Source organism: Scatophagus argus, chromosome 12 (genome assembly GCF_020382885.2).
Source record: "Scatophagus argus isolate fScaArg1 chromosome 12, fScaArg1.pri, whole genome shotgun sequence".
In the NCBI taxonomy this organism is placed as follows: domain Eukaryota; kingdom Metazoa; phylum Chordata; class Actinopteri; family Scatophagidae; genus Scatophagus; species Scatophagus argus.
The window spans coordinates 22,483,132-22,540,034 of NC_058504.1; the positions used below are offsets into that span (position 1 = coordinate 22,483,132).

General features: G+C 40.5%; 1 protein-coding gene across 1 annotated transcript; it reads right to left on the bottom strand.

Moving 5' to 3' along the window:
- Window positions 1-397: 397 nt before the first annotated feature.
- Window positions 398-45,743, bottom strand: LOC124068539 (complexin-2). The gene is made up of 4 exons (XM_046406879.1): window positions 45,175-45,743; window positions 44,234-44,352; window positions 6,511-6,686; window positions 398-1,730 (listed from the first exon to the last, which is right to left on the bottom strand). Exons 2-4 carry the CDS (start codon window positions 44,262-44,264, stop codon window positions 1,536-1,538), a joined length of 402 nt encoding a protein of 133 aa, XP_046262835.1. The 5' UTR covers window positions 44,265-44,352; window positions 45,175-45,743; the 3' UTR covers window positions 398-1,535.
- Window positions 45,744-56,903: the final 11,160 nt, after the last annotated feature.

The following is a 56,903-nucleotide window of genomic DNA, read 5'->3' on the forward strand; positions in this document are numbered from 1 at the left end:
TCTGAAAACTTGCAATTCGATTTGTCTTTTGGTATGTGATATTGAACACAAATCCTGGTTGTTGTTCGGTGACATATGACTGAACATTTTTTTACAACACAGAACAAACAGTCCTACCTTTCCCCTTTTCTTATTTTTTTAAATCAAATATGTCTGGCCTACAAAGGCTCACTGTAACTATGCCTTTAACATTAACTAACACGTTAAGTAGTAAGTCTAAACACACAACAATGAAGATTGTCTGTTATTGCTGATTGGGGATTTCACTCCCATCAGTTAAACCAACGAACACAGGACAACTTCATTTTAAACAATATATTGCACTATCGTCACTGTCTGTTCACATGAAGTGTGTTCACAACATTGTTGTGTTTGTGAAGTTCTTTTTTCTTTTTTACAATTTTTTTTTTTTAAAAAATTATGGAAATGTCAACAAAAGTCAAAATGAACCTCCCTGGTCTGAAATGTACTCACCCTACTGCAAAAGCAGAGCAAGCAACATAGAAACTAAATGCTCAAACCACAAACTTGAAGAGCAAGTGAATTTATAGTAAGAATTTCATTTAACTGCTCTGAGACAAACTTCATGTATGGAGAACGTTTATATTGTTCCCCATGGAAGAACATTTGAGACACAATGTCAATTATTGATTGCTGTACATGGTGGGCTAGGTGTGATTCAAATAAAAATGGAGAACCAGTTATTGCCTCAAATATTAGTGTATTTATCTTCATCATAACAAATGAAGTGGTGTCATATGTGTGCTTCACTTCACAAAAGTTAACTGCATGCTTAGAAGAAAGTAAACAAAACAAAGCAAAAAAAAAAAAAGAAAAGAAAAAAGATCAATAAATTCGTTAACTTTCTGGTGTTACAGGTGATGTTTGGACCAATGCTCATTTTACACATTCACAATAAACCAATGAGAACATGAGGTACAGTTTATGGGGTGAATCCTCACTACGAGAAACTAATAAAAATGAAAGTATTTATATACACTGTATGTATCAAATATTAGCAAGAACATAACAGGAAAATTCAATCAAATTTTGATATGATTTGGATAATTTTTCAAACATTAAAAATATGGCTTATACTCTTATCTTGTTATATGTCACATTTCACTCCTATAATAGTTCCCTTTTTTAATAACTTGAGGCTATTTACAAACAAAAAGGGTGGATGATGGGTGATGTTAAGTCTTCTTCTAAGTGCTCAACATTTGAAAGGTGGCATGAGGTTTGTCTTGAAGTAAAGACAAGATCTGTGTCAGCGGTACACACTTTCAAAATGGGATTATAATCACAGGTTATCAAGAAAGATGCTCCCATATGAGAGAGTCAAAAGTACATATCCCCATCAGAGATCTAACATCTTACATGAAGGGCAAAGTCATGGCACGCTACTCATTTCCAGAACACTTAGAAGAATGGTAGAGGGGATTAGAGAGTGGGGGGGAGGGTGACAAAAGGTACAGCGTTAGTCTTGGTTAGATGAGCGTTGTAAGGAGAATCAGATTTCACTCAAGCTACTGTTACTTTTTATTGAACATATCCATGAGTGGGGTTGGGATGAATTTCATGACCGTATCCACGATGCTCTCCTCTTCCTCCTCATCACCGCAGCCAGTGGGAACCGCCTTCTTCGGACGGGTGAGGCTGCCCTCGGAGGCCTGCTCCATAGCAGCCGCTGCCTCGGCTTCCTTCTCCTCCTTCTTCTTGATGCCATACTACACAAGAAAAGGAAAACCAGGCAGCGATATTAAGCCTCGTCCAGATTAGATTAATTCTTTAAGGGTTGGTCTGAGGTCAGCCTCGTCACCAGAATTGTTGGCACTGTATGTTTCTGTAAACCAAGCATATGTTACTTTTATATTTTTTATCTGTTTTGCATCAACATGTTACCAATACATGTCATATCAACTTCAGATTACATGTAAATGAGCTGACGTTCTCAGCAGGCAGTGCAGGGGTTGGTAGTGACGTGATACCAGGACAAGATGGCTACCAAGCAAAAGATGACTTCAACCAACATCAACCAATAAATGCCATTTTTTGGTCATCTTTGTGGCACTTCAAAGTGGATATTTTGAACAACATGATCTTTACTAACCATTTTTTTTTTTTTTTTTTTTGCCAAACAGTGCTGTCACAAAAAACTATCATAACTTGAAATGTGAAGTTTCAACATATCCCTGAATGTAGTATGTTTTCTTCATTTCTCCTCTGTTTGTACATTTCTGAAATGTGAAGTTAGGACTGACATTTTAAATGAACCTTTACAGGAATAGATTGACATTTCAATTGTGACAATTATTTGTTCTCTTGCTAAGACTTAGATGAGATGATAGAGACTGCTCTCATTTTTATCCAATAAGTTTGAAACTAGAGAGATAAAATTAATTTAGCTTATCATCTAGACTGAAAGCAGGGGCAAATACCAGGAAGTCACTGCATCTGGAGAGAAAAAGTTCCAATACACAACTTCCCCTAAATCCACAATTGTCGGGGTGCGAAGCAGGCTAACTGTTTCCCCTACGTTTAGTCTTTAAACTAAGCTAGGCTAATTGCCCTCTGGCATCAACCTTGTTATCTGAAGAAACCTGAATAAGTGTAAGTCCCAAAATTTCAAAATATTCCTTTAAGCACTTTTGCACAGTCCCTTCTCATTGTGTCCAGGAACAGGCTCTGGTGTTCTTTTACTTCAAAAAAAACAAAAAAGCCCCTTTTATATATTTAACATTTACTAACTGGATGCACATTCTGACATTTCCAAAGTGTCCTTCTGACTACCAAACTGTTGTAGATGTTTCCCAGTTTAATGAGAATAGAGGTGGGAACAAATTCCACCTTCCCTTCAAAAGTAAGCAGGAAGCCAGACGCTCATCAAGGAGAAACTGATGAATACTGTGACTGACTTCAAAAAGGAGCAATTTCTACTCTAAAGATAGAGACACATGCGGCACGTCATGATCATTTCATGCATTTGAGGTAAATTGGTTGAAAATGATTATAGCTCTTGCAAAGTAATTCAAATTTCTTCATTTGCATGAATTAGCTTCAGGCTGCTTCCTCATAAAGTTTGAGCACAGCATACAGCAGCTCTTTGGGTGCTGCGTGAAAAGCAGTTACAATCGATTTCTGCAATGAGATGTACAGTTGGAACAGATCAGAAACTTGGGTTCTAGTGTTGTGTGTTTGGGTGTGTACATGGGAGTGTGAACTACTACAAACAAAAATAGCTGCGAAATCTGTTTCACCAGCACCTTGACTGTAACTTGTGCAATTTTGAGAAATATCTCTGTAAGACTCACTAAATGTAAAGTAAAAAGAAAGCACTGATGAGATATGGCTGAAAGGCTGGAAAAACATTCAAATGTGCAGCTGTTGAAGACCTACAACACATTGTTTCTCCTGAGGAAGACTGGGGGATATGATCAAAAGATATGGAAAAGCTACTGAACAGAACTTGTGGTGATGATGATTATGATGATTACCTTGTTTTGTGAAAAATGAAGCTGTTTATATATAAAGTTGACATTTTGGAGATAAAGGATTCTGCACAATGACAACAACTGGGACAGTCTGGACAAGCTTAGGCAATTTATCACAAGTACTCCATATTAGTGTAAACCCTTGAGATGGAAAGTGGGTGGTTATATCTCTGGTGGTTATATCTGTTTTTTATATATATATAACCACAAGATAATGTGAAATCAGCATCTTGTCAGCTTTTGTTTTTATGTGTATGTGTGGTCCTATTTTTGAGCAAAATCAATACACTTGGACCGCAAGGAAAAGGTTGCAGAGCACAGGAAGGTCAGCAGGTTGAGCGATGGTTTACTTTGAAGCAGAGATGTGGACTCCTCTGAGACCTATTCGCAGCTCTCACAGGCACACATTAATGTGATTCTAGAGCAATAAATATCTCAAAGGAAGACTACTAGTCTCCATTTCCCCCGCCAAGATGTGCACCGGGTGCAGGATGATTGTGTATGTTTTAGAGTGGACATGCAGAGTTGTTCAGGGAACAGTAAAATCAAAGAAGTGTGCAAACACCAAGGTGTTTCAATCTTTTGTTTGCCATTATTCAAATGTGTTCAAAGGTCTTCTGTCATGAGTTAACCATACTTGACATTTCTAAGTCCTGTAAGGTGTGAGTGATGGGTTAATTTCACTCAGTACTGAATAGGATTCATCCTGCAGCCAGTCAGTTTTTCATCTTCTGTCAGCTAATAAGATGCTACTCTGTGATCCTCAGTCTTACAACACAAATATGTTTTCTCTGGAACAGTGTATCAGCAATAAATGTGAAGTTGGGCTTTGTACAAATAAATTTTGCTGCTGTAACTTTTAAGTCAAAGCGGGGGAACAATCAATCAGCAGGAAGCTGCACCTCATACTTGGACCGATCTTCCTCCTGGGCATGTTCATGGCTCCAATAACTGCAGAGATGGATACTTTTATAGTCTTTTGTTAGAAAATTCCACCCTTAATATATACTGTTGTTTAATAGGTGTTTCACTGATTCGGTGTGTATGTTATCGACTTAATTATTTGATGGTGACGGAATTCCAGACATTCCAAACATGGAGAAGAACATCATTTATCCACCTTCACATTGACATCTGTAGAAACAGCTACTCTGAATTAGCACTGCAAGAAGAAGTGAAACATTTTCCATTTGGTGACTCTCTGACAGTATCATCACATCAAAAAAATAATTTACTAGCATGGTGAGCATAACAAACGCAGCCTGTCAAACATGTCAGCATTGTAATTGTGAGCATGTTGTGAGCTGTTATGATCTAAATGCCCCCCAGCATTTACTACTGTACTACTGTTTCTAAGTGGAGAACAGCACAATAGTCATCCTTTGGCTTTAAGCTGTATGCAAGAAAAAATAGCTTGTTTAACTGAATGGTTAGAGACACTTTTAAGAAGTGAAATTATATGTAGTCATGGCAAATCCGGTTCCATGTACGAATTTATCAACATATCACTCAATATACTGATCCTAGTTACTTGAGTCCTCTGAGTGACTTGAGTCAGTATCACTCGGAACCTACCGGTGAAACCCAACCCCAGAATCTTCTTGGGTCATGCAAGTCCAAGTCTGCACAATTAAGGATGCAGACAATATGCCCACCGCTATAAATCAGAACCAGAATTCCTTTATTTATCCCTGAGGGGATAAATAAATCGTGCCATTCATTGTCCTTAAAACCTACTTTATTTGTTGGGTCCTTGGCTACACTTGCTGCTAACAACCCATATAGATACAAAATTATAAACTGTGCCATACATAACCGCTTTATAATGTGCCCCATTTGTTCTAAGTAGTTGTTAGGAAGAAACTGTTGCAATAAATAGCATAAATTACATGAACTAACAGTGGTTGCTGCTTTATTCATCATCCGGGGACTAACCAAGAACCAATAAAGTCTTGGTTACAGTCACGAGTTCTGTGGATCTGGTTCTGTTTGGTGCTGTGAGTCCAGCACACTGACTCGGCTTAGTCGGTGCCTGATCCAACTGAGCTGGGTCGTGCAGGAAGTTTTTCTAACCTGACTCTGTTGGGTCCCTGAGTCCCCTGATAATCAATAAGGTAGAAACCGCTGCTAGTCCATTTAACTTATGGTATTTGTTGCAACAATTTCTTGCTAACAACAACTTAGAACAAATGGGGTAGATTATAAAAAGATTATGTATGGCGCAGTTTATAATTGTTAGCAGCAAGTGTAGCCAAGGACCCAACAGATCCAGGTTAATGAAAAGGGGGATTCATGAATCTCAGTTTTTAGAAGCGAACTGACTCAGGGCTCGTACGCGTCTAATAATTCTTCTTAGTTCAACAAGCTGACAGAAAACAACAGTGGTGTGATTGGTTGAAAGCTGTCTCCTTTGTATCTCCTTCTGCTCCCTTGCTTGTTCTCTCTCTCACTCCCAGACGTGTTCCACAGTAACAAAGGCCCGCATCAACTGAAGTGAAGACAGTCACGCTTAGTCAGCTCCTCTCCACTCACTATAATCAAACCCTTTCCAAAAATACGCTGTCGTATCGCTCCCTCTCCCTCCTCTCTATTCTTTCACAATTGTTCCCAAGCTAAAGAGTTGCTGGGACTCAGCGGACTGCAGAGTTGATCCTCAAACTCCAAATATAGCAACGCACTACACATAGAGAAGTTTCACACTCAGCTTGGAAGTCCTCAAAGAGTGTTCAAGTCAAATATTCAGTTTAATATTGACAATGTCAAGAGGAATACTTTGCTGCGGACACTTTGATACTATCAGTTAAAATTGTATTACCAATTAATTAAACAGTGAGCATAAATTAATCAAAGTGAGACAAAAAAAAGGTTAGCAACAAAAAAAAAAGGGAATCTTGCAGTTAGACATTGTCTCCTAAAAGACATGTTGCTGTCTAGGTTCTTTAATTGTACCGAAGGTGAATTTATTCAGCAGTTGTTATGTTAGCTGTATTGAAGTTTTGTTTTCTTTTTCTTTTACCTTATCCCTGATGCCCTGTCGGATGTTTTCTCTTTCTGCCTCCATTTTTGCATATTTGGCCTTCCTCTCCTCTTCCTGTTGCCTCAGTGCTTCTTGCCTTTCTTCTTCCTTTTTCTGAGCATCGGGGTCCTTCTCCTCCTCCCCACCAAGCATCTTGCCCATGTCTTTGGTGGCCCCTGCGGTTGTTGGTCACAGAAAGAGAGATAAAGAGAGAAAACACAGAGAAAAAGAAATTGTCAAATGAAACACATTTCAAGCAGAAATCTTCCAGCGTGACACTGGAAGTTGACTGTAATTGCTCACAAGAGGTCTCAGCTGTCAGCTAATGATTAACAGTGGTACATCTAAGATTTGAAGAATTCATTAGACATTCCTCTGTATTTCAATCCTCCTCTATGCCAGTGAAAGAGCAGCTCAATCTGCTCTCAATTGAACCAAAGACAAAAGAGTCTGACATTAGAGGAAACAAGAGGTGAATGCCACGAACAAGTGCCTGAGATAAAAGGAACTGCGATAAATTATTTCTAATTCCCTTGATTGCCTTTGTGTCGCTCACTTTGGGCTTTGCTGCCTCTTGCAGGGATTTACATCCTCATGCAAAGTGTCCACTTGCACTGTGGGTCAAGACGTGAGAACAAAAGGCTTAGAGCACTGTTGAAAAGATCATAATAAACAGACACTGGGGCTCACTGTGCAACTGATCCCATCTCCTGGCTGTCCCTGTTAGATATGCTAAGGAAGAGATCAAGCATGTGGTAGATGTTCCCTGCGTTGATTACAGCTTTGGTCTGGATGTTGTAGCTTTGACTTCTGTGTTCCTGCTTTGATTGTTTCTAATGCCAGTGATGCCCACTGACTGCTGCTTTCTCTGGACTGGAGCATCAGTTCACATGATGAGCCTTGAAAGATACAAAAAAGCTGTTCTCTGCTTGATGAAAACTGGCTTATTTAAAATGGCTGCAGGTGCTGCTGGAAACTGGCTCAGGCTCTGACATCCTGCTCTATCTTAACCACTCCTTCAGCTCGTGTGCAGCATCTGGTGAGAGCTACCAGCACCGAGTGACACGCTTCAAAAGATATTACATAGCTCTGGCCCAGCATCCCTATGAATTATGTTCATATTGAACGATTCTGCAATCTATGTCCTGCACCAATAAAGTATGTCTTTAATGTGGGGATGTGGAGAGGATGTGGTGGGTGGGTGTGCAGGCAATCTCACGTTTACGTTTATGTTATGAGATCAGAGTTCGCCTCCTGTCACAGAGCAGCCCTTTGTGTTTGCTTTACGAGAACAATACAGAACCATAATCTTTTCCTAACTGAAATCTTTTAATTGTCTAACCTTCACCATACACAACACTAACATTAACCAAACTGTAGAAACCATACGCAGGTACTGCAAGGAAAGGCAAGGTATTAAGAAAACATTAATATTGCATGTAGAAGACAAAACCAAAAGCAAGAAAATGGAAAAATAAAGTTATGCCTTATTTACTGGAAAGTCACAGTAAAGAGTAATGTTTTAGGTCCTGATTTAGAAGAGTTGACAGTTTTGTTTCACAGATACACAGCATAGAAACTAAAAGCTTCTTCATCCTGCTTGGTTTTAATCCTGTGAGTAAATCTGTCCCAGATGACTTGAAGGATGTGGATGCTTCCTAAATAAATCAGAGTTATATTCAGGCTTGTGACCATTAGGTTCTTTATAGATGAAATAAATCTATCCTTTGACACAAAGGAGGCCGGCACAGTGCAGTGTTGTAGAAGGAAAGAATTTTAAAAACATTGACGATCTCTGTTACAAACCGTGTTGACGCTGCCGGAGCTGTCAGGACCCAGATGCTGCCATTCACTCTTACAACATGAAAACAACTTCACAGTACTTCACAGTAAACATTCTGTTGTGTCAGGTCCTGCTCTGTTGCCATTTTGTTGTGCTTGAGTGAAGTGATTTTCATAAGTGCGTTGCATCTGTGCGTTATCAGTTATAAACACAGGAACAGATGAAAGTGTCCCCAGACAACAGCTCTTTGAAACACAGACTCCCTTAATACCACTTGTTGGAATTCCTTTGGAAATGATAATGGAGAAATGTAAAACAGACACAGGCATCTTTAAACACATCTTGTCATACAAGTGTTCTGGTGTTACATGGCAGTACCCTTACCAAATTATGTTCTCATTACACTCAGAGCAGCAAGAATATTGTTGGTTTCCCTTAAAAAAGAAATGCTGGTGGTATCCTTTAAACGATAACGACTTATAAAGCCAGAGTTCAAATCAGGCAGTTGCACAGACTTGAGTCTCATCCGGCGCACTGAGCTGCTCCTACAGTGCTCCTCAACATGAGGCTCTTGCTGTGTGTTCTCCCCTTCCAGCTCAGTGGCTGGAAACAAGCCAGCACTCGCAGAGTCCAGCAAACCCTGAATCCATGACTGTCCTCTCACTTTGAATTCGAAAGAAAGAAATTGATTCTAAACTGGTATCTGGACCTCCTGTACCACACAGGGCAGATCAGAAACTTGTCTGACTCTCTTTGGCTTTCTTTCACTATTAGCACCTCTGTCTGCGCCCCGGCTTGCACTCGCCTGCTGTACTGAGCCTTGCAGAGTCTCTGGAGGAACAACTCAAAGACACAGCCATCTGCTTCAACCGTGAAATTGATGAGACAGCATTGACCTTGAGGTTCTTGGCTGCAGTCTGAACTTGCCGTGTTGATGGACCAGGACAATCCCCAGTCTTTAGTTATACGGAGGCGGGTAAGTGCTAATTAATAAACAGACATGTTGATGCTTTCTGTGTTTTCTTTAACTCCTTGATATGCTGAGCATGACGTGTTGGCAGTGGAACATGTAAAACATACAGTAACATAATATGCATGAAAGGGCCAGTAGTCCAATGTAGTCCAAATGAAATGCACGCAGTCCCTTTACCATATGGTGAAATACATGTACTATTTCTTCTGACAAATCTTAAAAACTAAAATCTATTTTTGTTGAACGATATTTGCTAGAAATAATTGCAATTAACAATGTTATTGTCATCAACACATTCACATTAAATTTTCTAGCTGGTGATGTAGTCGTCAGGAAAAATGTCTATTAACCTTCAGTATATGTGTGTGTGCGTGTGTGTGTGTGTGTTTGTGTTTGGAGCCGCCTGAGCCTTGCCCACAGTGAAACCCTCACACAGACGACAGAACAGAAGCAGCACGACCCGAAATAAAAACCAAACTCTCAGCACAGGTTTTATCTCTTCATTTTACTTGCTATGAAAAAACGTACGTACTTGGTTCTCAACTGAAGATGCTTGAGAAAACCATGCTGATTATTCTGGAATTGTGTTTGCTACATTGTTCGATTGTAAACAAATATGCATGTAAATATGTAAATATAATGGGCAATATTGAGGGCAGAAAATTTGATCAAAGTTATACATGCTACAATAAAAACTGACTGACATACTGCCTTGAAATGATTCACCTAGAGGTGTTCTATGAACAGTGTGTCAGTATCTCCTAATTGGTTCCTCATGAGCTTCCTCACACTTTTTTGGAAAATAAAATCAATAGAGAGTTTTTGAAATATTTACTCATCATCTTAATAATCTTTAGCAACTAAATACTGGACTATATTTTTATAATTTATACATAATTGATGACACCTACCTGTCCTACTGTTAATAAGTAATGAAGAAAGTCTAAATAATAAACCATGCATTCCTTTTGATGTATGGAATATTTTCACGATGACTTTACGCCTGGTGGCCTCGTATCAACCCTGATCAGCCTTATCTCCATACAGAAACAAACTGCAGTAGCTAATATAAGAAGCTATAAAAGAAGCTTCTGAGTCATGTTTTGTCTGAGTTTCTCTTCACTGTTCTGCGTCCGAACCCTGACCTCACTGTTGTGGGGCCAGGCAGAGTTTCCCTTCAGGCACCACAATGAGCTTTCATTATTAATTACATGACTATATGTGTTCATAAAGCAGATTTGTACCTTGGAGAGTTACATTCTTGCAGTCACATTCATAAGAAACTGCCTTAAAGTGCCTTTCTGTCTCTCTCTCTCTCTGCTTTTCCCCAGGCCAAACTGAGCTACTGAGCTAATGAGGCTGTAGACCTTCTCTCTGTCTTTGTTGCTGGTAGCTTGAAGAGATTTCTCAAATCTTGTATGTATAACAATCTTTACAGAGGCTGAGGAGACCGAGAGCATTTCAGCGATAATAAATTCTTATTTGGCCAAGCCGAACAGAGAAACTTTTGAAATTAAAACTTGTTAAACTTTGGAGTCTGTTTAGTTCAGTTTAAAATAGCACAACAATATTTACACCTTGTTTGACTTAGACTTTCTGACTTCCTTGTTATAATGACTCAGATCAGCAAAGTCCACAAAACTGGGTTATAATATCGATATTATTTACTGTCTTAAACATAAACTACTGTTAAACTTTGAGTAACTCAATCTGAATACCTGACAAATACAGTCATAACAGTTTAATTGCAGTTTAATTTAGTCTAGATTTGTCTCATTACACTGCCCTTACATTTACACTCTTATGAAAAAAGAGGAGCCCTGATCAAGAATGTTTTTAAGTGAAATGTTTTAATGTTTAATCTCTCTGTATGCCACAAAATCCTGGTTCAAAAATGTCAATGCAGTGTGCAGATCCTGTTGAGTTCACATAGTTTGGCAAGATTATTTTTCTGTATAAATCAGCTGTAATATGAGACACAAACACCTCTTATCTAAGGTCCCCTCGTCTCTTTGCAATTGATGCCACTTTATCTCTTGATGCACTGCCTCTCCCAAACCTTCACATGACTAATCTCAAAGCTCGGGGCTAATTAGCTCGTCTGATTGTGACAAAGTTGCTGTGTAGCGATGTGAGACAGTTGTTATTCCCAAAAGCCTTGGTTTCATCAAACGCTGCCAGCTGTAAAGTGTGGGAATGGTAAGGAAACGAGAAAGCTCCAGAGGAAGAGCTGAGAGCCTCGGCTATAGTTAGGAAAACACTGAAGTGAAGTTCTGTTTATCGCAGTTGATATTCCCATAAGCCAGTGTATGGATGTTTGGGCTCAGGTTAAGGAAACCTGATTTACTTTAGCATCATAATAACCCTCAAAATGTTGCTTTAGTTGCAGCTCTTAATGCAAAAATCCAGTGTACCATCAAATCTCACTTTCTGCCACAATTTAGTTACTTAAAAATAAACTTAAACATGTAACTTTGGGGGTATTTTAGTTCTGTGAGGCCATGATGCTCATTGTAAACAGGACTAAACCTGCATCACCCAAGTTCCCAAGGACCATGTACACATTAAATCTCACTAAAAACAAAAACCTCCAACTCACAGGGACAGTAAACGGACGTCAATAGCCTCAGCTGAGTTTATGCTCAGTGGACCATGAATTTCTGTATAAAATTTTCATGTCTGCCCATCCTGTACTTGTTGAGATATTTCAGTGTGGACAGTGTCTGACGGACTGACCAACAGCCTGACAGACAAACGTTGCCTCCCCCATGCTGTTAGTCTAACAAAAACCTTATTTCAGTCACTCCATCACTTCATAGTACAAACCTGTCGGCGATGTCCCTTCATGAAAGTGAAGAGCTAGTTAACCATATTAAATCATTACTGCTTTAAGGGGGTCAGCTCAGGCCTGAGGGCTCATGTCAAAGAAGGAGAAGACTTCCTCTGCCTGGAGTGAGGAAGGTTAGAAATGAGATAAAGGAGAAGTTTGAAAGTTATGGATGGACGGGTGTTGCAGTGGATTAGACTGTACAGAGTTATATAAACGCTGGCTTTGGATTTGGAGAGGGTGTGTGAAAACACGAGGAGAGAGTGCCTGGGAGAATCTGTGGTACTCTTTGTGTGTGGATGAGGCTCTGCTGGGTGTTCAAGAATAAGAACAAAATGTCCAGCTCTAATTCCCCCGTGAGCATGATTGATGTGTGTCTCACAGTGAGCGTGCAGAGGACTGTCTGAGCAGAGTCTCTAATCGAGCACATGTCCTCCAGGTGCATGTGGGCTCGCAGAGCGTTTCCACTCGTGTTCTTGTGTGTGAGTGTCTGCATGAGTTGCATGTTTTGTGCTGAAGGATGGGTCAAACTATATGAGAGGAGTCCCCTGTGGACCCTGAAGGCACACCAAGAAGGACGGAGAGAGAAAAGGCTGAAAATGGAGTGAAAACAAGGACAGAGGAATCAGGTTAACCAGAATGAGAAATTGTAAGATAATTCCCACTGCAATACAGCACATTAGAGAGATCCATGGAGAGAATGAGCTTGCAATAAGTAACAAAAAAGAGAGGGAATCTAAAAGTAGAAAATTCTCCGACAAGGACAGAAGAAAGAGCTGGGTGATATACAAAACTGACAAAGGTGATAAAGAACACGAGACAAAAAGAAAAAAAAAGGTGAAGGGAAAAAAGTTAAGAGCGTGATGTTGATTGAATGATAGCATATCATGAAAAGTTAAGAGGAAAACAGGGAAGACACAAGAAAATGAAAAAGGAAGATGGAGAGAGAAAAGAAAAACAGAATTAGAGCAAGAAAACGGGAGAAATGTGTAATTTAAAAAAAAGCAAGCATATTGTGAGAGAGAAAACGAGAGCTAATGTAGAAAAAAAAAAGCAACAGAGCAAGAGACAGGAAACAGCGGGACCAGTTAAAGGACTCAGTGTTCCTGCTCTCCCATCTGTCACCAGTCCGCAACAGTCCCATGGCTGTCAACCTGCCTCAACCCCCACAGCCCACACCAGCCGTCCAGACCATCATCATCAGCCTCCTGCCCGGGAAGGCGGTCCCACGGCTCAGCGGAAAGGCTACCAAGGGAATCTTGCCGGGAGGGAGCACACTGAAAATATTGGCCGCGTTCTCTGGTCATTCACTGTTCTACAAGAGTTGTACAAGACCACGGTGCAAACAAAAAGAGCTTTTTCAAAAGAGTGGATGGAGACCAAAACAGAGCATAAAGGAAAATGAAGAGTGGAATTATGTTTATATGTCTGCACACATTTTGTTTATCAACCTTGTGAGCGTAGGCAAGTGTTACAAAGATAAAATGAACCAAGCAGGTTTCAGCGCAGGTGTTTTTAAAGTGTCAAAAACTTGTGCTCAGGTCCACATCTCAGCAACTTCTTAAAGGACGTGTAGTCATGACTGCATTGTGATGCTTTAAATGGTCTGTGGCTGCATTTCAGCTCCTACACAAAGTTTTATCAATGTCAGACCTTGAAAAGATGAAAAAAAAAAAAACTCTTTTGTTCAAGCAGCACTGAGTCACTTTTCACACTGAGCTGTCTGTGCTGGTCCTTGACAACTATTGACTTTATCAGAGAGACTCGTTTGGTTCTTTTGGAAGTTGTCCTTGGAGAGCTCTAAGAACACTTTGGGTAAAAGAAGAAGAGAAATCCCTGCTCAGTACAGCAAATTGCTTCTATATCACCAAGAGTGACAGGCTGACCAGGGAAAGGTTATTTTCTAGCTGAATAATGCAGTTCAGTCTCCTGTAAAGTGTCCTTGAGTAAGACACAGAACACCTTCCTCGTTCCTTACCTTCCTGCATTCTTGTTGTTAGGTTAGCAAATGATTTTACAGAATTTTACAGAATGTGTTGCTTCAATTAATCACAGAATATTTGGGGAAAAAAGATTTGGCTAAAATATTTGGAAGGACAGAGAATGTTTTCCACCTTCTTTTGTAAATGCAAAGCTGTGTGTGAAGAATGAGACCTTGAGGACAGGAAACATGTCAGTTGTTGAAGTATTTGGTGAAGAAGACGGAAACACAGAATGACTTCTTTTCGTGTGCTGGACAGGAAGTCATTCACGCACAAACACACACACACACACACACACACAGCACATCTCAGTAAATCTCACAGGTACATGGGAAATGGAGGCTTGGGGTACATCAGTCCTGTGCTTTATCGCACGTTCAGAACCATTATCACTGGAAGACAGCCTCACAGAGTCTGGCCTTGTCGATGGGCGAGCAGGGACAGGCCACATTTATCACCACTGAGGTTGGCATCAAGGACGAGGCAAACCACACACACACACACACACACACACACACACACACACACACCCACGCTTACACTTTATCATCTAATGCCAGCTACTAAGGTCCACCACAGTCTCTCTCTTCTTGTCACTTTGCTGCTCTGTCTCTTTCCCTCTCTCTTGCCACACACACACACACACACACACACACACACACACAGAATACAGGTCACGGCAAAACACATTTTACTTGCTGATTTCTTAGTTTAACTTTGTAATATGTGCAGATAAAGGACATTCAGCTAGAAGATAAGCAACACTATAAATCATGAGAATGACCAAATAAGTCAAAATGCACATTAGTATGGAAAATCTAAGGCAAGCTTATAATCAGAGCGCTGCACACAAACTGACTTATGTATTTAATAAGAACTATATTAAGATCCCAGCAAGCTGGGTCCTTGATGAAAAAAACCACAATACATTAAGTCAAAGATACACATTTCCATCTTGGTGAAATAAGGTGTCATTAAGATAATATCACTTTAGAGATCACGTCAGGATGATGACTGACTCATTACATGATGTCGGGTTTTGTATGGACTTGAGGTCTAGTGGACTTGATAGTACTCAGTAGAAGAGCCAGAAGAAGTTATCTGAGATGATGGCTTGGGGTGGAACATTTGGTTGCGTCCCTAAGAGCAATCATAGAATTTCATAAGCAGTTGGTGCAGTAATGAGACATGGAGGTGGGGCTGCTGCAGGACTCCATGCCCATCATGAGCAGAAAGTTTACGGCATACAATGTTTCGTTTCCAGATGGACACTTTTTCTGAAGTCAGATTGACAAAGCTTGGGATGCGCAGTGACTAAGACAAAATCTACATTTCAGTTGAGTTGTTTAAACTATATTACCCTTCCTGCAGATAAGCAGTCAAGATCCATATTACTTGGACTGATATTAATTCACCTTAATTACACGAAGCGTGAAGAGCACAATTTTCACATTACATTAACAACCATGTTGTATTTCTATAGCGTCAGGGAAAAAATACCACACCAAGTAAAGCTGTTAATTACAATAATACAGATATTTTTATACCTGGTATCTCCAAACATCACGCCAAAACCATCTAGATGGATAAACAGCACTACAGACATGAGAGGCATGGCATGAAAACATGTATTTTTGATTATGGGGTAAACTGTCCTTTTAAGAAGTGAAAACACACACAAATTGTTTTGTTGTTTTTTAAGTTATAAGAGTAAGAAATTGATTCCGACTTGGGGATAGTCAATTGTATCGACATGACTTGTCAACATGTTAGCAGAGGACTTGTGTTGGTTTATGCACACGGAACTAAGCTCATACAACACATGAACCTGTGTTACTGCGCTGAGGTCACATTATCGTTTCAAAGGTTCGGTCGTGCTCTGCTGAGGCGTCCTTGAGCAGATTACCGACCATGTGATTCTTTCAGGGATGCTGCTCTATAAAAACAGACCTGGTATGGCCTGTTATGGCTGACCAACATTTCGACAGGGAATGGGAGATTTTTTTTTTTCTCTACAGAGATCAATAAGGTGTGAGGCGGTACTTTGAAGGTATAATTTAGACCTGTTTTGTTTTTCATGGCTATGTCTGGTTTTCTGATCCCTGTGTGCGCTTACATTAAAGGAAATATCTAAAAATAAACCTGCCAGACGACTCTTTAAATGCATCTGTGAGAGGAAAAGGTATTAATGCAGACTTTCTTAACATAATGAGCTGTGCAAAGTTGTGGTACGTTCAAGGACAAACATTTGGGTTTAATATTGTTGTTCTTATTTAAACAGAAAACATCAATCAGTTATGCATGAAGCTACAATAATAAGCATCATAGACGATGGGAACTGTTTCCTTTCATCTGTCATTTCCCCTCAGAGTTCAAATCATGTATATCCATCTTGACATCTATGAGCTGCATCAAGCTAGTGGTCGCTGATAGTGTACAACCTTGGAACTAATTCACATGACATCAGTCTGAAGCAGCAGAGCATGTATGTTGTCTGCTAGGTGTCCATCTTGATCTTTTACAATCTACTCAATTCATATCCATTTATTTGTGGCTTTAAGTGCTACAGTCAATAATCAACATTTAGCTTGTTTGACATTGTATTTGTTCCATAGCTTTTGTTACTCCGTGTTGTTCCTTCAGTTCATTGTTTGATTGTTCCCTTTCTTTCTTCAAAAGTGAAACGTGTTCCTCTGAGTTTTAATGTCCGTATTTTAAGGCAAATGACTTAAGCATTTGCTATGAGGTCCCCTAAAGTCTGGCCAGTGTAGCCAGCCAATCAGCTTTTCTAAAGCCAAAAAGGTCAAATCAGAGGTGCTCATTCATTAGTTAAATAATTTTGAGGGTTGTATTAGTGGAGGCTTTCTGACAACCAGACGTCAAACAATCAAATACACTGAGGTCATGTTATTCGTTATTTGTATTGAAGTCTGCATTCGTCTCTTAGTCGTGTAAACAGTGAGGAATTTTTAAGAAGTTTAAATATTTCAACGGGACCAACCTAAATATCATCACATTTCAAAACCACTTCATCTATACATAAGTTTCTCTACAACTACATGGTGAGTCAGGTTCAGTGCAGAGTCACACAAAAGATGTCTCAAATAGTTTTCCATGAGCTTCTGTATCACACATTTACCTGAGAATCTTCACTCTTATTTTCATCCTATTTATATTTCTTATACTTCTTACATACCCAAGACTTCTAACACCTTTGAAAAGCACACCGGAGCCAATTAACAGGTTAACTAATTAAAAGATTCCTTCATCTTCTCATCTGTATGCAAATGAGCATGAAGTGTGTCAAAGTGTCAAACGTGTATGTCAGATGTTGTTTCATGCTGATTATATTAATGCATGAAGAAAGTGATATTTTATTTTATGTATTACTGGAAGTTACAAACTCTCAGATGAAAGTTCAAAACTCTTCCACAGGAACAGATTTATTCTGTTTGTTATTATCCTGACAACTGAGGAGAACCCATCAATACTAGATTTGTATTTCCTGTAGCTGTGCTTCCCATGTGGCTACAGATGTTAATGCAGCTCTCTGTTTAGCCTGGCAGTAAAACTTTGCTGTGATCAATGCAGCTAAAAGACTTTCACATGAAGAACAACAGACGTGGCTTTCATTTTACACTGGAGCTATCGTGAAAATCAGTGATTGGATCTTTGCCACGATGACGTTCCAATCTGTACTGTATCTAAAGGATGAAACAATAGATGTCTTGATCTTCATTTAAATTATAGGTAAAACGAAAACTAGAAGTCACAAACCAAGTAGTGAGAGGTTTCAATGTCACTTACTACAGTCATTTTTAGTAGCTCTGCTGCTTACTTTATTGACATGGAATTGGGACACCATTGTTGTCTTGTGGATTTAAAAAAAAAAAAAAAATCAAACAAACAACAGACTTGAGTTATAAATGGATAATTTTCAATTCAATTTAAAACTCATCAGCCAAGGTAAACTCTAAATTGAATCCCAAATTGATGTACAACCTTTGAGGAAAGTCATCTTTTCAAAGCTTCGAGTTCCTTTGTGAGCATTTTGATGCTGCCGTCACCGTCTGTAACAGGCATTACCATGAAAACCCAACTGAGCTAAGATCCTCCCGGGTATGTATTCTTTGCATTATGCATGCACATTGATCCCTAAGACCCAAGACTCTGCCTCCCCAGTCAGGCTTTTAGCTCCAGTTTCGCCTCCTGCTTCTGCATTAATATCAGAAACTATGATTGAGTCCTTTGTGCGTCCTGATGGCTTTGGTGAGCCTCGGTCTGTGAATTAGCTCGATGGATCCTTGGCTTCCTGCTACGCATAATCACCCTCGCCTCATCCTCCCCTGCCACTATCAGAGTATACTCATCGATCACGCGGGGGGAAATCTGATTTCAATGATAACTAACACCATTACTCAAACAGGAGATTGTGTCGACCTCCACGCCGTCACCCATGGCCTGGATTTGTGTGGCTTCTGAGCTTTTTGAGCATCTTAAATATGAAAATGCAATTCATGCCAATCCCTCTCGCAGCATGAGCGGTCATGCAGTAGTGAAGATGCGCATACATTCAGAGTGGGACTGTGGAGCTCTGCATGGGTCAGATTAGGTAGCAATTTATATACAAGCGTGAAAAACGCTTGCCATCTTTTTCCTACTGTCCACATCTTTTAAAGGGTGTTTATCTGTAGTTTAAGGAGTCAAATGGCTTCACACATCTACATTATAACACAACTGTTGTTGTTGAGAACCAACACTGAGAGGATGAGGAAAAGCTTCTTCCCCCAGGCCATCAGTCTGCTCAACAGTGAGCGTTAATCTGGACAATCCTACTCTCATCCTATACTCAATCCTACTACCTACTGTACTGCGTATGATTGTGTGTGTGATAAATAAACCTTGTAAAAATCTTGTACCTTGTATCTGTTGTCCCTTTTACACTACGACCTGTATTTGACATTAGAAGTTAATGATGTGTAAAACGTTGCTGGACAAACAGCAGAAAATGGACACATGCAAGCAGTTAGTTTACTTTAACTTTTAGAACTATTTTGACGTTAATATTTTTGTAAGTAGGATTTTGAAGGCAGAACTATTGCTACATTTATTTACGTAAATGATCGAAATTTGTCTTATGAAGATAAAGAACATTTCTCATAAAATGTAACCCAATTAACCTTTCAGTATTAGACAATGTAGGTAGAATTAACTCATTCTAAACCAAGTGGATCATAAAACTGCAGCATGCAATTTATTGCATCAACAGTGATAATATATAATAATAAAACAGTCTGATATAAGCCAAGAGCCTTTTGACATACTTTTGATGCTTATGATGCCCTTTTTTTGTACAAGCTCAAAAAGGACCAAAATAAAATCATGATTGCTCTTAAACCTTTTAACTTACAGTATGATCTAAACAACTAAGCAACTCTTGTCTAAGATATGAGAGCTCAAAAAAGAGATAGGATAGGCTTTTGATGTTTTAGACAACAACAAAGACCCCTCCAAAGCTGTGCTGTGCAGGATTCGAAGTTAAGTAAAACTCTGAATGCAGGACTTTTAGTATACTGACAGTGTGGTACTGCTGCTTTCATTCAAGTACCTCCTGAGCCATCTGCCGTCATAAACCACAGTTACCATCTTTGTTTCAGATCTTAAAAAACATCTTGCAGAAGTAGATAGAGGGGATTTTAAATTTGAAAATCAAAATAGGATCATAACTTTCCCTTGAATTCTCTTGAAATACTAAAGGAACCAGGAGTTCCTCATATTACACACATTCAGTGAGACTTCAGTGAAAAGAAAAGTCAAAAGAAAGTTAAAAACGTTCCACTTCAAAGCCAAACTGGCCCAAATACATAACGCTGCCTGGCAGAGGATGAATAAAGAAGCTCTGGGTGTGAATCAGCACCAACATGTTTTTTAAATCTTGTCATAGAGCAGACTACAAACTCTGAAGAAGTTCCACTTCTGACTTATTTGCCATCACCCCATCTGGAAGCACAGTGACAGTTGGTGATAAAATACAGTGAAGTTGATTCATACTGTGAATCAGAGCCTGCTGAACAATTGCAGTCTAGGCTCCATAAAACTTCGTATTGAAATGATGAGATAGTATGTAATAAAACAAATCCTTTCTCACGAATGTGCAGCATGCTGTTAGTGACACAGCTTCTTTGTTATTACTTCTGTTAGCTTAATCAAAAGCATGTGTTATGATCCTCAGCCATGTCTGTGGCCTCTCTGCCTTTGTACGTTTCTCACTGTTTTTCCATCGCACCCACTGAAGAGAAAATCAGGAATTTGTCTTTGTTGAATGGTTGTGATTGTGTTTGATTGCTGTACAAAATGCAAATGAAAAGTATCCTGAAACGAAAGCCTGAAAGCCCAAATATGATCAGAAAATTGCACATCATCCTCAGCGACAGCCTCAACCTGAGCTCTGTGTGTCCATGCTACAAATTCTTAGCAGGTTTTGAGTCTGCAGAACATTCACATTGGAAGAGTGACAAGTTGTCAGGATGCATAATAACTGGGCGCCCAGACTTAACAGCAGACAGTCCTGGACATGTTTGAGAAACAGATCCATGTATGATGTTTGGGTGTCTAAATACTGCACAGTGGTAAATAATGCAATTAGACAAGATTTTATAACCCTGGAATTGTTATCACAGTGACAATCATTTTCATCCTCCATCTGCTCATGTTGTGCAGGGTATTGTACTAGGAATGTGCACATTCCTGCATATCTGGCCAACAAGATAGACGTTGTCAGATGATATTACATTTAAAAGATATCCATATTTTTTCTTTTCATTTTTTATTCTGCATTGGCATGCAGTTGGCTGCAGGCCTGAATCTGTTTTTTAAGCTTTGTGCAAAGAAAATAGAGGAAAAACTTACAGGTAAAAAGAATGAAAACTTGTAAATGATTACATTAGATTAACAAAGTGGGTTGATTTCTGAAAAAAGTGCACCTTATAAAGGAGGTGAGGCCGGGTGACGTCTGATGGTTCAAAACATTTTGGCTTTGTCAGATATTTTGTCATCTGTAAACCAGTTATGTTACGTGTATTTCTGGAGATAATTAAGCATTTTCAAACCAAAATGAAATCTTTCTGGCTCACACCTTTCTTCAAGAACACACAGTTCCTATTTGTCAACCCATGTGAGTAGCAAGTATGAGAATTTGAGAGGAACTCAACTGCAAACAAGCAGAAAGGTGAATTTTCCACATCACACAGTTTTCGGTTACACATCCCTGGCTGTGCTGCATGATGAATCCATAGAAGAAGGCTGGAAGCTGCAAATATTCTACCAAAAACAAAGGGGAAATCAATTCCTTCAATCTTTTTATTGTAATAAAACTTACTGTAATAAAAAATTTATTTTGCACCGAAGCTTGCCTTCACCTCCATCTTGAGAACCATGGCACAACCAACCAGTTAGGAGTGAAAAGTGTGACTGATTGCAGCAAAAAAAAATAAAAAATAAAATAAAATCCCTGCATGCCTTTCTCTGGACTGATTTTCAGTCATACCACGCACTTCGGCACAGTTTCAGGCTGGGTTGATGTTCCAGTATCTGTGGATGTCCTCTGATGTTCACCAGGCGACAAGACCCCTGCCTCCTTCACAGCTCTTTGAAGTTCTTCTCAGGCGAAAAGAGTGACGGTGTGAGACGTGAGCTGAGAATTGAGGTCAGCGTTGGATGCAAGTTTTCTGTGGCCAGCAAGGCACTCCCTGATCTCTCGCTGTCTTTTCTTTCTGAGTTTCAAGAAATATAATCCCCATGTGATGGAAACAATGAGAGTGAGAGTGTAGGAAGGTGGGAATCAGCAAGACAGACAGAGAGGCTGAAGTGGGGAAAATGGAAGAAAGAGAAAGGGAAAAGAAATTGGAAAATGCATACAGCAAGAGAGACTGAGAGTTGATTGTCGCAGAGGAGAAAAAGGAAGTGAAGTGTGACAGTTTGTCATGCTGACTCATCCATGCTAGTGACCTTGGCTGGCAGAGGAAGGTGAGCTGTGCAGAATACCAATTTTTTCTCCTCTACAGTGGAGATAACCGAGGAAAATGTTCCTAACCATGTATGACACAATATGACAAATCTGCATGCAAAAAGTTTTAATAAGGTAGACTTTCAAAGACACAGAAAGAGCTGATGGCATTATCCAGGCTTTCTACTCCAGTACAAAGCTGTATTTTAAACAGTATCGGTTGCCTATAAACTATAAGCAAATCATTAGCTAGTTATGTAACCAGCAAACTAAAGTAAAAGAAGCTCATTTCAAGGTTAAGATACCTACTAGCTACTGCTTATGCTGCCTTATCATGGTGTGTTCTCATAAAGTTGAATTCAGTCGACTTTTAGAGATTTTGCATCCAAAATAAATGAAAACACAAGTGGCCTCTGTATAAGTGAGGATGAAGGAGTTCACAATGTTTCAGCTTGGGCGAAAAACCTAAGCTTATTGCTTTACAACTTTATGAATCTGAGTCATAAATGTACAAAAATGACAGAATGAAGTGGAGATCCTGATTGAGTTCTGAGTTCAGTCAGAGGCTGAATGTATTTTTGTTGAAGTGATATCATTTCAGGGAAGATTTTCTCTAATCTTTCAAGCAGGTTACAATAATACATTTATGAAGCTCATTTCATATTTCAGCTTCAACTTATGAATACTGGTTAATGAGCTAACAAGCTGACATTAAAAAAAGCTAAATCAATCAGACATATCACTTACAAGCCAGCGAATAAACAACAGTGATAAACTGAATTGATTCAGCAGAGACTGTCACTGTCTACCTTTTACTGTATTCATCATTTGTGTTTATATTATACAACTTATGTGGACTGAATTTACATTGAGAATAGGCTCATTTTTTATTTTTTATTTTTTATTCTATTTTTGACTAGTATTTGTTTAACTGTTATTTATCTGTTATTTGTGTATATTTGTACATGTTAATTGTATTTTTGCACAGTTGTTAAAAGGAGTGTTGTTTTTTCATTTCACTGTGGATGCACATCCACATGTGACAAATAAAGAATTCTGATTCTGATTCTGAGTAGAGAAACAGCAGATCTCTCTCCTCTGAAACAGCACAGATGTTTATCTAGTTTGTTCCATCATTTGAAGACAGCCAAGTAACAATTTTTAGAAACTCAATCACCTGTTCACAGCTGTTGTTTTCAAGAGCAGAATACCTCCAATATGGCCTCTATTTAGGGAAGTTCATTACACAAATGCTGCTTGGTGGATGGTGCTAATGTTCTTGATTCCCCAGCTTGAATTTGGCCTAAAAAAACATGTCTGTTTCAGTAAACGCAGCTTTTAAAGAGACCACACTTCAGGTACATTATATGTGTGAAAGCTGTTGTGTTTGTGGGCATCCATTCCACTAAAAGCGTCCTTCAGCGAAACACACTGTCTCACCTCCAGCTGCCTTCAAAATGGAGGAGGGGCAGAAAACCAAACTTTAGCGAGAAGGTAATTTATCATTGCTTGCTTCATTATGCATAACAGATTCAGTCGAGTCCAATGAAGTCAGTGTGTCTATTTCCAGTGCTTTACCCCTTAGAAAACAACTGTATCAAAACATATTTAAAGACTCCTTGCCTGTTAATGGATTGCTGATGTATCATGGGAGACTGTCAAGGTAAGGTCAATAGGGACGCCTTGAGGTATTATTAGACAGAGAACAAAGACGGATGTTCTATATTAGACCTCTGTTCCTCTAAGGAAGAATCATTAATGCATGCATTATGAACCCTGTTAAAATGACTTTGTAAAAGGAGAGATGTTCTACGTAGAGCAGTAGATTCTCAGAAAACCTGTCATTTAGTGGGAGAATTCATATGGACGTTTTCTCTGCCAGTGTACAACATCCCACATGTTAACTGTGTTTTACTACTAATTGTTTAGACTTCAGTTGCAGATGTAAGGTTACAGAAGAAGTCACGAGTAAGAGGCTTTGGAGTCTTTATTTCAGAATTAAGACAGAAGAGAACTACAAAAGAACATGAATCACAGAGAGAAGAATAATTTCTTTACAGCAATTGAGTGTTTTCTTTTGCACTGGCAGCTGATCCTTTGCATAGCAGAGAGGATTATCACTGTAGCAGACTGCTGCTCATGGATTAGTCAGTTTACAAATGAACAACTGATATGACCTAACATGTTCTGAAACTTTTAGATGTTATCCAAACACCTTTGTCTTGCTCAGTAGTCACAATAAAAATGATAGAATGTGCCACTAAATTCTCCATGCAAGAGAATATTTGGAAAAAGGAAGCAAGAAAACATGAAAATGTTACATATTCCTTGTCTTTAGTTGTGCCAGAGAATCACTGACACAGTGTACTTTCATTTCATTGAATGCATTGGTTACTAACCCCCAATCTCTTCACCACATACCATAAATCTAAAACATCTTAAGTAACCTTGTATGTTTGAGTGTGGTCTGTTTAAAATCGGAGATCTCTTCCCTTTGTTTACACAACCTGTCAGCAATTAGATGTCCACCTGCTGCAGTCTTTATAGTGTGTTTGAGTGCACTTTAGAATAGAATGTCGTTACTGTTATTGCACAAAGTACAGCAAGATTTGCCTTTGTCAGCACTTTGTTCTTCGAGGCTCAGTTTCAAGTACGTAAAGTAACAATGAATCAGATGACTGTGTATTGCAAGTAGCCAAACTTGTGACAAACTTACAAAGAATCAAACAACTATGCATTGCCCCTCAGCTTTATAGGGTTTCTTGGCCTCTTTCAGCTATAATTTGGCTGATTTAATGAAGCATTTCCGACAAATTCGCTTTGCATAACCTGCCCAGCACTAAAAGACAGATGAAGTTAGTAATGAAGTTAACGACAAAGTTATTGACAAAGTGATGGGAGCTGGTGGAAACTAAAATAGAGATCAAAAAAGTGTCCAGGTAACTCAGTAAACCTGCTTCCCAAGTTTCACTGGCAAAACATAGAAAGAAAACAAACACAACTCATAATCACACTGGTGGCTGCCTGATCAGCTGTGGTTGATTTCTCCTTGCACCCCTAGTCGGTGCTGGTCAGCAGCACCAGTGAAGCTGGAGGTCGTGACACTTCTGACGGGCTCAATGTCTGGGAGCCGATGGCTGTGTGTGACTCACAGATGCATTCACTGCCCGGCATCTGTGCACATACCAACACACATACCATCTACACTGCGTATGAATCAGTACATTAACACATGTGACAGGAGTAGCTCACTTGGAAAATCGACCTTTATTCTTCTGGGGTGAGCGGGGCACACTGGGCAGGGGCAGGTCGCGTTAACCCTGGGAGGAGAAGCTTGTGTGTGCCAGGTTTTATGAGGCTAACTGGACCTGGAAGGTGTCAGGTGGAGAGTTAACTGATGTCAGAGCAACTTGGATGGCTCAGCATGCCAACGACAAAAAAATAAAAATAAAAATATCCTTGAAGAGGAGGAGAAACTGACATTCAGAGTGACTGAAGTTGTTCCAAGTGAAGCAAAGATGCTCTGAACCTGTTGACTCAAAGTGTCGCCACACTGCAGCTGCTGCTCAAGTGTTTCCTCTCAAGTGTGAGAAAAAGACGAAACTAATTAATCAACCCTCTTCATGTCACGTGACTCGATGTATTAAATCTTTTCTTCATTCCAGCAGAAATCATCAGTAACTAACAGCTCTACCATTACCATACCATCATCGCTGCATTGCAAATTAGCCTCTTTCTCACTTGCAATCTTGTCTTCTCACTCTCATTAGGATTTTATACTAACGCACAGCACGGAGCTCACTTTGACGAGCACAAGAAACACACGACAGCCTTCAACTGCAAGCATCTGTAAATATTTTTGGGTTCCTTTTGTAAATCTAAGCCTAATGTCAAAGTTGATGTTAACAATAGACTTTGATGCCAATGGGAGCGTTAGAGTGATGGTGGAGAACTGCAACAACAGCGTTCATGACATTGTATTCATATTTTGTGTAATTTATCTGCAATTTAATTTAATAAATTCTAACTTCTGATGTCTTTGAACAGAATGTTGTTGGTTCAAACTTATGCCGACATACTAACACTCCTCAAACATCTAATGGATGACATTTATCTGTCCACAGCACATGTTATTTGGCCTCATCTTGAGTTGCTGTTTTGTCTGCATTAGCTGGTTAATGAATAGCTTGCGGGTCTTGTCGCTGCTGTGGATTCAGTCATGACAGCCACCTCCAAGCAGTAATTATACTTATTAAATAAAAACTAAGAAAGTACTTCAGGTTATGGCTCAGATCAGAGTGTTGGAAGCCAATACTTCATGCTTACTTAAATTCATGTATTTTTATCTGTAACTTTGTGCACTGCAGGGCAGGCTGAACAACAACTGCTGAGTCCACCAGTCAAATATAGAAACAGACTGAAAGTCACATCATCATGGAATTTCACTACACTGGTCACAGTGTGAACACATCTAAGACTTGCATACAATGAGGTTTTATTTAAGCTCTAAACTCTTAACAAAGTATCTGCAGGACTCGTTATTTTAACAATTACAATTGTGAATCTAAAATTCATCAGTATTAAAGCAAGCAGTTATTACTGTTTATTTAAAAAAGAAAAACTTCTACCTGCATTTAGAAAACTTTGAAATCAGGTTTTAAAAATTCAATTTACTGCACACACACTAATGGCAAATTAACTGTGCTTTATCAGCAGCTCATTTGCATTTTCATAGTTTTCATATTTTATTTTTTGTTGAGCAGTTCTTCACCTAAAGCTTCAATGTGGCCTCTCTTTCTGCTCTCTTGGCCTGTGGGACAAGTTTTTTGTAGTGCTGTAGATGTGGACTAAGCAGATATCTCCTCTCCATTGTCTTGGGGGACAAAAACTGGCATTGATGTCTGAACATTGTGCTGCCCTGATAACAAAGCTGTCAATTCAGTCTTGCAATCACTTTGGTAACAGAAAGAACAATTCTCCTCTTCAGCATGACCCTCGGGCAGCTATTGATTGTATCATTTTTACCTCCAGGGGGTCAGTGAGGTGACTTGAGCAATGTCACTCTAACTGTAGCTGTTATTGTATGTGGAATGTTAGCACTGAGTCAGTGATAGTCTGAATGCCTGTGGAAGGACTGACCTTTACAGCAAAGGTTTGTCTCCACTTTCCTTTGACAATCACACAAAATCTATTCCTGTCCATGTGTCCTCTGGCAGAGCAGAAAGCTTGTATTAAATGTCTGACAGGAGGTCAACTGCCTCGCCCTCAGTCCTGACCCTTTCACAACGACAGAATAAATTACCAAACTGCAGCCCTGAATCAATGAAAGGCAGCCCCACCCTACACCATCTGCATCCAGATATGTCCTGCTGTTCAGCACGACAAACTGTTTCCAAGGGCTAAAATGCAAGGAAAGAACCAAAGAACGGTTTCTTCCCATAGACCAACACTAAGACTGACAGCTGAGTCAGTCATACCCCGTCAATAACCATCCACCACCAGGACGTCTACTTATTGCATCATAAATTATGAGTGTGAGTGAGTGTCTGTTTGCAGGTGACAACAGTAAAATGGCAGACACTGGAGCTGGTGTTCATTTCTAACTATTGCACTTAGCTGATAGGTTGGATTTATGCAACAAAACTGCCTAGTTTGCAACACAAATCATTTTAGTGTGCATACTGACTTTTGAGTGAACTTTGTCACTTTTCCAGGCAACAATGTGCCAAGAAACAGTTCAGTCTGCAAGTGCCAATAAAACTATTTAAAGGGCTAATTACTGAGACTTAGATTCACTCACTCATTTCCTATTTCACACTAACCAAGAGCATAAAAAGCAGCTGGTTTACTGCTATGGAGTACAAGGCCTGTTGCACTTACACACTGTCTTTCCCATGTTGTTCAAGTCCCAGTCGTGTAGAATTGGGAAACGCTGAATACAGAGCTAAGCCTGAGATTCATCACCTCCTCCTTCATTTCAACATGTTCTTCTCTTTAATTTGTCACAGCTTCTTTTCCGTCGAACAGCTCCCTGCATCTAAGACATACGCCAACACTATTCCAAAGTCTGTTTGATGAAGTGGGTTGAGTTGAAGTGTATAGAAATGTGGAGGTTAAGCTAAATTTGCACCTTAATGTTATTTTGGATGGTCCTCAGTGATTCATTAAAAGAGCCATGTGAGCAGACTAATTTCATGCCTCTCTCTCCTTAGCTGCGAGTGGCACATTTAACCATCCTCTAAAATCAAGACACTTGCCATCCATTTCACATCTGCAAACTAATTAGAGCTTCATTGTGTCAGCTAGCTTATTTTCCCCATCTGTTTTGTTTTCTTGAGGGTTGCTCTCTTTTCAGAGGCTTGGCATCTTACAGAAGACATATTTGCTCAGTTCCATAAACTGGCATTCAGCGATCCAGTTTCCCTTTTGTTTATAGCTGGTCCGAAGTACTGTTTAGCTGGGAAAATGCTATTAACTCCTCTGACTGTGGAGGCATGGGAGCAAAAATATAAGTAGGGCCCCTTTCCTTTGCAACAAAGCAATTTGTGGAAATGTTTTCACGGGATAGGAATAGCACAGGAGAAACCTCCCCGGAAGCAGTGGAAACAAATGTGAAGTCAGTAAGGGGAATATCTAACCTGTGACCCACCCACGAACCAGTAATAATGGTTTGACCTGGTTTCTCAGATGCCCGCTGCTGCTCTTTAGGTGGAAGCCTCCAGGAAGCTTCATAAAGCTTTTCAGCAGTCAGCAGAAGTTCACACTCCCACACACGGCAGCCTGGCAGCCTTTTCTCAACACCCACATCTCCCGCGGCTGCGTACCTTCACAAAGGTTCACAGTGAGCAGAGTAACCGATGCAGCATCAAGACCTTCAGCTTTAGCATAGAGCTCCTCTATTCATCTTTGATGGGGGAAGAAAAGCAGTACACGTTTAGACCTACAGAGAAAGGGCAAATGGCTATGATCTATTACAAAGTTCCCTTTCTAAATTGCTTGTTGTGCAGAAACCCTTTCTGCTGTCACACAATTCAGCCTTTAAAGTATTGATTTGCTGCGCCTCCTCAATAAACTGAAATGCTTCCACAGTGCCAGTGTCACTGGCTTATTCCCTGTGCAATACACTTGTTTCTTTTCTCAGCTTTGAAAAGAATCTGATTTTTTTTAGGGGGGGGGGGGGGATTTCTTATTATTTTAAATTTCTGGCTATCTTACATTGTAAATCCCACTCGCTCCAAACAAATAACTTCACAAAAAGGTAAAAGCTGCAGGCAAACTTTGAGTGTGTTTGTGTGTGTGTGGGTGTCCAAAAAGAAAATGTGCACTTCACCACACACTAGTGATGTATAAAATCCCCGACTGGAGCCTGCTGTAGGCAGCACATTCACCCTTTGAAAGCTCGGGATTGGTGAGTTAATTCCCCAAAGTCATCACCTGACCTCGGTTATTTGCTGCAAGAATCGTGCCATGACTCAGCTCTGAAGGGATATGCACCAAGTCTCCAGCTAAAATAATCTCACAACAAAAAATGTCTTGAGGGATTTCACTCTAAACTGTTCTTAAACTTCCTCTGAGAGCATTCAGATCTGTGGGAAAATGAAAGAAATGTTTGGCATTTCTGCAGTTAGTTTGGTATCAGAATAAAGTTAAGATAGGTACACATGCACAGTAAAGTGAACTTGATTCCATTTATACAATTTAACCCTACTTAACTAGGTAAAAAGATGTAAAATAGATATTTATACCATAAGGAAATACATGACTTATTTATCTAATTTGTAGTCTGCTGGCTGTTTCAAAAAGGACACTCCAAACAAAGACAAGATGACCAGCCCAACCACCGTGTTAAATAAATGCTGTAGGTAACCATAGAAACTGTAATTCTCACTCATGTCACGTTATCAGTTAACACTCACTGGAGAAGAAAAAAAACCTAAACATGGGTTAAAATGACAAAGACAAATGATTTCAACTCAGTCTACCGATTCTATATGGAAAATAATAAACTACATAGCAGAAATGCAACAGCTCAAAAAGATGGAGTGGTTGGCACATTTTTGGATATCAGGACACCTCGTCATGTATTACTGCCTCTGCCATAAAGTGACAACTGTGTGGCCATCACATCTTTCCTCCTGTGTGTTTGTTTCTTTTTTCTTCTACCCATGTGAATGGTGAGATCGAGCTTTGCCTCATACCTATATAGACAGAAATATCCAGACACACCTCTTTAGAGGGCTGTTTTTCAGAGGCTAGGTTCGGCCCCTTACTTCTAATGAAGGGAATTCTTAAGGTCTCTCATGCCAAGACATTTTGGACAATGCTGTGCTTCCAGTTTTGTGGCCACAGTTTGGGGAAGGCCCGTTGCACAAAGCAAGATCCATAAAGACATGGTCGGATGAGTTTGGTGTGGAAGAACTTGACTGGCCCACACAAAGCCCTGACCTCAGCCCCATCTAACACCTTTGGGATGACTTTTCATCCAACATCAGTGCCTGACCTCACAAATGCTGTACAACACGAATGGGCAAAAATTCCCACAGAAAAACTCCAAACTCTTCTTCCCATAAGAAGAGTGAAGCTGTTATGGCTGCAAAGCTGTCTATGTATTTAGAATGCAATGTCATTAAAGTCCCTGTTAGGTGTCCCAATACTTTTGCCTATATAGAGCTGTTCATGACAGGGCTAGGGTGTTACCGGAAGATGGTCGACCTTCTCCTGTCTTTCAGTGTGTGTTTGTGGAGAACCTTATGCTAATTATACTTGAGTTGTTTTTTACTGACAGGTTTTGTGCACCTCTGTGGTCAGTTTCCTGCTCCTGTTGCCCTGTCCAGAGCAGTGAAGGAGGAATTTCCCTGAGACAGATGGTGGATGACGAAGCACTGATCTTATCAGCAGTGTTGGGCCAGTGTTGTGTGCTCTCTACCCCCTACCAAAACCACCCTCCCCTCGTCCACATGTCCCTCTCCCCTTGCCGTTCACCAATACCAGGCCAAATACCACAAGCTATTAATCCACAGAAACATACAATATCGTGAGTGCGTACATTTTCAGCATGGCTTGGCCCAGTCGGAATCAATCCACAGAGAGCTTGGCACTGTTTGGGTCTAAGGACTGTTCAGGACACTTGGCATATGACAACCAGCAGGACATGAAGCTTGGCCCGTACAGACTGCAAAAAGCAAAGTGAGCCATGTGGAGAAACATATAGAAACCAACGACCTGTAACAGAGGATTATGACCTGGAAGAGCATGAATGCAGCAGTGATTAATTTATTATTGAGTGAATTATGAATTCACTGCAAAATATCTCTTGGCTTAGCATTAAGACAAAAATTGCAGAAGTTCAGCCCTAAAGAGCAAAAGTCCTGCTGGCTTTTGTTCTTGCCAGCTAATGAGGGACTGATTTACACTTGGGAGGCCAGGTGAGTGCTGTTCACACCAATTAACTGGTAAGATGGGAAACCTGCAGCAGTCTTACATGTAGAATGTTAGCAGTGAGGGCAGCAGTAAATGTTATGATGATTTTTTTGATTTTTGGAGAAGTTTAAGGGGTTTTGTGGCTGTTCGAGAAAAGCCTGAGCCCTGCAAATGTAAACCTGATTCAAGGACATATTTTTAAAATAGCTCCAACAGACTCCAGAAATGACCAATAAATAAAAACAAAGGTACATTGTGAGAAGTCATTATGCTAGCAGCACAAAAGTGCAGCATCACTTTCACACCAGCAAATGTTACAAATTGTAACAGTACAAATTTGATGATTCCTCTTGAGCTCTGGGGCACATATCTACTTTTATTCAGTTAAGCTCATAATGTTGCAGTAATAATGTTAAGCTTATAACCTAAGCAACATGCTGTCAGTTTTGGTTTCAGGTTACGCATCTTCCAGACTTACTGGCTATCCCTGCAACACTGAAGCTGAAAACACCAACCTTAGTGTAACCTTGAGTGAAATCTCAAAGCCTCCAGACCCTCCTCACCCTTCTAACAGCAGCACAAACACTTCTGGATGAATACAAACATGCAGGGTGGAGACACACACGCACACACACACACACACACACACACCTGCAGAGACAGTTGAAGTGCTCTGATGAATGATGTGGCGGACCACATGGAGCAGCACAGTTTAATAGACCTGCAGCAGCTCAGCCTGCAGTGCACAAAACTGATGAGCCCTTTTGTTTGCTTTGTGAGTGTGCGCGCGTGTGTGTGTGTGTGTGTGTGGGCACGCGCAGTGCAACTTAATGGGAATCACTCTTAAAGCCTCCAAGTGTCCATTGGTGACAGCATAATTCAAGCCGAGGAATGGACGGTCATTTTATGCCAAGGTGACATATTGGAGAGGGCGGCCATTTTGGAGGCTGGTCAAGAAGATGCAGTGAAGGTCAGCTGTTGCTTTTCGCCATCGCCAAAGAATTACACATTGTTCTCACTGGGCAGAGCAGCACAGCATGTTGTATCAGAGAGCCAAGTGGAAAATTAGTGGTTATCCAAGGAGGGAAGACGTCACATTAGTTATTTTAGGCAACAGTGGTTCCTGTATGAAATCGGCTACAAGTTTTAAATCAGCTACAAAAAGGCACATAGAGAGGCTCTCACTGCTTCATAACACAAAATTGATGTGCACACTGTAGTGAAGGTAAAATAATATTTTAACAAAGAGCCATTCACCCAGCTTTAAGTAATGATGTCCACACTGCCAACAGAAAACTAGAAAGCTAAGCATTATGTTGTGTTGAAAATAAATGATACATTAATTTAAGTGAGATTTAAATGAGCTTATTTTCAGGTTCTGGGTCAGTTTTTGGAAGACTTTTGCAGTCAGGTACAGTATTAATTTTCCAAGGCTCTGATTCCCATCTGCCTGCTTTCTTCTCCACAGCAGTAGCAGCTAAAGCTAATGGGTATTGTAGTACTTGAATCCATTTGGCTTACGCCCCATTACCTGTAGCTCTACTGCCTCGAACAGGAGCCTTTAGGTAACTATCATACCTCAGTACCAGACCTCATTTGTGTTTTTTATATTTACATTTCCATTTACCCCTGAAGTTATCGTAGAAGTATGTCTGTGTTTAATCTCCTCAGCCCTCCTGACCCAAACTGAACTGTGTTGTTTGATGTTAAATCATCATAAACAGACAGTGGAGGTCATGCTGCAATGTTGCATAATGTAGGTGAAAATATTCAGGCCAAACAGATGAGTCATTTCCCCACAGCAGAGTAACTGCAAAGGCAGAGAGGGAGCCCATCTGTGACGTGCATGTGTGCAACTAATGTGCTGCTCCGTGTGTTTCTGAATGGACAAGTGTGTTAATGTTTGAAACGTGCACATGTGAACCTGTTCCTTTTTTTGTTGCATTTGTCAACATGTTTTCATATTTACCTGCGCTATGTGTATGTGTGTGGGGAATATGTGTCTCAATTTTTATGTACACATCTTTATCGGTGTTTCTGTTCATATGTCATTTTTCAGCGGATGTTCATATCATCGCTGCCTCGTGAAAAAAAAAAAAAAGATTTGTTTTTTCCAGGAGCATGTTTTTTTACTATGCGCTCCAATGATGTGCGGTTATTTACGATCCTTCAGTCTCATTTTTATGTCCCGCCAAACTTGATTGCAGGCTGTTCTACATCTCCACTTAACACATTACGCTAACAAAAGCTTTTGGTTCGCATTTCATATTGAAATTAAGACAAATCATGGGCAAATAGTAATCTGATATTGACGTGCACACATCAGTTTGATTGTCGTATAAATACCCAACACATCAGTTGCTAGGGAGGAATGTGGACATGCCGTTCGATGTCAAATGTCAAAAACGTAAAAAGAAGTGGAGATACGTTTTTTTCTGTCGGACAGCGACGATATGTTTTTGTTTCATCATCATCATCATGTGGATTTCTGCAGTCTGACTGCACAAACTGCTCCCAGTACATCTGCAGGGCCTGTTGAGGGTACTGAGCAACAGCAGTGACTCAGTCATTTCTCGGCTGTGTGCTTAAAAGTTCACTTCACAACCCAACTTGTGCGGGAGAAAACAAAGTCTGCAGTTTGCACCACTCCAGCAGCGGTCATTGAGAAGTCTGTGTGTCTCTCAGCAGCAGGCGTCTCTTTGCATCAGGATCCTCCTGGCGAATCAGCAGACCACAACACATCACTGATTCCTTCTGCCCTGAGCTCAGACAGCCCTGCCTCTATGTGCTGCTGGGTTGACCGACCTGCTGTCCTGGCCAAAGTCACGCTGAAGGAATGCAAATTCAAACCTTAATACTAGAAGAATGACAGAATTAAACATCCCTAAACACTTCCAGCACACATTGTAAAAATGTCCAGGTTTTTAGAGTGAAATTGTTGGATGCTATTGTTCTGCAATGCTTTCTTTCTGAAAATGAAGTTTTGAGGATTGCTGCTGACCAATAAAATCTCAGGATGAAAATGTTTTTCCCGTCTGTCACCATAAAGAACAATGTTAAGTACCCTCATTTTATACACTCATTGCCACAATAGTGCACTGTCAATATTAATACTTCATTGGAATAACTATTAGCACGTTAAGTATTATGAAATTGCGGTACAATTATCACGAACTTCATTCAAACAATATCTTTCATATTTCTCATGTATGGTCATTCCTGCATCATTTTGTCTGCTAAAGAATTCGTCAAACCTACTTCTGTTACGATGTAAAATTTTCTCTGCACCCAGACAAACAGAAGTACGCTCGACATGCATGGACAATGAAGTCAGCAACTGGCTGACGTAATCCAACAGTCTGATTTTTTTTTAAACAAACTCTACAGCGGAAAGGATGCTGGTCTGTGCCTGTGATCAACAGCAGCAGCACTTCCACAAAGGATGCAGCATTGAACAGGACCTCATCCATTATTTGTCTGAGATAGTGATTCATCTAAAAATGCATGAAACCTTGGCAGCACTGCAGGTCCATTAGCTGCTGCTGTACAGAGCTCAATGTTCCACCATTCATATTTGTTTTGTTCTTCTCACTAAATATCTAAAGGTTTTCAGTGAAAGCTTTATTGGTTTGTGCAGAATCTATGAAGGTTACAGGGACAACATAGAGGTAAAAAAAAAAAAAAGCTTTTAATCAAACATCTCTCTGTTGCAAGAGTTTCAAGACAGTTGACATACAATACAAATTTTTTTATTTATTTGTGAATGAACACAGCACTGATACAGCAAAAGATTATAAAACTGGCATTTCAGGTATTCTCACTTCTTTTCCTCGTCCTGCTGGGCTCTGCTGTTCCCAGATCTCAGTAATTCAAATGGTGAATTTTACTTTTTACAACTGATAGGAATGATGTACGGATATATGACACCTAAAGTGTAAAAAACATTTCTAATATTAGAATAATCCCAATGTACCCTTACACTTTCAAGTGCACTGCTTGCTTCCCCATTTAATCCCACCCACCCAGCTGGCTCGCCGTCGCTGGAATGATGCCAGCTTGTGTTGTTATAGATTGTTGGCATTGATCTAACGAATGTATAGGCTGTCAGTGTGCTGCCAACAAACCGATAGGATACAACACCATTTACTGTCCAACACAGTTGAGTTTTAAAAGGCTCCTGTCTCATTTTTAGCATGAAAAACAGCAGAAATGATTTTATACACAACTGAGGGGAACGTTCAAGGTTGCAAAGTCAACTGCACTTACAGATGTACGGTGTGTACGGGTGGTATCAGAATGATGACTCCAACACTTCAAGCTGTAGTTATGTTACATTTGAAAACAGTCGCTTGAGAGCCATAAAAACTTGGGTCACAAAATAATGAAACCAACTTCAGATTTCAATGGAAAAAAGCCAAATAGGAGCAGCAACATTCCTGTAAAATAATGATGATATACTGAGCACTGTATGCATGTACTGCCACACACACACACACACACACACACAAATACAATGAAGTAGGTGCTCCACAACGCTAATGTGTGCTATCCAGTCATCCCTCTCACCACAGCATATAGTTGCAGCTTCAGCGTACGCTATCAACTACTTTCTAGGTCAAAGCGTGAATCAGTAATAAGCATCAGTGATTCTCGGGCAGCACAGTGTCTCCTCGCTCCCTGGTAGTGCAGGTGGAGTGTTTTGACTCCCTGACCTCCCCACCAAGATCAGAAAAAAGAAATCTGGAGAATTGGGAGAATTAATTAGCATTGAGAAGCAAAAGGACTGATGTGTTTGTGTGTTTAAGCTAATTGCGGCTCATTTGTCTACAAGGATGACTGAGCGGGATTGCCATGTGGTTTTAGTGTGTGTCTGCAGCTGTGTGTATATTTGTTATGCTGTCGGTGTTACATGGGATCACTCAGCAGTTCACATAAGGTGAGAGATAATCAAGGTGACAGGAAACAAACAGCTCAATGTTACCTTATCATCATGAACACAGAATGTAAGAAGGATCACTGATATAAAGGTGATCTATTGTCAAAATATAGAGTCAAGAGGAGGAAAAGTACATTTTCAGTTAATCATGAATGGCTATAAAATTGTCATTTCAGTCAGCTACAAAAGGAAAGGAAGTGCGTAGTGACGAACCCACAGAGAATCGTCACCCAGCTCAGGTGTGCATTCTCCTGTTTAAAATGGCTATTCTGGTCATTCCTTTGCTCTCCTCGCAGCTGTTTCCGCATGGACAATATGACTTATCACATTGAAAATGAAAAGAGTTTGACTGACAGTCACAACAGCCACATGGGGATTCCCTCAACAGCAGTCAGCCTGCCCGCCCCTGCAGGCTGCTGCAGTGCAGAAAACCCCCACTGACTGGAGAATGTCAGTCAATCACCGTTATTGTAGAACAGGAGAGACTACAGTCACCCAGCACTGCATGAAGACCGTCTGGTTTGGTGTAGAAGTCTGCATGTCAAATGTGTTAAAGACTTGTTTTGAACTGGATGTTGACTCACCTTCGGCCTTTCTATTTGAACACTTGAAAGAGTTTAAGGGTTACATTGATTTCATGGTTGCTAAGTGGATGTTACAGTGTTGATGTTGCACTGTGGACTTACAGTACAGTACTGCAAGCAGATCCTTTAAGTGTTTAAGCATTATTTTTTACATTTGGACAAAATCAAACTCTTTTGTTACCAGATATTGAATAGGAACAGGCCATTTTGACTCAGCTTCAATTCTACTGGGAAACATGACAAAGCTGCTAACAGTGAAAGACTGTGATTGTACTGTTTATACGGTATTAATATGGTATGTAACTGTGGACGTGACTCACTTGGCTGCTGCAAAAGCGCATGTGTGCCCCAAACAGTCCCAGAACCAGCCAGGGTTAAAAGAAAACCCTTCCCCTGACTGTCAGAGTCTGAGGGTGCTTCAGAAGTTACAAAACTCAATCTTTTGGATGTGTCTGCTTCTGGAGATAGTGGTCTGTAAGTTGAGTTTCAGAAAATCCCTGCAGGCTGATTGCTGTCTTGTCACCATTATTATAACACGCACAACACACACAGTGTGACACTGAGACCTTCAGGATGAGTGGCTGGGCCAAGATGACACATCAAATATCAATACATCAATCATCCTCAGTCTGACACTTTTTAAATTGGCCCCTTCAGTAGAGTTGGGTGAAGGACTCTTTCTTTTTATCCTTTTTCATGGTGTTTATGAAGGCATAATTACAGGGCCAGACTTCACAAACATTAGCTGTGGGATGGAGTGGGCCCACTGAATGGGCTAAATGAGCATCCAGCATATAGACATAATTCTGTGAAACCCGATACAGGGCAGGAAATGAAATATAGAGAAAAAAACGCCCATGTGCATATGGATGCTAATCTGGCTTAGTGTTAGCTGTGTTGATGTTAGGAATTAGCCTGCTAGCTAGTGGGTTAAAAACATATTGTTTAAGCTGGTCATGGTTGTGTAGTGATTTTGTTATGAAGTAAGCGCAGTAAATGCAGAGATTTCTCTCTCTTCCGTGCATCCATTCAGCCTGGTCTGATCACCTGGTCACCTCAGCAGGTTAATACTTCAAATTAAACATTTCTGTCACATTTCAGCTCAGAGTCGAACATTTTACTGCACTGCATTTTACCGGAGCCAGGTTTAGGTTCACAAAGGAGTTGCACCATAAATGATAAAGAAGCACAGCGTTGTGCAGCGGAGGTGTCTAAAGAGGGCAGACATCATTAATGCACATCAGTTTATAAGGATTACATTGCCTTCCCTCGGCTCATTTCTCTGAACTGGGTTAAAATTGGTTGAGATCCACCATAAAACATTATTCTTCCATGCCAAGTCAGCTGAAAGCCAGTTAAGTGTGAAGAAACTCATTCGAACTGCTCACACACTGCCCACCCATGTGCAAAGGTCTTATATGAAATCCAGCACGACGTGTGTGTTATATAGAAATTACCCGTCGCGCCATCTAAGTTTGTGCTTAATATGTTGGTGGCCTGGGTGAAATGGATACTGCACACGAATAGGATTCCGCAAAGATTGTGGAAAAAAATTAAGCAATGTTCAAAAACACGAATGATTCTGATCTCTATGTACAGGGATGAAAGGCATTAATAGCGTTGTTGTAATATCACAGCAAGGATGATGGGACTGCTGCTGTGTAAAAACCCATTTCAGTTTCAAGGATGGCCATGTTTCCTTTGTTTAAATCAAAGCTTCTCATAAAAAGGAAAATGACTGGGCTTTTACATCAGCTTCTCCTACTGAGCGTGAATCTGTCCCACAGCTCTTTTAAAGACAGCAGGAGGACAGAGGCCATGCCTGGAGCTCATAAAGTCATAGTCCATATCAGTCTCATTAGGAGAGAGTGGACAGAGCAAGATGGATAGAGGGCAGACACGAGGGGGAAAATGCAGAGGAAGAGGAATATGAGATGGAGATGAGCAAAAAGAGGAGGGTCACGCAGAACAGAGCATGTAGAGGCCACTGATTTACAGATGTCACTTGGTTCAATTGCATACTTTAAGGGAGGAGATGTACGTCATAATTTCCACATCAACGTAAAGGAAAGACTTGAAAAACCAAAGAAATCCAGACCAAAAAAAATACATGTTTAAAAATACTACTTTTAGTAAACAAACCCTTTTACTTTTACTTTTAGTAAACAAACGGGTTGGTAAGGTCACATTGGTGTACAGTATATCGTCTTATAGCCATATATCCTCCAGGGTTCCTCAGCTAATCCTAATTAATTCTTTAGGGTAATTATGTTTTATCTCCCTTCTGACTGCACAGCCAGAGTGCATACAGAAAACTGCATATTACACTTTCCCAGTCACACTATCAGCATTAGTCAGGACACTCGACACATAATTACTGCAGGTTTCCATAACTGTCTCTCATAAGGAGCGCATTAGCACACATACATGACCCATACATGATCCTCTCACAGGTTATTTTCTGTTGACACACAGACGTTTGTCCTCTCACAGGATGTTTACCCATTTGTCCAGTAAATGTGTGAGGCTCGGTTCCCCCAGGACTCCCTCAGCGTTCCCCTGCTGTGGTTTTCAACCAAGCAGGAGGTCTGTCGCATTCCACTGATTATGATTCCCTGTGAGGCTGTGTGTGTGTGTGTGTGTGTGTCGTGTGCTTGGCTTTGTTTACCAGAATGTCAGCAAGTTTGAATTTGATGTTTTTGTCCTGCTGCTGTTGGTGTGTGTTGGTTTTCATGTGTTTGTGTGCCTCGCATGCCAATTTAGTGTTTTTCCGTGTGTCTGTGTCAGCATCATTTCTGTCTCTGCCCTTGCCTCACCCTTTAGATTTACTGGAATCAACAAAGGAGGAGGGAGGAAAGAAAAGGGAAAGAAATTTAAAATTGAAGGATGGAAGAGCAGAGAGCAGTGAGGGAGCTGTGCAGAGAGTGAGGGAGGGTAGGAGGAAACATTACTGAGGAGATGAGGAAGGTTAGAAGGAGCAAGGAGTGTTAGAGGGAGGGAGTCTTGTGAATGAATGAAGGAATGACTAGAAGGAGGGTAGGGAAAAAGAAGGAGAGAAACTCTGAGGCTGCACAGTACAGAAAACATCTCCCATTAAATGGAGATTACAGCTTCTGCTGGTCCAGAGTGCAGTGCGACTTTACAACCTCTGCCATCATCCGCTGATGATATAACACTCAGTTTTAAAGATCAATTTGTCACTTTTCATCTCCTCCTACACCTCATTCTCCTCCTCCTCCTCCTTCCACCGATGCCGAGGGCAGAGATGCTGAAGGAGGAGGAGGAGGGGGTGGGGGAAGAGGAGTCGCAGCTTCATCGAGAAAAATGTGGTAAGCAAGTTGAGTTCTATTTATGAGCATTTTTGATGATGTCATGTGTAATATGTGGCAGTCCTTTAAGTGGTTCTATGGGAGTCCAAATCAAAATTCAAACATTTTCCTTTAAATCATATATTCTGTATTTGTGCTGACCATTTTCTATCACGTTAGCAGCTGATCACATATATCTGTACTTCATATATTCCTTTTAATTAGAAACTAGTCACCAAATTTTCAAATCAAACCCTACACAGAAGACATACAATACAGAAAACATGGACGTTAAAACAGGATTGTGTGTATTTGGCTGACGACATTGCTGTTCAGCTGTTGGCTCAGTTTTTGGAGCACCCTTGAACACAACAGCTGGTTAGCATGCTAATGTCAGTAAATATCTCTGCAACACAATACATAACATCAACTCTTAGCATTCTGCTTATTATATTAGTTCATTTTTTGAGTGTTTTAAACTAAAATTCTGTCTATACCGTACACATTGCAGCCATTCAATGTGATAACAACTGAACATGTTCACATGTGGTCTGCTGGACCAGCTGTGCAGCACAGATTGTGGTAGAAGCACAATCTGTTTCAATGCACTTCCACTTAAATCCAGGTATGAACTGGCTAAAGCATACAAAACAGTCAGTGTCATCATTTCTTATATCCTGCCACACATTGCTAATGCTCTCCTCAGTCATCTCCTGGGGGCTCCTAATACGAAAAAGTTCTGATGTATGACTCGCATTTGAAAGGCTGAGAGGGTTGTGGGTGACAGAGACGAGTGCTTCCTCTGTGCCAGGCAGGACGACCTTGCTCTTCACTGTATAAAACAGACAGAATACAAATCACAGCCTGGATGTGAGCAGATGGAGTGAGAGTTTCTCCTCAGAGTGCAACAGAGAGAGAGAGAGGAGTGAGATAATAGCCCACAGCTAATCCACTGTGAACTGAAAACTCATTACTCCTTAAGAAGAAAATGGAAAAAAAAACCTTGCTCCCCAAGACAGAAAGAAATACTCTGCTTAAGGTGAAGACCTTGGTACAAACTGCCTGCTTTTCCTCATGTGTGAAATTTATTTTACGCACAGTTCAGCGGATTCGTCTCGTTGTCTTTACTGATGAGGAGTTTTGTAGGAGCCCGGCAGTGGGCACCTGCAGCTCCCCAAGACACCTCCTAACACACCCACCAGCGGTGCACCACACACACCTCTGAACACACAGCTACTGTATCTAAACAAACAGAACACACACACACAGAGCAGCAGCCTTACAGAAATGTAGCACTGTGTGTTAACTAGACTCTCATCAATACATTTTCACTGACCATTTTAGACATTAGTTTCTGCTAAGTGTTGGTTTCCATTCATTTCTATGTGGCATATAAATCTTTTAGCAGAGCCTTCACACTGTTATTGTTTCCATCTCAGAGCATATTAAATTTGTCTAAAACATATGCACATCACCTTCATCTGTATGGACTTGAACTACTGAATGGAAACCAGTAACCGGCTGGAACTGCTGGTGAAAAGCTTACACATTTCTAAAACACAGTCACATGTTCTGCAGATCAGTTGGTTGCAATGTAAACAGTGATGGAAAGTAACAGAATACATTTACTCAAGTACTGTACTAAAGTACAATTTTGAGATACTTGACTTGAGTATTTTTATTTCATGCTACTACTCTGTTCATTTCAGAGGTAAGTATTGTCCTTTCTGCTCCACTACATTCAGTTGACAGTTTTAGTTTCAAGTTACTTTTAAGATGAAGATTTTACACCAAGGACAATATAACACTTTTTAAAATAAAAACATTTTGCTAAAGATTAAACTAGTGGTTTTGAACCGCTGTGACTTATAAGATGTAACGTCGCATTTCAGATGCCTGTGAGTCGTTATCAGCTCTACCAAATGCTGATCCCTCTGAACTTCCCACATAATTTAATTTCACTAAATGTTCTAATGACCAGCACATTTACTTAAATTAACTACATTGTGCTAATAATATGCATATACTTTCAACTAAGTTGGATTTTTTTATGCAGGACTGCGATATTATCAATACAACTGCTAACTGAAAACCCTTGTTTTCCTGCTGATAGTTTCTAAGCTAAATCTGTCTAACAGACATGTGCATTTACTAGATATTACAATCTTAAGATAAGAAGTAGCCTGTAAATATGAATTTGTTTCCAAATATACTGTTAATGTTTTTGAATTATTCAGTGTGTGCCCCCAGTGTGCAGAGAGGAGGGGTAATCAGGCCTATCTTGTCCTGTGAAAATGTAAATATTGGACAAAGGAAGTAAGTAAACACTGCAGCAGCATGGCTGAAATAAACAGCTGCCCCACCGACAGCACGGCAAGTTCAGTCAGCTTCATTCAAAAAGACAAAACAAAAAAACCCACCATATTATAGGTTTATAACCTGAGTGAGTTTACAGCTTTTCATAAAAAGCATAAATTCATAAAAGCATTTTACAACAAGCATCCCTAATCAGGACGAGAGCTTTTGACTACAAAGAAACCACACAAAGACAGAGCTTCACATCCAGCAGCTGTTTGAAGGCACAATCTGCAGGATTCGTAGCTCTCTGTTTGGAAACTCATAGGTAAGTGAATCCGGAGAAAGATATTTGTTTGTTCCGTCTCATCCCTAGGTCGTCAAATCTCCACCAAGTGTCAGCAATGTCAACTTGGGAATGAAACTTAACAATCCACTGCCTTTCTCCAGAATCACCAGAGTCCCAGAAATGTTCTGAACACAGCAAAAATAATGAGAAAATAAGAACATACAGGCAGAGGGCAGCCTTGTCTCTGCAGATGCACCACGCACTTCTAGTGGGTCGTAAGTGATGATTGAGAGGATTCGTTTTGCTCCATGCGTTCCTGTTTTTAATGAATGGGTCCTATCGCGCTTCATCTTTTAACATGTTTGCACAGATTTACTGAGACATCGCTTCAGATTCACCAGCACCTCGGCAAACTTACTGCTCAGGGCAATTAGTGATGACTGCACTTCAATAAGTCATTGAATGGAACAGGAGGTTGTCGATGTCTGATCCATACCAGGAACCCATTTTCTTTAACACATGTGTGAAAATCAGCTCTACAGTGGAAGTGGCTAGAGCAAGAACTACCCATCAGTCAGGCAGTCACGGGTCAGGTCCTGGAGTTAATACTCAAATAGTCATGAAAAAGCAGCAGACCACACACGGAGTCTAAGGACCCGCTATAGAGAAATCAGCCAGCAGCGTCTCCACTGTGTGAAAGCCCCTCAGGTCCTTTCACCTTCCACTGCACCATCCATACGTTCACAAGTGATAACAAGTTCATATCCCTTCCAAATTCATTATTGTCTTATGATAATCTCATGTTCAGGGAGTCACTGGAGTACAAGCAATTAGAAACTCATTCACGTACCTGTCTGCTAGAATGAAATTACTAAAGATTAGATCCTTCCATTATTATCTTTTCTTCCCTTCAGGGAGAAAATGTGTGCTCAGCAAGTCAAGATAAGAAGCTGATTAATGGCAACACCGAGTGTGTTTAAACACCTCTTTGTAAGCAGGTGGCACTCACTGGAACATGAAATGCCCTTTTGGCCACAGCAGCTCAGTGTACGTTTCACATAACGAGGCTGTTCCAGTAAAATGGACTCAGTGTGACCCAAAGCCAACATGTGTGCAGCAGGCAGGCTGCAAGAACTGCAGGAGAAACTCAGAAAACAACATACAGGAAAGTGACTGCCTCCACCGCAGCTGCCTCACATCGAGGACAATAATGATGTGTGAATTTGTGCTCTGAATATCAGCAAGACGGACAAAAGTTTGGAGGAAGCCACCATTACCAGAGTGTGAGTACGCGTTAGAGTTAAAAAAGAGTCGAGCTTACCTCCCAACGCTTGTTTCATAACGAAATTCATGATGATGGCTTTTAATTCCCTGCCTTCCTTATTCGAGCGATGTTACATTCAGTAGTGACGGAAAAGTGGAAGTCCTTTGTTGCCAGATCTGGAAAAGAAAACGTCGAAAACAACCTTATGTTCCTTTCAGGAAATGAATAATCTTAAACTTAATAATCTGCAACATATTTTAGATTTTTTCTATCTATAACATTAAACCATTTCTTAGCTCCATATGTAAGCTCACGTAGGCTAATCTATATTTTTGTGTCAGGCGCGTCTCTTCCAACTGCGCCAACTGAAGGACACCAAGGTCAATGGTTCACACACAACCTGAGCGCACCGGAAAACACCAAAGAACCCGCCTCAGTCAACCAAATCAGCAGCTATGGCTCATCATTTCCCCGCAAATGTGGCTCTTTTCTCAGTAACCCCGCACAGCTGAGTGTTTAGTGTTTAATGTGTGTCATGACAGTAAGTAATGACCTCAACGGGGCCGAGCTCTGCCCGCAGCCCAGCGAGTTGTGAGAAAGTGCGCGGTGCAAGTCCTCATCAGGACACTCTGTGTGTCATGCATGAGGACGCCGGACTGAACCACTGCGGTGTATTTTTCCCGATCATGTGGTAAAACTTTCCTTCCTCCATTGGAGGCGCACTGGACACAACCATCCCGCGTCAAAAAGCTGCTCCTACAGAGCGTTAATTAAGTAACAACGCGGGCTGATGTGCGTTTTTAAGGCAGCGGACGTGCAGCAGATACGTTCAAAAATCAACCCGACTGTGCATTTGCGTGCAAAGAGCCGGAGATGGTGTCAACGCAGGGATGCACATGCACTTCCTTGTTTGATTAGAGCCTGGTTTCAGCACAACCGCGCGAGTGGACAGCTCCCCAACCCGTGCAGTGAAGCACCCGCATCACGCATCGATTTACCTCCGTCCGGCGACTGGCAGAAATCCTCCTCACACACTCACACACCACAGAAGAATCGGAGATCGGAGCTTCAGCTGCAGCAGCCTTCGGAAACAAGTTATCCTGCAGCAGGCAACAGTAACATAGCCTAATCTAACTGCTCGTCCCTTGCATCTCCGGCTCCCGGGGCTGGAAAAAGGACGTCCTTGGTGCCTCCTCCTGCCTGCCGCTTCGTCTTCCTGCACACACACACACACACACACACTCCTCACTCACTCTCACACCACACGCACGCGCGCACACACACACTCACGTAGAGAGGAAGAGGAGGAGTAGAGGTTGTGGGGGGTGGTGATGGTTGCGAAGGGTGAAGCTGTTGCCGTTCGCACAGTGATGGGAAGGAGCGACTGAATCGTACGGAGGGATGGAGAGAGGAACGTCCCGCTAGCGTCCTCCTGGCCGATAGAGAGAGAGATCAATTATTCAGCCCCGACGTTGGCTGGCTGCTCCGTCCTACAGCCCGCCTCCTTCTCTGCAACGAAGAGAGAGACTCGGCTTTCACTTGAAAGAGTGGTGCGGAATAACGAGGATATGAGGGGTATAAACATGCTGGAGCTGGATGTCTGTCTGTCACACATTCACCAAATGTTCCTGTGGGCTTCCTCTGTGATAGGAACTCCAGCCATATTGTTCTTTATTATATTTGTCTTACACCGTGACAAGACATCAGGTCAGGCCAGTGGCGTGCACAGGTTCTGCAGGGGGCAGGGGTGAAATGTAAAAGAGGCACCTCCTCCTGTGTAGTTTTTGCCTAAGGTCACATCAGAGAGGCAGCTGGGCTGCTCAGGTCTGAACCTCTGAACTGCAGTGGAACAATGATATGCTGACGTGTCCTCTGAGCAGGCCACAAGGCGACGCTTCCAGTTGAAATACGCAGCGAAAGGCCAAAAAATGTCTTCTAACTCTAGTTTGCTCTCACATTGATTTCATAAACACTATCTGCTTGGCTATCTGCTATCTTTTAACAGTGACGTACAGTCACTGTTGATGCTTGTAGTGTAGTTCAGGCCCAACAGCCTGCACATAGGCTACTACAGAATAATAAATTGACGCTGTATGTTTCAGATGAATAGTTTCTACAATATGTGTCACAATTCATCTAGATTACATGCATATGACTTTTAAATTAGGAGGAGGAGAAGGAAGAGGAGGGTACAATGGTGGCATGTAACCGAGGTGAGACAGCAGCCAATCAAGAGGCCACAGTTAGAGACCACATCGACAAACAGAGTTTTGAACAAGACGTCAGTATTTCTTCCTTCCGTGTTTGTGGTAGGGAGAAAAAAGAAGAGATTTTATGCCAAAACATGATACAGTTTCCTAACAAATTGCTGCAAAGAGTTTGAAAGATGTGTACATTTATCAAGCAGGGGAAGCTAAGCAGCATTATGGGAAATTCAGGTTCAGTTTTATTAGCCACATGCCAGGCCAACAGTCAGGATATTTTGTCCTGGGTTGCATCGATTTTAGCCATTCCTTTACTACACTGCTGAAACCCTCCACTAAGGGCAAATAAATTCATTCATTCTTCTCCAAAGTCAGATGACCTCAAAGATTTAAAGTGGCTTTCTTGAGCTCCACTGGCTTTACGCTGAAATGGACCCTCACTCAAATGGCTTTCTGTGCTGGGTCACTTATCTTACATGTCTAATCTGTCGTTATGTCAAACCCTGCCCACTGTTTATATGATTGCTGCATTACAGCAAATGCATGACTGCATGACGGATGACTGAGAACTGACATCGACATTACAACAAATGGAAAAAAAAACAAACTTACTGGGTACAGTGACAGATTTGGTACATTTTTCAGTTTGAACAGTGAGTGTTCCAATAAAAAAAGGTGTTCAGAACATAAAAAATGTTTTTATCTTCTCATTGAGCTTGAACCCCAGCAGACATGATATGATTTTATGAGTCCATAATGCTGCTTGAGTCCTTTATGCTCCCACTTCATAACATTTTTCCTCATCTGGATCTTGCATACAAGGAGGTTTAACCTGTAAAGATGATCTTTTCAGTGACATCAAATATAATAATATTAAACTTTATCCTGATTGGTGATGTGTTCTGTAAATTTATGCAAAGCTGTGACTTATTACTCCCTCTGAGCTGCTTCTCATTTAGCATCAAACGTAGCCACTGCTCTTCAGCTGTGTGTAAAATCAGCCAACTTTAGGCCCTTCACTATTCAGCTGTATAGCAGGAACTTGACATGTTTCCTGGATTTAGGCTGCATGTAGAGAATTTTAATCCCACGCTCTCATTTTATCTCACCTGTTCACTTCATTTGAGGAATCTCTGTAACAAAAGGTTGAGCAGCTTGCCACACTCAGGTAATTAGGCTTCCTCCGTTTCCTCACCAAGGCATTTTCTTCAAATACTGTGGCTCACACAGAGATAAAGTTGTGTCAATTGTGACAATTTCTTTGCTCTCTTTGCAGCTGCGCATACATGAAGCTTGACTTTAGCAGCTGAGCAGCAATCAGTGCCAGTATGAAATGATGTTATAGAAGCAAAGGGTGTGGAGTTATTGTTTTTGATACTGTTCAGTTAAAACAGCACCAGACAAGATCTACAGATCAAAATACATCTGTCTTACTGCATTAGAGGATGAGGTAGGTTGATCCAGCTGTGTGGTTTGGACATTCAGAAAAGCATCAAATAAATTCAACTCATGAATTTATTTCTGTCTCTCCCTGGGAAACTCTGGACATCAAAACTCTTCATTTCCTGCATTGTTAGGACTGTATCATGCACCAAGCTGTGCATTTTCTGCATGACTTCATGTGGACATGTCTTTTCCGTAAAGAAAAAGACAAAATTCAAATGCTCAGCGGGGGCTGTTTGACAAAAGTCCCTCTCAGATTACAGTTTGTTTAAAATGCAGTGAGAGAGAATATGCGGGATAAGTATATGAAGACTGCGAGACGTGGTAGAAATCTTCACAAAAAGGAGAGCACATAAGGAGTTTTCTTCAAAATGATGTGTAAAATGCTCATACACAGCATATAAACGGTTGTCATTTGAGGACAGCTTTCAGTAGAAATGTATGCATGATTTTGTAGCTGCTCTGCAGTCATTTCTGTTAGCTTCAGCTGTCACAGAAGGCCTCCCAGGATGGCTATTGGCCAGAGCGGAGGTCAGCTGAGTCCACCCACAAGCCTCCACGTGTCCCCTCCATCAGCCTCTGAAATGAATATTGATCAGAAGCTGCGATCAATAGTCACACACATCAAGTGATTTTTTGAAGCTATTACTGTCAAGGCAGTATTGCACTGTCAATGTTTGATATGATTCAGCTGATCAGTGATCAATGGCAGTGCTGTTGTTATGCATAGAATCCATTAAGGCGAGTGTGTGACCCCTGTTCAGACTGAAGGGCCTCCCTGCTGCTGGTGAAGTTAGTGCATTTAGACAAAAGACGTTAACACTGACTGGATCATATCGACGGACAATGAAGATTGTGCTGCAGGTTACTCATTTTCATGATTCTTCTCTGCTGTGAAAATGCAGAATTATTGACTGAAATGACTCAGGGAGCGTGTTCTTCTCTGTGTGTTTTCTTATTAACACTCTGTCATTCAAGTAGCAAACATGCTGTTATTCTTATATTTAGGTTGTGTTATTTATTTCTTCTATAAAAGTTCTATGAGTGACACTCAAAACTCACTTCAAAGAGTTGGTGGATGTCTGGAAGTCCTCAAAATTCAGTGTGTTTGTGAGAATTCAAGATATCTGGATTTCAACAAAAACATTTCATCTGCTTTACATGAGAAGAGTCGTGTTTTAAAATCATTGGCGACAAGTTAGGTTTTTTAAGCTTTAAAACGGGCCTTTTGTGGATGAACGGAAAGAAAATGCAAAAATAATATTTGGTACTTTGTTGTGTTTTCTGATCTCACAATTTTGTTTGTTTTTTTTACTTTAAAGCTCAACTTTTTTCTTTTGTTATGTATTGTAGAGGTTTTTCTTTTTGGCAGTTCTGGTGATGTCACATGTTAAATTCCAGTCTCTTGAAAATGTTTGTTTTTTGTTTTTTCATTTGAATCCATTTGAGAAACAAAATCATGTGCAATTCTGCAGACCGTTTTAGCTAGACTATGCTAAAGCCCATCCAAATGTCTGGTTAAGTGTCAGAGGTTTCATATACCACAGTGTAAATTTCAACAACAATAAAACAACTGTTTTGTGTATGAACCTTTACAGTTATCATTGAGTGAAGTTTATACTTTTCTTCCGCGTTCTTAGTGTGTTAGCAGAGTCAATTTACAGTCGACCTTACAGCACTTAGCCTATTACAGATACTTACAATCATTTAGGTGTCTGGAAATCGTATCTTGGCAGAATCTGAGGTATCAGCAAATATCATATTGTTGTCTAAAGAACTGATATAGTATTGTATTGTGTTGAAGCTATCCATATGTAAGTAGTTATTACCAATACTGATTATACTCATGAATGGTGCCTTTTTGAAAACACAAAGTCTGACTACTAGTGTAGCGTAGTTTTGTGGTAGTTGCCTCTAGCTGAAATGAAAATTCTGTCCTTGTCAGTGAATGGCTTACATAAAGTGACACTGTTACCCTGCACCTCCAGACCCTCACTTTAAATTCAACCTTTGCTCTAAATCTAACCTGATACAATATCCCTGAGAGCTCAGCTGGTCAAAAGGAGCAATAAAATGAAAACCTCACTTCCTGCTGGGCGCACTTTTGTTGCAAGGACAGAGCACGACGGCAGAAACACACACACACTCTCACACACACCATCATGCTCCCCTCTCTTGCACACATACAGTACTCCCATGACATCTTGTTAATGCAACTCAGACCTACACTTTAATGTACTATATTCTTCTTTCTCTGTCTCACTGTGTCTGGTCTTTCTACAGCAGCGGTCTTCGGCTATCTGTGCAGGAGAAACAGTAATGCCTGCACTGACTCACTAACATCAGAGGATCCCCAGTGACCTGCCAGAGCTGATCTGTGCGTTTAAGTGGCAAGGTGGCCTGTAAATCAACATGAGGAGCCTGTGAGACGCCATTGACGTATTGCATTTATTCCCCTGTGTGGTTGTTGATCTGTGCTCAACCCGCACATTTCCCCAGAGGATGATTTGTTTGACATGGAGGTTGGAGGACAGGACAGGGTTTGTCCTCCCAAACACAGAAAAGAAGAGAAAATGACTAAACTCCAATTAATGTAGAGATATGGTCACATCACTGGTTTACAGGAAGAACCCATTTGAAAATGTTATCTTCCAATCATCCAGCACTGAATGGAGCAGGTGCTGCAAGATGGAAGTATACTATGTTTATAAAGGTTTTGACTTTACCTTTCAGAGGTTTAAAATGGTAATAATAAGTCAACCTACATTTGAGATTACTTTGTTATACAAGGTAAAGGTTGAACCAGCTCACATCCTTTTTTACTTAATTTTACTCAGGATTGTATTTAGCTTCTGTTTCATAAAATAACTGACTTCTATCTTTGTCCTTTCTTGTTGCCAGTCAATTGCCGACATGGCAAGTGAAGTGAAGACATTAGGCAGTTACTTTGTAGGTTTTATGGTTGTGTTGGGGAATGAGGGCTCTGTTTCTCCGTCCACACATGCAGAATCATCTATCCATTTTCTATAACGCTTATGCGTCAGGGTTGTGGGGGGGGGCTAGAGCCTATCCCAGCTGACTATGCCTGTCGCAGACCTGACACACAAAGACAGACAACCACACATGCACACTTAGAGGCAATGTAGAGTAGCATATAAATATCCAGTTAACCCAATGTGCATGTTTTTGTGATTGTGGGAGGAAGCCAGAGTACCTGAAGAAAACCCACGCAGGCACAGGGAGAACATGCAAACTCCACACAGAAGGGTCCAGATTCGTACCTGGAACCCTCTTGCTGTGAGGCAACAGTGCTAACCACATATGCTAAATATGTAAGACAAATAAGACAACAACAAAACAAGAGAAATTTTCTATTCTCAGCGACTAACTTAATAAAAGTCTTAGCCCTAGTAAGGAAGGATAGCCCACTGAGGACCTATTGTGAATCCCTAGATAGGTGGTAATTCCACATTATATGTTTTTCCTACAATATGATTTCTTTCCTTTATGTACTGTAGCTCTCAGCAGCTGGAAAATCAATAGAAAATCAAACTCATCGATAACATGGAGCTACAAGTTACAGAATCTGCAAGTACTCAAAAACATATACTCATAAACATAACCTGACACTTTACCAAAGACATTTACTGACAAATAATCCCTGCTGTCCCAATTCCTTTGCTGCTGTTGCTTTTTGATTGTGTATAGACCTGGAGGAGTTGAAGCTTTATTAATGTGCATTCACAGCCACTGAGCTCTCATTATTAAATTGCTCACCATGAAGTGCTGCTCTGTAATTCTTGGATGTTTTTGCATAATAAAACCAAATTGCCCAACTGGGTCATCCTACGTCACCCAAAGGCCTCATTGAGATACAGACTTTCCAATTTTCAAACAGCAATCCAATCCATGGCGAGGTGTTATCCTCCACCTCAGCTGAATCAGAAGCCTCTCTGAGCTTTAAAACTCATAGTGGAGGATCGAGTACAAAGACCTGACAGATCAAATTGTAAATTTAGTTCCAAATTCTCATGGTTGGTAGTGGCTTTACAGCTGAGTTACAAGTAGCAGCCTGTAGAGCAAGAAGAACCCTGGAAACAACTAATTTATGGTTAGAAAATAATCAAGTTTCTTGAATACACACAAGTTTTACTTTGTCTCTGAAAAGATGCCCCCAGGACAGGATGAGCATTAGGCTGCTGCATACACAAGAGTCAATAACTCAATCTCAGCAACTCCAGCAATTGGAATCAGAGGTTGGAATCGACTCCAGAAACGTAACAGTCGCTCTACCTGACAGCTCACTATTGCCAGAGGGAAAGCTACAGAAGGAGAGACAAATGTGCTCACAGCTCCTTTGCACTGAGTCAGTACATGCCCCTTCATTTCAGTGCGATCAGATGATTTGTCCACTGTAGGGTCACTTTCAGCATGTTTGTGACAGTAGGGCTGAAGCTATACCAATTCTATGACATTTGTCTTACCACAGGAGAAACCAATATTGAGGCGTGTCCTGAAGCTTCACAGTAGTGTGTTGCACTGAACAGCCATCTCATGTGGCAACATATACACAGAGTATGGCATTCTTTCAGACTGGAGCTGCTGCAATCTAAATCAAACCTTTTTGTAAAGCTATTGACAGCATCATTTCAAACCGTGACACTGCACACAAAAAAATTCTTCATTGAACGAACCTAAAAAATCATGGAAAGGATTCCACCTGCTTGAATTGCTATGTTTTAGCCTAATGCAACTCTATTAGTCAAACGTAAAGTACTTAGGTTGGGTCATATTTTAGTTAAGTTATTTCAACTTAGTTACTACAGTGGGATCCAATTTAACTTAGTTTTGTTGACCCAACTAATTTGCAATGTTTTGTTTGAACTCAACTCTATAGGTTTGGACCAACTAATTTACTACATTTTCACCTAATTTTACATCAGTATTCCAGTAAATTAATTAACTTTATTAAACAAAAGTGCTTAATGGTGAAAAAGGCAAATTGGAATATGAAAATATGGAAATATGGGAATTCTTTCCATGACTTTCACATTCATTCAGACATTGGCTTAGTTTGTTATAATGCTAACAAACATACCCTACAATGTAGTTGGAATCATGGGTGGGAACACAACACAAAACAAGCAGGAAAATGTGTAATAACTTTATATTTCCACAAATGCAATGTATAATGTTTTACACTGGCAGTATCCATCTAAGGGTGAGAAGGTTCAGGTGGCTGGATGGGTCCAGCACAGGATCACCCCTGTCAGAGATTAGGGTTCATGTCCTGTCGTTACTAACTTATTTAACACGAATCGTAATCATTTCTTGAACCTAAAGTCTAAGCACCATACTTGTTATTGCTATCCCAACACATTCAAAACTGAAGAAAATAGAGGTTTGAAGCTTAGGGCCACTGACCAAGCCAGAGTGAGAACATGTTGGCATAAAGGACTTGCAATTTCCTATTACTGAAGGTCAAGGATCATCAACCACATTTGTCGTAAGTAGACAGTATTCCACAACACACCTTCTGAATTCATTAATATTCTGGGGCATCCTGCATATCATATTGGCTGAACAAATGTATTCTGATCTTGTATGGACACATCAACTTGAACAAAGTATCCCAGTCACACAGAAACCATCATTGTGCATTAGCAACTCTTCATCATGTTCAGTGTTCACGAGTCCATTTTCCCTCCCTGATGTTTTCCCGTATTATTTCTGGGTCAAACAAGAGAGCGCTATGTTGCACATTGGCAAATTATCATCAATTTTACAATCAAACTCTGTACGCTCACATTGTAATTGCAGCACAGTATTAGACAGTCATCTGTAGACAGATAGGTCCTGTGTAGGGTGATCTCAGTAATGCGTATTTTTTCAGTATTTTTCCATTATCATCCAATTTTTTATATTCAGACATGCAGCCACAGCTCTTAATGATGAGGAAATAAATCACGGGGTAATAAAGTTCCATGGAAGGAAATGGGCTGATAAAATGAATCGTGGTTATGATACTGAATGATTTCCGTGTTGGGAGGGTGTCTGTATGATACACATGTGAATGAAAGATAGACGTGGTGAAGCATGATGACAGAAAAAGTGTCAGCCGAAATCAAAAGACACAACATCAGCAGTGGTCAAAGTGTATTTCCATAAGACAATTGATATTTGTCTGTATGTTAAAAACAGATGATTAAACCTCTAAAATGGTTCTACTAAAGAAGTATTAAAGATGTAAATTGAATATCATAGTGGAACCTGTTTTAGTCTTGTTAGCTGTTATGTTTTGAACAGCACCAATGGAGGATGAACATCAGTTTGCACCAATAAGTAATTTCATCCGTGATGAATTATATTTTAAAAGGTATATTTTAATGTCTCAAATCAAACGACAGTCCTTAATATTTCTTCGGTGAGTAGATGGAGAACAGAAGTTAACTGAGCACTCAAAAACATCTTCAGTCCCAAAATAGGTGCAATGCAATGGCCTGTGAAGCTGAATGAGGAAAAAACAAGGCAAACAAGACGTGCAGCTTTGTTCTAGATATACTTTACAGTGAAAAGGATAAAGCCTGTAATCAAAATCTCAAATGCCTTCATAAATGTCTATGTCTTTTGTGTGTTCCCCCGCCCCTGCCCCCCCTTGACGATAAACAGAAAATTTCTGCATACTGGAAAATGATTGCTTTATGCAGACAAGTTTCAGAAGGAAATAAGCTGTGGAGGAAGAAGCACAAGATACTTGTTCTGTTTTGTTTAGAAAGAGTTAAGCTCAGTGTTTAAGGTGTCCTGATCCTTTGCTTGTTATGAAGATATTCATATACAATGTGATATTCAAATTTTTGACTGCTTTCTTTATTACCTACGTAACTGGCTCCTTAGGGAGCGCCACGCCAACCTGCGGAGGAAGCTCATTTCAGCCGCTTGTATCCGAGATCTTGTTCTTTCGGTCATGACCATAGGTGAAAGTAGGAAACGTAGATTGACTGGTAAATTGAGACCTTCAACTTACGGTTGCACCGATCCGCCTGTCAATCTCATGCTCCTATCTTCCCTCACTCATTGAACAAGACCCCGAGATACTTAAACTCTTCCACTTGAGGCAGGAACTCTCCTCCAACCTGGAGGGGACAGACCACCTTTATCCGGTCAAGAACCATGGCCTCAGATTTGGAGGTGCTGATTCTCATCCCAACTGCTTCGCCCTCGGCTGCAAACCTCCCCAGTGCATGCTGAAAGTCCCGGCTTGAAGAAGCCAACAGTACAACATCATCTGCAAAAAGCAGAGATGAAATCCTGTGGTTCCCAAACCAGACACCCTCCGGCCCCTGGCTGCACCTAGAAATCCTGTCCATAAAAATAATGAACAGGACTGGTGACAAAGGGCAGCCCTGCCGGGGGCCAACATGCACTGGAAACAGGTCCGACTTACTGCCTGCAATGTGGACCAGACTCCTGCTCCGGGAATACAGAGACTGCACAGCCCTTAGCAAAGGGCCCCGGACCCCATACGCCTGGAGCACCCCCGACAAGATGTCGCAGGGAACACGGTCGAATGCCAGTTGGGCAAACTCCCATGAACCCTCAAATACCCTGCAGAGGGTATAGAGCTGGTCCAGTGTTCCATGACCAGGGTGATCCTCTTGTTCCTCTTGGATCTTGGATCCGATTCCTCTTGGCCAGATTCTCCTCTACAGTACGCTGGAATAGATTTTCCCGGGGAGGCTGAGGAGTGTGATCCCTCTGTAGTTGGAGTACACCCTCCGGTTCCCCTTTTTAAAGGGGAACCCCGGTCTGCCAGTCCAAGGACACTGTCCCTGACTGCCACGTGATGCTGCAGAGTTGTGTCAACCAAGACAGACTGTGTAAAATCTGAAAGAGTTATTAGTCATGTAATTGTAATGATGTAAGCTGAAGTGACTTTGAACAAACTATTCAGATTTACTTTAGTTAAATTTGTTATTGTTTTAAAAGATGGGTTCTGAGTGCAAACTGCAAATTTGAAACCTTAGCAACCTGGGTTGCTAAGACACTACAGGTTACATTGTAGCACTCTAATTATTTTATGAAACCTGAAAAGAGTCAAGAAAAACATGTACAGACAAACTTAAGGTCAATTGTCAATTTTTTTATTTATTTAATTATTATATTATTCTCTTTTTCTATTTGCAATGTTCAAGTGCAGTTGAACATTAAAAAAAGAAGTTAATTAAGTTAAAGTTAACAAAAGCAGTGGTTGAACTGTCTTTCTTGAAAGCCACTACATTACTTAAAGCAAGAAAAACCTACAAAAAAGAAAAAAAACTGAACAAAATCTAATTGGACCAACAGATTTTTTTAAATGGTTGCTATTTAAAAAGTTGTGCACATTATAATTGAAATTAACTAGGCAACATATAAAACTACTTTAAAACAATATGGTAAAGCCAGTAGGTGTAGAATAATTTTTATCAACTTATCAGTGTTATCAACTTAAAAACTTGCTTTTAGGCTAACAGTTAGTAAGCAGTGCTTAATACAATCTTTGACTGGAGGAAAAGCTAATTTGCTCAAAGTAATGCAGTTTGTTGGTTCAATATTATTTCAAATTAAATTGTCATAACTAAAAAAGACTAATGGAAACTGTTGCATTGATTTTTTTTGTTGAGTGTAAACATTTCTTTTTAGTAATTTTGTTGGTGGAGTATCTTATCAGATGGCTGCACAGTGTGAGTTTGTCATGACTGAATCCCACTGGCAGGACTTTGGGATTTAAAAGATTACAAATTCATCACCACCCAACCCTTCACACCACTATCATCACATTCCTCTATTAGTAAAGAGAAATGTGCTGTCACGGAAACGTGCTCTCCTCCTCTCCTCCATCCACAAACATCCACAGACTTGAGAGGCATTTGAAAAACAACTGATTTTTCACCCTTGTGCGCTGAGCGTGGGATGTGGTGCGGGGGGTGATCTTTATTAGAAGCAAATGAGAGCTACATAATTGGCTCCTTGTCTTGAAGTGAAAGAGGTGGTTTGGTAAAATCTAATGCTCCTGTGGGAGTCTCTCAATTGGTCCCTTTGTT

What these genes read in the sequence shown, in the direction of transcription:
- LOC124068539 (XM_046406879.1), bottom strand. Translation starts at nt 44,264, where the DNA reads ATGAATTTCGTTATGAAACAAGCGTTGGGAG. An exon ending in TATGAAACAAGCGTTGGGAG is followed by an intron (nt 6,687 to 44,233) that starts GTAAGCTCGACT and finishes CAACAACCGCAG; the next exon opens with GGGCCACCAAAGACATGGGC. An exon ending in GACAGGGCATCAGGGATAAG is followed by an intron (nt 1,731 to 6,510) that starts GTAAAAGAAAAA and finishes TTTCTTGTGTAG; the next exon opens with TATGGCATCAAGAAGAAGGA.